This window comes from Cryptomeria japonica, chromosome 7 (genome assembly GCF_030272615.1).
Source record: "Cryptomeria japonica chromosome 7, Sugi_1.0, whole genome shotgun sequence".
NCBI classification, from domain to species: Eukaryota; Viridiplantae; Streptophyta; class Pinopsida; order Cupressales; family Cupressaceae; genus Cryptomeria; species Cryptomeria japonica.
In genome coordinates this window covers 283520360-283592448 of record NC_081411.1, presented here as the reverse complement: position 1 = coordinate 283592448, position 72089 = coordinate 283520360, and the positions used below count along the sequence as shown (strand labels likewise).

General features: G+C 33.9%; 2 protein-coding genes across 2 annotated transcripts; both read left to right on the top strand.

Moving 5' to 3' along the window:
* Positions 1-39671: 39671 nt before the first annotated feature.
* LOC131037980 (subtilisin-like protease SBT1.7) lies at positions 39672-42316 on the top strand. Its single transcript, XM_057970249.2, has one exon. It carries the CDS (start codon positions 40327-40329, stop codon positions 42019-42021), a length of 1695 nt encoding a protein of 564 aa, XP_057826232.2. The 5' UTR covers positions 39672-40326; the 3' UTR covers positions 42022-42316.
* Positions 42317-57071: 14755 nt separating this feature from the next.
* Positions 57072-59317, top strand: LOC131037967 (subtilisin-like protease SBT1.7). The gene is made up of 2 exons (XM_059208549.1): positions 57072-58397; positions 58512-59317. Exons 1-2 carry the CDS (start codon positions 57074-57076, stop codon positions 59315-59317), a joined length of 2130 nt encoding a protein of 709 aa, XP_059064532.1. The 5' UTR covers positions 57072-57073.
* The last annotated feature ends 12772 nt before the right edge of the window (positions 59318-72089 follow it).

Below are 72089 nucleotides of genomic sequence, written 5' to 3'. Positions count from 1 at the left end.
TGTCAAAAGGAGATCCTTTCCTTTTAGTCATTTCAATTACATTTATCTCAATTTCATGGTTAATTCAAAAATCAGGGTTTGACCTAAGGCAAACCCCTATTCCCAACACATTTCCCTTTCTTTCTATGTGCAAGAAATAGGTACAGAGCTGTACTCTTCTGATTACGCTTCATTCCCAATGACGAATCATCTCCCTTTGGTGTGTGAAAAGTTCGGAGGACCGATGTGATGCACCATAGTCTTGACAAATTTTGAGCAATTTTGGGAAGCAGGTCCAATTTAGCTTACATTACTCAGATCCAGGTGCATGCAAAAATCCCGCATCCGTAGTTCACTATTTTCATTCTTTTACCTAATTTCAGCATTTCAACATACAAATGAGGAACACACATTCAATTCAAATTCACTCAACATTTAGTCTTGATTTGATTCATGACTAGATCTAGTGAATTCCCCATCCTCTTTTGAATGTAAAGGCCCTAAGTGAAATATTTTCCAATTCTCCTTTCTTGGGAAAAAACCCTAAAAGAAAGAGAAAAGAAGAAACCATTTTCCCTCTTTATAGAGTGCAATTTTGTGACACTACATATAGCCCCCACTTGATCATGAGTATGAATCTGCATTCATAGTCATGGTAAAGAAGATCAAGACATAAGAAAATTTCATCAAGGTCAAAGAGACAAGGATCAATAATCCCGCAAGTGACTTAGGAGCTTATCAATCTAAAACTAAGATAAAATGAGCAAAACATAAAAAGATACAGAAAGAGAAAACAAGACCATGCTAGGGTAAAAGTACAAAGCTGTATCACACTTGGCAAGGATGTGATAAATGTACCTACCAAGGCAGTGGAAACGTTAGTTAATATGCAACAGAGCTGCCAACTAAAGGCAGTGCAAACATGCACCTACCAAGGCAATTATATCATTCAACATGCAACAAAGATGCCAACTAAAGGCAATGCAGGCCGATCCAACAACTATAAAATAAATATACCACCGAACCAATGAATGTGAAGCTATGAGAAAGCAACATTATGGCCGACTAGGCTATTAAGGTGTACCAAAAAATGGAAAAAAACCCCTACCAAATATGATTGAGCTAACACAATAAAAATATAAACTAAGCGCCAGTCAACAATCTCTCTTTCAACCTAAAAGGGATTCAAACCTACAATCCCACTTTAACATCACTTGTAGGGAGTTGAGCTAGCCTTTTTTTCCAAAAGATACACTAATTCAGGATAGTGCTACCATTCAAATTAAGGATCTCATAGGATTCTATTAAAGCATGTCATTAATCTTGAAGAGAGAAAGTTGGACACGTTTCAACAATCTTCTTGTCAACATTACTCAAAGGGATTCAAACCTATGACCCTACTTTGATATCATGCTGATGTATCCATCCAAGATCTACCATCTGCAAAACTAAATAACCTTCACATAACAAGAGAGGAGAAACATAAAAAGATTTTATTCCGTCAATACCAAATACAATATAAAAATAAGACATGTTGCAATGTACAAAACACATCGATAAATAGGAAAATGTGTGATGAGCTATGAGAAACTATACTAGAACAAATATTAAATACCAAGTGATTAAAAGTAAATAATGAGACATGACCCCATTATAAGGAACTTTTAAAATGCCACCTAAGACTAAGTAAACTTAAGTCATGTGAATGGCTTCTTACAAATAACTAGTTAGGAACAACGACATTCATGCCAACAATGTATGACCATGAATAAATGTATTTAGATAGATTATTAACCAATCTTCTATTTGTGATGCATAACATAATCTAACTATGAAAATTAGAGATTTGTGGTTTGTAGGTGTAGGAAACCTACACAAAGAAGAATTGTTACATCTCAAAACTAGTTTCATGGATGCATTTATATATAGATTCATGTTTTGAATGTAGTATTTTTTTAATATCTACATGAACATCCTCTCAAGCTTGTTAGGGACCAAAGGACAAAAGAGGTTTATCCATGCCTCTTGTTTGTTGGCCTTTTCTAACCCTTAATTTGTTTCCTCCCTATGCTTAGAAACATTTATTTCCAAGTTTGGATATTATGGTAGGTGACTTAGAGTTGAGGTTATTGTAGAAAATAATCCTAACAAATCCACCCTTGATGTAAGTACACAGAATATTGATGTCTAATAGAATTTTATTTGATACATTGTAGAGGATAGGAGGGTGATGCCAGAGAGAGTTGACACTTTGTAGAATGTTTCAAGCACATGATGAAGCTAATGAACATAAATATATTCAAATGGTGGAATGATTTTTTTTCCCTTAAAAATCTTAGCAAGTAGTTGACACTATTGCCGTTTCCCTTTACTCTTGCAAGTGAATATGAAAAGTGGGAGATTGTTGGGATATGTGTGTTAGAGTCCTTGCAATTTCAATGTTCAAAATAATTTATTTGATATTGTGTTTAGTTATTTTTTGTGAGCACTAATTTCATGAGTGTTGTGTAAGAATATCTATAGAGAATCTATGATAAAGATAGTGGTGAAAGAGAATATATGACACATAAGAGTATATGTAAGAGAAAGATACATAGTTAGCTTGGATAGAAGAATTCATTTAATTTACCTCATATGTATCTAAGTTTCATTTGTATTACATTTTTGAAAATCATCTCTTCTAATTTCTATATTTTGTTATGTAGTTAATTTTTAAAAAATTCCATCTTGAAAATAATTAGATTGGATTTATATGATTTAATTTATATCATATTAATTTAAAATTTTAAACTCAATAATCCATTAAATTTTTATTATTTAAGTTCAAAAAAGATTTCTCAATATATTTAAAAATTGTGTATACTTTTAACACATGTTACATAATTCTAGATTATTAATAATTTAACACATCTCTTGAAATTCTAACTTAATAATAATTTAACACAACTTCTTAAAAATTGATAGTTGTCAATTATATATATATATATATATATATATATATATATATATATATATATATATATATATATATATATATATATATATATATATATATATAATTCAAGTTAAGAATAACATAATATACTTCTTTTAAAAATATAACTCATGTGAATGGGTCTTTGATCTATTGGTGATGGTGAAGTTGAATGACTGCAAGCCTCTATTTTTTAAATAAATATATTTCATAAAAATGATAATATTATAATTCAAATTTTATATTTTTAACAATCACACTTTTTCAAAATTCAAACTTATTAATTCATGAATTTTCTCGCATCAATTTCTTTTGAAAATTCTAAGTCTTTAATCACATTTCTTTGAAAATTCTAATTCTTGACAATTAAGTTTCTATCGTTTTCGTCCATACCTAAACACATTTATTATTAAATTTGCTCTTTTCCCCAACAATTACATCTCTCTTTGAAAATTCAAGTCAATAACACAATATTTCCGAATTTGAATTTTCTTTGCATAAAAGCTTTTTCAAAATTCAAGTCAACTTTATTTCCGCGTTTGCTTTGAAAAAATAGCTCTTCCTAAGTCCTTACTAAGCCTATGTTTCATGTAAGTAATTTAAATGACGTTGAATGAAGTTTTACCACCACCATAATAATAATAATAATTTTATTATGAATTTACACGAAGAAGATAATTATTAGGATAATTAATATTTATAGACTTTTTGAGATTATTTTTTTTTATAAAAAAATATTAAAATAATAAATTTATTTTGAAATAATATTATAATCATTAATTGTTTAATAGATATAGGTTTTATATTATTTTTAAGATTTTAAAATTTAATATTTTGAAATTAATTTTGAAACTCTTGAAATTAATTAAAGGTAAGAAGATACTAATTTGATCAATTAGAAAAAAAGAAAAAAAAAGAAAGAAAATATTAATTTCAAGGTGGGTTTTGAATGTATAGAATTATGTTTTAGTAACGGTTTATTAAAACAATTATAATTACAAGGATGCATTTAAATAGGGAAGGGTGAAAGTCAAATGCATAGGATTGGGTGTAAATGAATGTAAAATGTGTCAAACTTAGCACAAAAATGTGTCATTTATAAAAATGTAATTTTGTAGTAAGACATTCCATCAAAATACCAAAAACTAAATGGGAATTGGTACGGTATGCAAATTTTAGTTTTACATTTTGTCCCTACTTTGAGGTGCATGTGATTCTACATGAACATGTCTTATATATATGGATTCTCTTACCTAACATGAAAAGTAAACGATTATACAAAAAAGAAAGAAATATGAAATCCAAATAGAAAAATAGAACAATCTTGAATTATTTGTGTTTTCTTTCCCTTGTCATGAGAATGCCATTATAACTTGCAAAACTAGAAAAAATATATGAAATTAGTAGTTTCCAACACACAAGTAAAATATACAACTACAAATTAGTTCAACTATAAACAAAATGAGAAGTGAAGTGAGAGAGGAGGAGGGGGTTTTAGTGTTTAGGAACTCTACCTATTTACAAAGTGATTATAATACTCAATGTTATGATATGGTGTGGTTTCCATAATAAATTGTAAATGCAGTCTAATCAATGAAAGTAATGTAATCAATTCAATGGTAATTTGATCAATGAAAATAATCTAATATAAAAAATAAAAATAATGTGATTTTCTTAATGATAGTAATTTGGTAGAAGTTCATGTATATGTGAGTGCATGAGCTTTAAAAAAATCTACTTGAATATGGTGATGTGTTGAATGTAGGAACATGTTGAGTTGTTTAAAATCTCAATACAAGAGTGCTAGTAATAATATATATTCCTTAAAAATTTTGCATCCATTAAATGCAAGGATTTTAAGGAGAGGAAAAATGATGCATGATAAAGTAGTAAGATATTGCAATCATAGACAAGCATGTGGGAGTATAGCATAAAAAAATATGTGGCAATAAAATAATAAATGTCAAAAAATTCATGCAATCATCAAGATCCTATAACATGCAAATGAATGTCAAAAAGTAACATCATGTGATGCAAATGTATGACAGGTGTTAAAAAAATCATGAAAGTTCACATTAATTATGTATCACATGTGTGATAATTGAATATAATTTAATCATGTAAGATTAATAATCATATAAAAAATGTCACCTATGACATTATGCAATAAGAAAATAACATATATCAAAAGATAAGAATGTAAATCTGATGCAAAATCATAGATGAGGTTCTAGTGAAAGATTGTTCAGGCATTCTTTTAAAAAACATACTAGTTTTTTATTAAATTTATATTTTCCTTTATATTTTTTATATTTACAAATAGCATGTCTATTAACATTTTGATTAACCATGGGTTCTTTAGGTTTTGGAACATGTTTATGTAACCTTTTTAAAATTATTCATAATACATCCCAATATATCTTTTTATTCATAGAAGATATCATTCGTTTCATAAAGCAAATATTTTCATGTTTTCACAAATGTACGACATGTAAAATAATTACTGTTTGGCATTGCTTATTTTGAGGTTTTTACATTAATTTAATGTCTTCCATTAAAAAATTTACGCATTAATTAAAAAAAAGAAAGAAATATCCTTACATTTTTCTATCCATGGTCTACTATGTAGTGCACCAAATAGAGCTAAAGAAGGTATTACATGAAATAAATATTTAGGCTCAACTCTCAAATAAACTTGAGAATATGCATACTCTTGATATCAAATGTGACTATTGGTTAAAAATTTTATAAATAGTTTTCAACTTATTCCACATCTCATAGGTTATTTTCAGATCTTGAATCTCAGCATACTCGTTATCAAATAGGGTACTAGCAATCACCTCCATAGTTGTGATGTTATCTTGCTTCTCTTTGATCTGATCTACAGTAAGAACCCCTGTAGGTTCATTGTACTCTATGCTTACATGATTCCACTATTGATCTCCTAGGGTTATTAGGTAGAGCTTCATTCTACCACAACATAATGTGTAATTCTCCTTAGAGAACTTGGGGCCTTCCGTTCATATCATCTTGGATATTTCCTTAAGTTGTTAAGATCTTTTGAATCTAAGAACCAAATCTTTGATACCAATTATTGGTCCCAACCGGTGCTGAGAGGGGAGGGGTGAATCAACACTATATCAGTACTACCAGATTTAACCTTAATCAAAGTTTCTACTCAAAGTTAACACTTATCAGTATAAGCAACATTAATAAGAAACATGCACACATAAAATCAATCACACATGAACACCAAGGTTTATCACGTGGAAACCCAAATGGGATAAAACTACAACATGAGTAGAAAATCACAAAATCTGCACTCTTCTAGAGTACGCCCGGTGAGGAGCCATCCATGTTAGGAGATTACAAAGACACTACCAAGTGCCACCCGATTAAGGGATTTTATTCAAGGCCTCTTACAACCTTCACCCTGTTAGAGGTAGCCTTGTTAAAGGACTTAGGATCATCAATTAAGATGTCACCCAATTAAGGGATTTTATAAAGGGACCTGTCAAAGTCTACACGGTTAAGGGATTTTATTATTGCAGTTATTAGAAAACAACAGAGACAATGATCTGCTATAATAGCTATTCTTACCTTAATTAGATCCAATTGAAGCTCTTTGTTTTGACCACCGGTTACACTTGCTTTGCACTCTACTGGTGCTCTACATTATTTCTCTACTCTTCACACTATTCGATCTTTGTACACTCTCTTCACCCCTATGCTATTCACTTAGAAGTTTTGCACTCTTCTCACCTTACTGGATCGCCTCTCTTCTAGATTGTACTTAGCAATTTTTGCAATCAAAATTTTTGGTTTTCGCCAGAAACCTTTATACCATTTTTTGCTAACTCATAATTGTTGTTTCCTGAATGAGTTCAAACCTAAAACTTGGTAAATTTGAAATTCAAATCTTCTCGCACTTTCTCTATGTGCTCTCCATCATTCTCGCCAACAACTCATCCTCATCTACCACCGCAACTCATAATTTTAGCAACTTCTGGGTCGTGTTCTGATTTTTTTTAATGCGAACCAGAAAATCTACACAAATCTTGCCTTAACTAGTTGTTAACTGTTGTAGACTTCACTAGGAGTTTTTTTGATGATATCTCACCCTGACTAACTCACCTTTGGTCATCGCATCCAGCTTACTAGTCACTGCTCCGAGATTCTTGGTGGATAGCATCCTTCAACCTGTATCACCAGTTCACTGGTGTAGCTCTTCATCTTTTGCCACCAGTCACTGATCATCAAGTAGACCAATCACTTGTTTGTCCAGAGTGTTTCAGTCGTACATAAGACTACTAAAGTACAATCTAAGTCACCTTCTGTGACTACATCATCATTTCAACTGCCAGTTTAAGAAACTAATCTCAACACCTATTGGGTGCTTAATTGTTTGGTCAACTACTCTGTTTATCCTTCAACCGATTAGTCTTTGACCAACACACTGCTTAAGTGTGTCAATAATGCATATTATGAAAGCACTTAATCCTCCATATTGTTTGCAGCCATGAGTAAACCATTGAGGTTTACCACACATCCTTGCCTATGAGTTTGGCCTTATTCAGCGATAAGTGTTTGTCATCAATGACAATACTAACTGATGAACTGGTTGTTCCAACACCATCTGTTATGCCAACATACATATATATGTAATATGATTTGATTTAGGACAATCGATATCAACCATGGGAAAGAACAAGCAAGGAATGATGGAACAACAAGAGGCTGAAAAGGAAAGATAAAGGCATTGTATGAAAAAATTACGTGACATAAGAACAATGAGACAAGAAGGTATGCCATCCTCAACATCTTAATTCGATTTACCAAATGAACATAATGAACCTAATGCAATTGAAGAAGAGACCACATTGAATAATCAATTAAATGATGAACATACACCTGCTCTATTTGATGAATTGAATGTACACAATACATGCAATGTACCGATGTTAACACCTCCTAGAATCATTCGTAGGAAACCAAAGTATCTAATTGACATTGATGAGAGTATATATCGAAGCCAATGCCCGATAAAATGAATGAACGAACTTGTAGGAGAATGGTTAAAAGAATATGGAAAAAACTATTTTGAAAACTTAAATCAAATAGCAAGATGTCAATTAATTGTTCAAATGATTAAAAATTTAAATTTTAGAGAGAAAATGAAAATTCTAGGCCTAAGATCATCCAAAAGTAATAGCGAAAGAACTATAGTGAGAAATCTATTTAATGCATATCAAGATATTGGTTCAAAATCACATACTAAAGATTATAATTTTACTCGATGTGTCATTACATCAACCATAATGAAAAAGAAAATACAAAAAGTTTGTTTGATAAGCAAAACAAGTAAGTCATTAAACGTTAGTAGAACAACATTAAGTAAAGCATTATAGAGGCAAGAAAAAATAGAGGAGCCTAACAATAATTCTCTTTGGGAATTCTTGGGTAGACTACCATGCAAAGACAAGGTTGTTGTTGATGCACTAAGAACATTAATTGAATTTTTTTGGCATGACAACACAAGAGTTTTACCCAACCAAAGAGATGTTGTTAGAAGGTGAATTAGGTCTACAAATCATGAGCCACATGCTAAACACTATTTGGATATGACTCAAACAAAATTTTATGAAAGATTCCTTAAAAAGTTTCCTCAAATAAGAATTTCTCAAAGATTTTTTGAAATGGCAAACCTTTTTATATTAAGATTAATCATGTACACACCATGTGTTTTTGTAGGATGCATATTGAATTTTCCATGCACTATGATATTTTTCATCATATTTGTTCTACTTTGCACACTAACAATGTTTTGCAGGAATGCAATATACAAGCACCTCCTAAGTCGGTAAGAGAATTTATCTCAAGTGTGCTATGTAATTGACATGATGGTTGCATTTATTATAAGATGCCTTGTTTGGAAGGTTCTTGTGCTATATGTGGTGGTTTGCAATGTTTACCAAGATGTGTACATTTGGAGAGCACACATGAAATTGGTAGGAAAATAGTTTCTTTTGGAAAATACAAGACAATCACATATGGAGTTAAAGATGGAAAATATTTGAAGAGATGTGAGTTAGTTGAAAATGATATATGTGTAGCTTAATTTATGAAAATGTTTCAAGAGAAACTAGTTTATGAGTACATAATGCATACACATAGAGCTTGATGGTTAGATGAGAAATTCAAGTTATGTAAGGACACATTTCCTCTTGGTACCATTGTCTTTATTGTTGATTTTTCTGAAAATTATATACTACAACCTCAAAATGAAGTGCAATCTATGTATTATCATTCTACAAAAGTTTCTATTTTTGTACACATAACATTCATGCATGCAGATGATAACACATAGGAGGATAGAAAGGTTGTAAGAGAGTATCAATTCTACATAAGTGATGATCGCACTCATTCATCGACATTTGTACAAGGATTCTTTAAAGTTTTCTATGATAATATAAAGGAAAGAAACATACAACCAACACTTAATATGGTCAGATAATTGCATCGCACAATTCAAGACTACAAGGATGTTTTATTGGTTGACAAGGATGTATATGACAAGTGATGTACAACATTTTTGGAATTTCACTGAGGATAGACATGGTAAGAGAGAGCACGATGGTGCAGGAGGATGTGTAAAAAGAGCCCTAGATAGAGAAGAATTGAAGTACGAAGGTGGTGCTAAGTTGATAGATGCATAAATAATTGTGCAATGGTGTAACTCTATGACGAGTCCAGGTAATCTAGGTACGTCAATGGTTCGTAGATATTTTTGGTTGATCACTTAATCTAACATTGAAAACCATCTAGATTATTGTACAGTTGTAGGATTGAGTGACATGCACTCATTTATGAGTTCAAATACAAGTTCACTAGTAATTTATATGAGACAGATGGTATGTTTTTCTCTTCATGCATGTATTGTTTGTGGCAAGAATGTGAATCACAAGAGTGGGTTGACAAATGGTCTTATAGACCGTTGGTTCCCATTGATACATATCAAATTCCCAAAGCACTACAATTGAGCCAGATGGAGACATCAGTGGATTTTGACCATGTATCTAACCTAGTGGATTTAGGTGATTTTTTGAGTTAATTTTTTTGTAAGTATTCTTTTTGATTCATTTTGTTGTACATCACTCTTTATTTTTGGTATTAATTATCACTTTATTAAATGCAGGTCACGTGTATGCAGTTGTTGCAGAAGAGAACAATGAAGAAGGAATGAATTACTATTTGTGTCATTATGTTGAGCCTAAAAGAAAATTGACAACCACAATCATTGACGAAGAGGGTATTGAGTACCCAATAGGGTCTGTTGTCATGACATGAACATGGCTTAGGAGATACCCTATCAAGAATTCTGATGTTTGGTTGTTCAAGGACTTTGAAACACATAGACATATTCTTCATTTATCTAACCTTATTGTTGCAACAAATATTCATTTGATGAAGTATCATGGTACACCTCATAACAAGATTTTATAGAAAGTTTATGAATCTGACCACACGACAATAATTGACACAATACAAGTTAGAGCCAATCCCGAAGGCTCACTTGATTGACTCTACGGTTCAGAGTAGAATGATTTTGAGAATTTTTTATATATCGTCGACGAATTGTTCTATATTCATTTTTTGTATATATAAATGCCCATGAGTTGATTTGTACATGTTTAGGGGCATAATTTTGTATATTTAAATGACAATTAGCTGATTTGTACATATTTAGATGCCAAATTTTGTATATTAAAATGGCGATGAGTTGAATCGCAAATATTGTAATGCCAACTTTTGTATAAAAGCCCATGAGATGATTTGTAAGACATTTTTTTGTATATTCAAATAGCCAAAAGCTGATTTGATCATATTTAGAGGCAATTTTTTTAATAATATGTGACAATATTTTGTGACTATTTTTTGTGTCTATGTTTTGTGACTATGTTTTGAGACTATGTTTTGAGTTTCTGTGATGTGATAAGGTCAATCATGACCATTATTGATAAGGTTAATCATGAGAAATTTGATTCTTGTATAATTATGGATAATTATTTGAGTCATTATCGGGTCATAGGAGTCATAAATTGATTCTAGATACAATTTGAGCAAAAATTGTCATTATTGTGAAAAAAATTGTCAAAAAGGTTGTCAAACAACTTCTACATCGCGCCGATAGGGTATGACTCTCGACATTCCGATGCTTTGGGATGCATGAGAGGAGCATGCCTAGCATAAAACTACCCACCCGGATGTGTTCGTGATGTCGATTTGTGCACATGACAAAGAAAATCAATTCTAGCCCATCTTGCAACTTTGCATTGTAGGCAACTGACGATTTTTGCAGTAGGCAAAAAAATGATACTAATTGAAAATGACTCCGATTCGTCAAAAACCAAGATAGGCCATTGTAGAGGAGCCTAACAAGACCTGAAAGGTTCAAACAAATTAATCATATGTCTCTTGGATTGGGAGAAATAGTCTGTCAAAGTTTGACAATTTTTTGGACTCAGGGCACTTGAAAGATCGCGCCGGTAGGGTATGACTCTCGATGTTCTGGCACTTTGGGATGCACAAGAGGAGAATTCCTAGAATAAACCTTCCCACTTGAATGTGCTCATGATGTCGGTTTGTGCACACGATGAAGTGAATCAATTCTAGCCTATCTTGCAACTTTGCATTGCATGCAACTGACGATTTTTGTAGTAGGCGAAAAAATGCTACCAATTGAAAATGGCTCCAAGTCGTCAAAAACTGAGATAGGCCATTGTAGAGGAGCCTCACACAACCCCATAGATTCAAACATATTGATCATATGCATTCTAGATTGAAAGAAACGTTCCGTCAAAGTTTGATTATTTTTTGGACTTAGGGCACTTGAGAGATCGCGTCGGTAGGGTATGACTCAACATTTTGATGCTTTAGGATGCTCGAGAGGAGAATGCTAGTGTAAACCTGCACTCCTGGATGTGCTCGTGACATCAGTTTGTGCACACGATGAACCGAATCAATTCTAGCCTATCTTGCAACTTTGACAACTTTGACAACAACTGAGCAGATTTTACATCTTTTATCAAAATGAAGACAAACTTTGACAACTTTGAAAACTTTGATGACAATTGAGTAACTTTGACAACAATTGAGAAACTTTAATATCTTTGATCCAAATGACCTCAAACACGAGAACCAAAATTTGACCATTACGAGCATGAGGGTGCTCTCTCACCACACACATATTGTTGTTTATAAACATATTGTCAATTTTTGTTATTTATATTCATATTTTTTATTACATAGGCAAATATTCATTTAAATTTATAAAAGGGTAGCCACCAAATACAACGAATACACAATAATGAACTAAATACAAAGAGTTTTGTAGGGTTAAATCAACATTTTAGAAATTTTATCAAATCATATTCCATGATTGCAATGTTTTATATCATAGATTTTTGTTGTTTATATTCATATTATTGATTACATAGGAAAATGATCAATTAACTTTATAAAAGGGCAGCCATGAAATACAACAAATACACAATAATGAACTCCGTACACATTTATTGGATAAGATACCAACATTTATATATATAAAAAGGCATGTCTGCCAAGTCAATACAAGCATTACAAAAATGTGGCATATGCCATGTCCAAATCGATATACAATAAAAATGTAGAATATATCTACATGTACTGGTCATTCTATGACCACAACTAACACTAGTTATATGATCCCAAACTTATGGTGGATCATCAAAATCAAGCCTCTTCGATGCAATTTGCAGCTCTGTAGATGGCTGCAAAACCACAATTCAAAAGCCAAGTTAGAATTATTTTTTAGAAAATTGTTCACAATTAACAACATAACTATGCATTTAACTATATTTTCTTTGCAATTGAAATGTAGATTACCTCATCGACTGATCTCGGATCTAATGTCTTTGCTCTCCTCTCCTTGTCAGTCTTAGGAGTTTTCTTGAAGACAAACTTAAAAGGATCCACGTTATGGCTGAACCATGAAGGGGGCTATTGTAGATTAAATGTACAATTAATACAATATACTAACATAAATACATCAAAAACACTTAAAAGCTATAATATAGAGAACAATGACGTACCGGTGCCTAAGGCTTAATATAAGGATAAGTATTGTAGGTTAAAAACAATTAAAATGTAATATATCAAACAAAAGTGTACTAGATCTTGAGATGCTTCTCTAGTGCACGGAGGAGGGCTCACCATTGATGAAGCAGCTATGGATATTCCTGTATGAAAAAATTATAAGATAATAATTTATCACAAGTTCACATGTACACGTGCATATAATCATGAAATCAAGAAAATAAAGTAGAGATACATACCTCCACCCTCTCTCGATCCATGGGCGAATTAGGTGCATTCAACAAATCCACATAGCTCAATGACTATTGTACCTGTAAAATAGACAAAAAACACTAATCAATCTACAAATCCTAACTAAGACAATTTCAACATTTTCAAACAATTGTACAACTAAAAATGTGTTCAATTACCTTCTTCCCACGTTTTGGCATCTTCAAGGAATTCTTTTTCTTAGGACGAGGCCTAGATGCAGAGGGGGTGCCCTAAAAAAAAAATTAACATGAGATATTAGTACAGATAATATATTAAACATAATTTTAAAAATCTAAAATGAAATGACTTGCATATTTCATCAAAACAATACATAAAAAAGGGTGTACAAAATATGATACCATATAGCCTTGTAGGCCAAAATCGATCGTTAAGAGCATGATGTCATCAATCTAGGACATTTGGTCCCTTGTCAACACCTACAAACCAAAAATTGGACCAAGCATTAAAGATAGTTAGTATATCTTGTAATTTTTTTGACTTCAAAATGTACTATTCTATTTTAACATGTTACAAAATTTATACCTCAGGTGTCAAAGTTGCAGTTGTAGTAACTGCGAGAGGAGTATGGGATACCATTGCTACATCTTGAAATGCATATTATTTGTATCAATTTAAATCGATGTATAAATAAAAATTCATTTATGTAATTACAAATTTAACATGACTGATAAATAAAATGCTATAAATTCAAATCAACACACCTGTGTCTGCGGCTGATGACCAAACAACATGTCCATCAACTCCTCTGTCAGCGCCACATCCTCAGCCATGCAGGTCTAACATATACTCCACAAATCGTGCATGGATGAGATGTGGATCCATCTGCAGCAGCCTCGTCATCAGTCCCTGTGCATATCCCTGAGCAACTGACACACACATGCTGAATGGGCTCTCTATCGCTACTTGGATAAACTAATGGCTCATTATCTAGTACAAGAGGGTGTACTAATTGTGTCCCATGTTGGATGATGGCACAAGTCAATGTTGTGGCCATGTGAAGAGTCTTTAGCTCCATCGAATCTTTCATCTCTACTGGGACAACCTTATGCACCTTGGGTCTAGGTGCTTGGGGGCTGCGATTCTCTGGGGCTAATCGCCTACGAGCTCCAGGTCTATCTTGGGTAGAGCCGCCACCTCTACATAGAACTCTCCCATGTTAAAATAGTTTGGCCACACATTGAGGACAAACTCACAGTAGAGTTTTCTCAAAAAATACAATGGCACCTCATAATTATTACAATGTGGATCATCAAAGACCATCCACCACCTTTGCCAAAAAAGTTTCATCATCTGCACATTGGTACACCAATGTATGGGAAACCTCTTTGCATTAAGAGGTAACAACTGACCAATTTTAGGATCAACAAAAAGGGCACATATTTGTTGTTTACTATTTTTTTTTTCACTCCCTCGTATGATAACCCACTAGCATAGTATTGACGACACATATCCCTAAAGTTTCCCCATTTTGTAATTTGTGTGGAAATGGTTGTGGCACTACTAGCTAATGTTTCTAGGCTAGTGGCGAGGGATTTATGATGCTCAAGCTCAAATGTTTTCAATTTATTAATCAGTCTATTTATTTTAGACGTGTTTTGCCCTAACTGATTAATCAATTGCTCCTGTGTTTTAGGTGTATGGTCAAAAGGAGGAACTAGAGGTGTATCTTGTGGGTTTTTTTTTTGGGTTTTCAGGAGGTGCATCTTGTTGTGGATTATCAGAATTTGGTTTTTGAAACAAAAAATTAAAAAACTTAATCAAAATAAATGAAATTAAAATTCAAAACTTAAAAAAAATTGAATAAATGAAAAAGAAAGACAAAAATTAAGAAAAACTAACCTTGATCCATAGCGTTTGGTGGAGAAATGTGGCAGCCCGTTCACGGTTTCATGGATAAAATAGAGGAAAAAATTTCGCGATCATGGCGAAAATAAGACCCAGTTGTTTTTTAAAAAACTTTTTTTGACAGGTACTGCGTACATGATTTTTTAGGACTTAAAACTGCGTAAGCACTCAGTTTCCTAAAAACACCGCGTACGCAGTATCTTTCTTTTGGCTCAAGAACAACAGAGCTAAGTGTGTATGAGGTGATTTCAAATTTTAATACTGCGTATGCGTTGCTTATTTTTTCATGTTTTTTTTTAGGTGGTGTCCACTTTTTAGACCACCATCTTTGTGCACATACCCATCAATTCAACAGATACTCATGTACTGCTCTATTTGGGATTAACATAGTGTGCTACAACTACAACAATTTTAGCCACATTGCAAGGTTTTGTAGATCAAGGGTAGTCAAGCTAAAGAAGATGACCAATGCTCATTGCTGCTCCAAATGTTGCAAATGAGAGATAGAGGGAGATCAAGCAAATTTGGAGGAGAAAGTGCAGCCAAGGAGATGAGAAAGGAAAGAGTGTATTCATGAGCAGGCACTATGCATTTCATGCACAAGGGACATCTCCTTAAGCTTAGGGAGATGTGGGACCTTAGGGGGAGCAACATGTAAATATCACATCATCCACCCCCAGAATATTGAAAAGGACTAGTATAAGGACATGATGTTGCAGATAATATAGGAAATAGTGACTAGAGAAGTTGTTTGGAATTATGTTTGTTTGTGTTTATTTTAGTTGATGTTGAGTTAGTCAAGATTTTGTATGTTTGTTGTAATTGCTTTTATTGAAGAAAATTATGCCTTGGCAGTATATCAAGGTTCAACATTGTTCGCATATAGATCATTGTGAATATGGAATTGGTTATGGTTGCACACTCACATATATGAGGTTGAGCATGGCTACAAGTGTAAAAGTTAGTTAGAAGGCAACTCTCAATGTGAAGAAGGTCTATGTTAAGAGGTTACAGACAACCATTGCAAGCAAAAATGTTGTAACAAAACTTGCATATGAAGGGATTGATATGAGTCCAAGTTTGAAAGAGTTCACCATATAGTTTGTCTCATAGACATTGGTGACAATACTCTGCTTGAGTATGGTGGAATGAAAATCATTGGATCAGATGGTTGATCATAATGGTGCAGCTAAAAATACAAGGGCATAGACTACAAGAGGATTGAATGTTGCAGCGAGCATGAAGGACAAAGAAGCAGTGTTGAGAGTGCATGCATAGCAAGGTGTGCAATGTGTAGTCCAGAGGAGAGTTCATCAAGAAGACAGATGGAAGAAAGCAGAACCGATGGAGTATATTATTTTTGGTTCTCAAGGGGGGAAATTATTGTCAATTCAGGGTCAACAAAATGCATATGCTAGTAGTGGACCACATGGGGAGTTGAGTAGACTTGATCAAATTTTTTTTTTGTAACATTGGATCTCTTCCAACATATATTGTAATAATGGTTCATCTTGTATATTAGCAGTAAAGGTGTACACAATCATACAAGTGCATTAGTTACAGGAGGAGACTAATGAATTGGTTCTACTCGGGCACATCAAATGAATCAAAGGGGGAGAAGTGTCTCAATTACATAATGCAGGTTCATTGCAAGTTGAATGTTTCTCCAATAGAATATACGACCTAAGCGGGAGATTATTCATATCCACGGATGTCAGTCAATTTATAAATCAGATAATTTTTTACAGGAAACTAGTCCCTTTGCCATTGTTGTCAAAGGGGGAGAGTGATGATTGGTGTTGACATCAATGCCAAAGGGGGAGATTCTTGGCTTTAGATTTTCATTAATATCAACAGTTGAGGTGATGTAGTGGACAAACATGCAGAGATGATTATGTTAACGGTTGCAGTATTGATGAAGATTAAGAGAATGTGTGCCCCAGAGGAAGATGAAGAAGATGATGTAGCAATGATGAATATCCTAGAGTAAAGTTCAGATCAGTTGATAAGGTGTTGCATCAGGTTAGTAGAAGTTGTGTAGGTTGAATGAATATGCATGGAGTATGCATCGATTCAATGGTCTCAAACAAGATAGAGAGGACAATGGAGTAAATTATTGGACTTGCAGGTAGGCAGAGGACCAAGGCCATAGAGTTGTGATGGCACACGACAAACAAGTTTGACCAAGAGAAAAAGTGTTGTTGTAGCATAACATGACACACTGTGTCAGTCACACAAGAAGAAACAATAGATAAGCATGGGATGTGTCATTGAGATGTATCTTTGGACAAGGAAGAGACAGACAATTGAGTTGGAAATGCATTGGGCGATTTGGTCTGATCTAGAAAAAGTATGGTTGCAGTTTGACTAACATGTCATGTTAGTCGCACTTTGCTACATCGATATGCACATAAAACACCATATTATCTCTGTCACTATCTCATGGTCAAATCTCTGCATTGACCAAAGACTACTATGAGAGGAGATAGGAGTACATAACATGCTCGCTATCTACAAAACTAAAAAATGTGACAGGGAATGTTAATAACACAACAGGCTAATCGCTCCGCAATCTTGCAACAAAAAAGAACTGTGACAGAAGTCTCTACGGGGTAGTTTCCACAATGACATGTTAGTTAGCATGCTATCCTATGACACATTAGTCATTAGTAAAAAGACCCTATGGGATAACATTTAAGCAAAGCAATTGAGGTTCCCCGCTATATTGTGACAGGTTAGTTGACAATAAGATGACCTTGCGAGGTTAACATAACCATGAAGCAATTTGGTTTCCCTCTATCTTGTTGCATGTTAGTTGAGAGTAAGATAACCTTGTAGGGTAACTTCAATGCAAAGTAAATGGTCACCTCCGCTATCCCGTGCCATAGTAAGGCAAATTGAAAAGTTACATGAGGAGGCAAAAGAAGAGGTGGAGCAGTGGATCCTCACCAACCCACACCACTGGATGACAAAAGAAAATTGGTCCTGTGGGATAAGAAATTGAAGGGAGGATGGAACTCCCCGCTATCCCGCAGTTGGAAAGTTGGAAGTGTGATAGTCTTGCAGGATAAGAAGAACCACGAAGAATTAAGTCTTCCGCTATCCCACACCATGTAAAGTGGGTGGATGATGATCTTGCGAGGTAACACAAGGTGAAGGGAGAGAAGGATCTTGCTATCCTACAACACTGAAGACTGAAGACAAAAGGCCTGAGGGGTAAAAATAAGAAAAATAAAATAGAACACCCCACTATCCCACATCTTGAAAGATCAGAGAAAAGTAACCCTATGGGGTGAAATCAATGAAGACATCTAGGGCTGCTCGCTATCCTTCTAGACCGCATGGGTAAGAAGGCCTGAGAAAAAATGAAGTGGGATAATTAAAATGGTAGGAGACACGTTATCCTGCCAGCCCACAGGAAGGAAGGTTTGTTGTTTCATGATGCTGATAACATGCATGTTAGTCAATCTGCATAACAAATTAGCACAACTTGTGAATCCAACGTGGAATTATTTTGCATGTTGACCTTTTGTGAGTAGAGGGAGTTGTTGATGGGTCCCACCATCTGCCAAGTGGCTTAGTGACATGTGAAAGATTAGGTGACCAAATCTTTGAAAAGATATTTGCAACAAAAAAAATGCATGCATATTGAAGGAGATCTTCCAGTTTCAACAAAAAATTCAAAGAGTAAATGTTGGGCAGAATTGTAGCTAAAAATTATATTTAAAATTGAGGTTACGTTGAAAAGTAGAAAATTAGACTACCGAGATTCATTGGGCAAATAAGGAAAGTAAAATTTATTTTGGATAGTTGACAGACTGAAGAAGAGAGTATGAAGATCATTTAGGGGCTCAAGAAGATTATTTTAGATTTTTCTTTTTGGTAGGAAGATATATGTGTGCTCAAGATAGAAGGTAGTAAAAAATTATAGATGGAGTAAACAGAAGAAAAAAGACAACATTAAATAAGGATGGCTACCAGACTAGAATGACTATTCAGTGGCTCAAGAATATTTTGTTTTGATTTTATTCTTGGTGGGAAAATATTTAGTGTATGTAGTTGGCCACCAAGGAAGAAAAGTGTGTGTGAGTGTGTGTGATTGAGTAGATAAAGAAGCTCTACAAAAACAAAGGTTAGAAAACAAAGAGAAGAGGGTCACAAAGACGTTGTTTTCGTAGGTGCGCATAACATGACACTCGAACAGTCATAACACTTTGGAAAGAGATTGCATGCAGAAAGTTTAGATGTGTGGAGGAGGTAAGAAGTAGCTGAAAGCCAAAGAAAAGAGAAAGAAAATAAATGACTAAGAAGGTAGAGAGAAGAAGATAAAAAGGGCATATCCAAGAAGTGAAAAGATTAGCAAAAACAAAATGGATGAAAAAGTATAGGCTCGCAGGTGCACATAACATGATGCTAGTGCAGGTATAATGTTGCCATGTGGGCTTCATTGGCTAGGAAATATTATATCACGTGCATTCATATTGAAGGGTTTAATATCCCAAAAATGAGGTTGCAATATATTGCCTATCGGTGAAAATAGGGGGGTTTTTTAATTTCGACTATAAAAAAATGCAATATTTGGTGAAAATAGGGGGGATTTTAATTCGAGCTATGTATTGGGAGGGGGTGACAAAAAGGAGTTTAGGGTGATATTTTTTGAAATAGGGGGATTCTTTAGTATTCCATGAACACACATGCTATGAACCAAGCTGACTAAGTGAAGCCCCCTTGAACACTGTAGAAGAGATTATATGTAGAATGATCAGATTTGAAGAGCAGATAAGAGGCAGCTAAAAGAAAAAGCAAAGTGCAATAAAATAGAGGATGAAGAAGAGCAGAGACCAACAACCATAGAGTGTACAAATGAAGTAGATAACACAATGGGTTATATACACTATGAGAGGCAGAGAAGGAGGAGTAATTAGAGAAAGAAAAAGAGAGTTGTTTGTAGAGACAAGGAGAAAACAAAGAGTAGAGGACAAAGATCGATGACAAAGATCAGAGAGCAATGGACAAAGCTTGTGAGCATAAAAGAATCAAGTCAATCTCAAGTGTAGAACAATTGTGAGTTACAAAAACTCATTTGTAACAAGGTGCTTGATTTTAATATGAATATTTATTCATTGTAAGTCATCTAAGTGGGTGCTTAGATCAGGGGTTGATGCTGGATTAGAGCAGTAGAATCCAGCAACATTTCTCATTGAGGTTTTTTCCCACCGTAGGTTTTCCTCATATCTCTAGTGTTATGTGTTTCCCTTGTATGTGTGTGCAAATGAGTTTAATATCTTTTCTCATAGTTTCTTGATTTATGTTATTGAAAGGATTTGATGAGTTAGATAGTTCAAGTTTTTTTTGGTACCACTGATTAACCCCCCTCTCAGTGGTCCACTTGTGTTCAATAGGTCCAATTGTGACATTCTGCCTACTGACCTTCATTTTTTCACGTAGATATAAGAGGGAAAAAATTCAAGGAATTGGGGTCATAGGGAAACCCTTTCCCATGGTTTGCAACATGTCATTTTCCATAGTATCATCCTTTATTTTAAGGTTGACCTAAAGTGAGTAAGATAAAAATAGAGGGGAAAAAGAGAGGGAGGGAGAGAGAGGAAAAATAGGGAGAGATGGAGAGACCTAAGAGAGGGAGGGAGGTAATGAGAGAGAGAGAGAGAGAGAGAGAGAGAGAGAGAGAGAGAGAGAGAGAGAGAGAGAGAGAGAGAGAGAGAGAGAGAGAGAGAGAGAGAGAGAGAGACCAAGTGTGTGTGTGTGTGTGTGTGTGTGTGTGTGTGAGAGAGAGTGTGTGTGTGTGTGTGTGTGTGTGTGAGAGAGAGAGAGAGAGAGAGAGAGAGAGAGAGAGAGAGAGAGAGAGAGAGAGAGAGATGAGAGAGAGAGAGAGAGAGAGAGAGGGAAGAATGCAAATAGAGGGATTGAAATGCAAAACTTTAACTATCCATCATAGATTATGACCTATAAAATATAAGCCTTAGTCTAAGTGGGAGAGAGTGGGAAAGAGAGAGAGAGAGAGAGAGAGAGAGAGAGAGAGAGAGAGAGAGAGAGAGAGAGAGAGAGAGAGAGAGAGAGAGAGAGAGAGAGAGAGAGAGAGAGAGGTATGCAAAGATAGGGAGAGAGAGTTAAAGAGAAGAATGCAAAGAGAGAGAGAGAGAGTTAAAGGGAAGAATGCAAATAGAGGGATTGAAATGCAAAACTTTAACTATCCATCATAGATTATAACCTATAAAATATAAGCCTTAGTCTAAGTGGGAGGAGAGAGAGAGAGAGAGAGAGAGAGAGAGAGAGAGAGAGAGAGAGAGAGAGAGAGAGAGAGAGAGAGAGAGAGAGAGAGAAATTTTTTTAATGCAAGACATTTTACACATGCCAAATTTGGTGTGTGCCAAATTTAAAATTACAATTTTTTGAATTTGGCATGTGCCATATTTGGCATGCACCAGATTAAATAAATTAGGAAATACCAAGGCTTAGGCTTGGATTTGCCTTGGGCATCCAATCCAAAGGCTTGGACATTCTTCCCAAGCTTGAGATGTGTTTTTTTGTAAACATGCAAAATTTTCTCACATTTTGTTTGTGCTCTCCATCAAGTCTGCACATGTTTCAATTCAAACAAAAATACACACCATGATGGTGTCAAGCTCTCTCTTAACTATCCAACCATATAATTCTTTTCACATTTTGATTATGTTAAGGTATTCATCTCTAATTTCTTTTTTTGTGTGTGTTCGTCTTTTGTTAAAAACTAGTTCATGTCATATTTTGGGCATAGATTTTTTTTTTAATGTATTTTGGGCATATATTTTCACCCGTTCATTAAATTTTGAAATAAATTACATTTTTAGAAACTAGACTCCATTCTATACAGTTTAAAATTAATAATTCGATGTTCACACAAATTTTAGGGGGGGAGGGACTCTCAAATTTCTATTTTTTAGGATGTGCCCTCTTAGAAAATTCATTAAAAATTATATATTCATTAAACAAATAACTCAAAAATTTGGTATAAACTACATGGTTTTAGCTATTTTCTCATTGGAGCGATTTTAGACATTCCAAAAAAAAGTTGACATTTTAGGGGGAGCACACCAAGTGCTGTATTATGGTTTTTTGAAAAAGTAGGACCACTTTGTGTGCTCCCTCTTTTTGAAACCCTCAATCTCCACCATTTTCAAAATAAATTAATAGTTTAGAAATTAGACTTAGAGAACTACAACTCTTGTTCATGTTGTATCTTCACATTTTGAGTGTAACTATCTTCATTTTCTTGTCAAAGTTTAGACTTTGCTAATTGTTAGAAAAAAAGAAGCATCTTAAGACAGGATGGCTTAAATAGCACACACTAAACTTTGACTGCTTAGTGTGGCCGTGCCATGGGGCCCACCCACCTCACCTTTAAACTCCTTTTTCACTCCTCCATTTCCATCATCATTCCATCCCGTTTCATTTTTCGTTTCATCCATATTTCTGTTCCGTTCTTTTTACATCTACCACCTCGGATGATCTTCATTGCTCATTTCCGTATCTTTCAATTCCTCCTCTATCTCGTGCTTTGTCAAGACTAGAGTATTTGGGGCTCATTCTCAAAACCCTTAGTACGCACTCAAATTTACTACTATTCAATTGCTTTGTGGAATTTACTGGAGTCTTTCATTGTGAGTTTGAAGAGAAAAAGGTATGTTTGAGAACTGTCTATTTTATAAGTTTCATAAATAATTTACTCTATTTTTGTTTCCACAATTTCTAGCCATTGTTGCATTCTGTGCTACCACATTTTCAAGCCATTGTTGTATTATCTCTGCTTCCACATTTTCTGATGCCTTATGCTCGTGATTGGTTCCTCTATGCACCAAAAGTACTTGTAGTCTCAAACGGCCTCGCTGCAAAAGAATTATTAACTGCACTATTTGGTTGTCCAAAAGTTGCTTGTGCCCCAAAAGAACTGGAGCCAGGTTGCCCAAAAGAACTAGAGCTCGGTTGCCCAAATGCTATTCATCAAAAATAAAAAGAACAACCCATGAGAAGATTCAAAACATTCTTAAAATCTCTTCCACAAATAGTCCATGTACTGACCAACTTTCCCCAAAAATAAGCAGAGAACTAATCGATTCAATTTCACTCAAAAAATTAACTTCGCATCCACAAATTCAACTATAAACCAACAATTGAGTGAAATTGAATCGATTAGTTGTCTGCTTATTTTTGGGGAAAGTTGGTCAGTATGTGGACTATTTGTGGAAGAGGATTTAAGAATGTTCTAAATCTGCTCATGGGTTGTTCTTTTTATTTTTGATGAACAACATTTGGGCAACCTGGCTCCAGTTCTTTTGGGGCACAAGCAACTTTTGGACAACCAAATAGTGCAGTTAATAATTCTTTTACAGTGAGGCCGTTCGGGACTACAAGTCCTTTTGGCCGCTTAGTCTAGCCATGCCATGGGGCCCACCCAACTCACTTGTAAATGCATTCTTCCACCCTTTTCCATTCTTTGTTTCCGTTGTCATTCCATCTCATTTTGTTTCCTGTTTCACCTTCTCATTTCCCTTTTTAGGCCTACACACCAAAGTAATTTTCTATTTGATGGATAATGTATGGCTTGTATCTTCTTCCCTAACTCATGAAATCTAGATAGGCATTGCTTGTTTTTCCACTTATGATCATAGCTGCGTTTTGTATTTATGAACATAGTGACTTATTATTCTTTGTAAGATTTTTTTATTATAAAAAATATATATTAAAATGAACTCGAGGAAGTAACTGAAACATCACAATTGAACAAAATGTCTAGAAATCGAACAAAAACACAAAAACACCAAAAATAAAATATCCAAAACTCAAACAAAAACATCAAAATTGAAAGTAAACCCAAATCAAAATGTAAATTGAGGAGACGAAATGCCAATAAAATAAGTCAAAGCTGGCATTTTACCTCTTTGTGAAGCTTGATATAAATTATTATCCCAATTACTACATTATTGTCTTTGTCAATTATTTTCATTAAAAAATAAAAAATCCATATTTTTGTACTAAAATTTCCTATAATACATAAGGATAAATCATTTTTGTTATTCTTATATATAAATTATTATCCTTCCTTCTTTGACCATTCCTTCCTCAATTATCTAAGAATTTTCCTTCATCTTTCGTCTTTCATTAGCTTTCTTCCATTGTCATCCACCTCACATGATGTACCATTCTACACATCTCACAAAGACGACCAATTTGATAATGAACTCCGACTAGATGATGCTAAGTTTGTTGCTCACCAAAATTGACCACCATCTAGATCTCTCTTCCAACTTGTAGCCTAATTATGTCACCTAATCCTATCTCTCTTTAGTTGCATACTTCTTAAAAAGTATCATCACCCATCTTGATAGGTTCAAATTATTTCAAGGTATATGATGTACTATTCATGCTCATATCTCTTTATATTTTAGTTTTCATACCTTCATCCCTTTCTTCTAGCCAACCTCTTTTTATTTCCCCTAACACGCAATATTCCTTCACTAGAATTTTCGTGCCTAATTTTCAGCCAACCCACATTCCTACTGTCTCTCTCAATTCCTTTATTTGTATAAGTTATATTCATGTCCCTTTATGCAATTGTTTTACCTCCTACCATTATGTGCTACCTTCTCAACCCTTACCCTTAAGTTATCTTGCTTGTTTTGAGCTCTTCCCACAATTTCCACTTCCTCTCTTATCCTATTCTTAACCTCAAAACCCCTACTACAGTCTTATCATAAAATGAGAAAATTTAATATTCTACCCCTCAACATCCCAATTTATACCCCTAACACTATGTTTACCATCTGCTTCAAGAAATGTCAATAATATAGTGCTAGCATTCTAGTCTTCTATCATCTTACACTTCGTGGGATAAAACCTCAAACCTGCTCTAGAAAATAATATGTTTGGCTATAATAAATCATCCACCAAAACCATAGTTCATCATGCTAAACATTGGCACACATGTGTAATTGAATAGTTGATCCATTTATATACATTCAATTATGAACAAATCAATGTGCATTGATTATTATTTTTGATGATCAATTCATAGATTAGCTTTTTCTCTATTCATTCTATGATTGATTTCTTACATTGTGTAGCTGAACTACACAGTTGTAATATTCCCAAATTGGGATAGACTTCTTTTCACACAAAATCAATAATTCCAACCATATTCTAAAATAACTCATTTGATAGTTATTGAATTGGAGAATTAATGAGCAAATTAACTTCATATGAAATGATAAATAATATGTCTACTTGAAACTAACTATAGACTATTCCTTGGAGCCAATTTATCTCTCAGTGGGGCATCATAATTTTGCTTTCAACTCTGCGTTTTCATTTTCAGATTCTTCTCATGTTTTGATGCCTCTGTTTTCTTTGCTGCATCTTTTTTTTAACTTTATTAGATGGATGTGTGGATACTTTCTAATCAAATTCTAAATTTTTTATGGTTTATTAGACGGATGTTGATTGGTCTCACATTTTTATTATCTATTAGAATTTCTACCAGGTGTGTCATACCATGTGTGGATATTTTCTAATCAAAATTTAACATTTTTAAATTGTGTACTAGATGGATGTTGTTTGGTCTCACATCATGGATGAAGCAGTCCAACACCCATGTAGTGGGAAATTTTCATATGAAGATATTTCATGAAAGAAGTATGTCCTTAAAGGTTCATAATTATTTTCAGCTTGGATTGAGGCTAATAGATTGAAAGATTTTATCGAGGGAGAAAGTTCACACAACTCATACCCAACTTTCTTTCATAAGAGTCATACAAGGAAAACCCCTTTTTGTTCTAATACAAAAAGTAGGATTAATAGTTGTTTGGAATATTACATGTAAGAGTAATATGCTAACTAGAAATGTTTATACTTGTGATTGTGTAGTGAAAGAATGTCTCTAATAATTTTTTAACTATAGGTTTTAATAATATGAATGTTCTTTATGATTTCCATAGGTATTGGTGCACATATGGACCAAAGGACTACAGGAAAAAAGATGCAAATCCTTTTGATCCTTCTTCAATTCCCAAATCAGGGAAAGGTAGTAGACCTGGTCGAAAACATACACAGCATGGTTGTACTTGTCATTTTAGCACACTGATCATGGTTTGTAAGCCAAACCATGTATTGATATGGTACCACCAAGTTCAACATGTGGACAAGGAAGGCATACCTTGTCATGGTCAAGTGAACAATGAGTTTTTGGGAACGAGGTCTTTCTTTGCACCATACATTAGTGAGCAATTGCATCAATGGGTGGTCATTACTTTTGCTTGGCATGCCCGTAGACGCAGTGCATAAAAAACATAAGCAAATGGTGCATGAGAAAATGACCATATTTGAGGGTCAATCTTCTAGGGATGATTTTCTCACCATGGATGATATTGCAAACATTGATCGCAAAATTAAGCCATTAAGATACATGTTTCATAGTATTGATGCTATTTCAGTGCAACAATGGGTTTTAGCAAACACCGAAAAGTGGTTTGCATATCAGGAGTATAGTGCCACTGATGATGGAGATGGGTACTAGGGATTCAATTGCCATAAGAACTTGAGTGGATGCTTCAATATGGCCACAACAACATATTGGCCATGGATTCTACATTTGGTACAAATGTGATGAAGGTATGTAGTGTATTCCTTGGTAGAGTTAAATTAACAATGTTTATATTTAAAATAAAATATAGTACTAATACATCATACCCTATGCCTTATGATAGTTTCAATTGTATACAATGCTTGCATTCGATTCCAAGCATATGGGTGTTCCCGTAGCATGGGTCATTATGTCTAGGTCTTGTGCTCATGATATAGCATATTGGATGCACATTCTTCTACAACAGGTTCACATGAAGAATATTGAGTGGAGTCTAAACGCATTCATGGTGGATGATGCAGATGTTGAGATAATAAGAGTTATGGCATTTTGAGCTTCCATATGTGATAATTGTGTGGAGCGAGCAACTCAATGGTACTTTGTTCTAAAATGATGTGCTAATGAAGACAAAGACAAAAGGGCACCTATACTATGTCTTACACCCCCAAAAATATATGAACATTGAATTTGCAATATGCAAAATCAATTTGCTAAGTGACACCAAGTACAAGAAATGAAAGTAAGTGCAACTTCAAATTGGTAACAATTAAAAAAACTAGAAACATTTATAGAAAATTCTTGGTCGAAGCAACTTTTCTGATAATATCTCGTTTGTGAAAACTGCCTCCATTTGCAAAAAATATGCAGGTTTGAAAATAGGGTCTATATTTAGCACTTTGGAGGCCTCTTCTAACTCCTTGGTGGCTTAAAATTGGGCGATTGGTCTCTTCATATACATCTAATGTAGGAGCGACTATTGAGAAGGGAGGATGTGGTGAAGCATGAATAGACAAAGTGGTGATGGGTGAACGACACCAACATCAATCCCTCACAGGCCAACAACATCATCTCCACATGCCAACTCACAAATATAAATTGTAAGAGGTGTGACATTTTGAGCTTCTATATGTAATAGTTGTGTGAAGTGAGCAATTCAATGGTCATTTGTTTTGAAATGACGTGAGAATAAACACAAAGACAAAAAAGACACCTTAGAGTGTCTTACAACCCCAAAATTATGTACGAAATATAAATTCATAAACCCCAAATAATTTTCCAAATGATGCCAAGTACAAGAAATAAAAAACGAGTGCAACTTCAAACTCACAATTTTTTTTTCAAAAATGGCAAAATTTGTAGAAAATATATGATCATAGCAACACAGGTTTGAAAAAGGGCCTATATTCGGCACTCTGGAGGCCACTTCTATCTCCCACGCACTTGAGAAATTGGCACCTTTATATCACCACATCTAATGCAGGAGCGACTGTTGAGAAGGGGTGGTATGCCAAAGAACGAATAGACAAAGTGGTGACGGGTGGGCCACACCACCGTCAATCCCTCACAAGCCAGGATCGTCGTCTCCTCGTGTATAAAATATTCAACCAAGATAGTTTCAGATCATGGGGAGTGTCGATGACGAATAATGGTAATATGGCCCAGATCAATGTGCAGATAAAAACTTGCCAAGGATGTGATAAATGTACCTGTCAAGGCAGTGGAAACTTTAGTTAATATGCAACAGAGCTGCCAACTAAAGGCAGTGCAAACATGCACCTACCAAGGCAATTATACGTCATTCAACATGCAACAAAGATGCCAACTAAAGGCAGTGCGGGCCGATCCAACAACTATAAAATAAATATACCACCTAGCCAATGAATGTGAAACTATGAGAAAGTTGGATCTTCTTGTCAACGTTACTAAGGGGATTCAAATCTACGGTCCTACTTTGATATCATGCTGATGTATCCATCCAAGATCTACAATCTGGAAAACCAAATAACCTTCACATAACAAGAGAGGAGAAACATGAAAAGGTTCTATTCCATAATATCAAATACAATATGAAAATAAGACATGTTACAATGTACAAAACACCTTGATAAATAGGAAAATGTGTGATGAGTTATGAGAAACTATACTGGAACAAATATTAAATGCCAAGTGATAAAAAGTAAATAATGAGACTTTTTGATTCCATTATAAGGAACTTTAAAAATGCCACCTAAGACTTAAGTAAACTTAAGTCATGTGAATGGGTTCTTACAAATAACTAGTTAGGAACAAACCACATTCTTGCCAACAATGTATGACCATGAATAAATGTATTTAGATAGATTATTAACCAATCTTCTATTTGTGATGCATAATATAATCTAACTATAGAAATTAGAGATTTGTGGTTTGTAGGCGTAGGAAACCTACACAAAGAAGAATTCTTAAATCTCAAAACTAATTTCATGGATGCATTTATATATAGTGTCGTGTTTTCAATGCAGTATTTTTTGAATATCTACGGGAACATCCTCTCAAGCTTGTTAGAGATCAAAGGACAAAAGAGGTTTATGCATGCATCTTGTTTGTTGGCCTTTCTAACCCTTAATTTGAGCATAAGTTTCCTCCCCATGCTTAGAAACATTTATTTCCAAGTTTGGATATTATGATAGGTGTCTTAGAGTTGAGGTTGTTATAGAAAATAATCCTAACAAATCCACCCTTGATGTAAGTACAAAGAATATTGATATCTAATCAAATTTTATTTGATACATTGTAGAGGATAGGAGGGTGATGCCAGAGAAAGTTGACACTTTGTAGAATGTTGCAAGCACATGATAAAGCTAATGAACATAAAGAAATTCAAATGGTGGAACGAGTTTTTTTTCCTTAAAAATCTTTGCAAGTAGTTGACAGTATTGGCATTTCCCTTTTCTCTTGCAAGTGTATATGAAAAGGGGGAAAGTGTTGGGATATATGTGTTAGAGACCTTCCAATTTCAATGTTCAAAATAATTTATTTGATATTGTGTTTAGTTATTGTTTGTGAGCACTAATTTCATGAGTGATGTGTAAGAATATCTATAGAGAATCTATGATAAAGATAGTGGTGAAAGAGAATATATGACACATAAGAGTATATGTAAGGGAGTTACATAGCTTGGATAAGTAGAAAATAACATGAAGAATTCATTTATTTTACCTCATATGTATCTAAGGTTTATTTGTATTACATTTTTGAAAATCATCTTTTCTAATTTCTATATTTTGTTATGAGAATATATGACACATAAGAGTATATGTAAGGGAGTTACATAGCTTGGATAAGTAGAAAATAACATGAAGAATTCATTTATTTTACCTCATATGTATCTAAGGTTTATTTGTATTACATTTTTGAAAATCATCTCTTCTAATTTATATATTTTGTTATGTAGTTAATTTTTAAAAAATTCCATATTGAAAATAATTAGATTGGATTTATATAATTTTATTTTATATCATATTAATTTAAAATTTTAAACTCAATAATCCATTAAATTTTCTTTATTTAAGTTCAATAAAGATTTCTTAATATATTTCAAAATTATGTATACTTTTAACACATATCTTACATAATTCTAACTTAATAATAATTTAACACGTCTCTCTTTTTCTCTCTCTCTATAAAATTTTCAAGTTTAGAATAACATAATATATCTCTTTGAAAAATATAACTCATGTCAATAGGTCTTTGGTCTATTGGTGAAGTTGAATGACTCTTATTGAGCCTATTAAAAAATAATTCTTACTGATTGTAAGGCCCTATTTTTAAAATAAATATATTTCATAAAAATATAACATTATAATTCAAATTTTATATTTTTTACATAACACTTTTGAAAATTCAAACTTATTAATTCATGAAGTTTTTATGTATTTTCTCGCATCAATTTCTTTTGAAAATTCTAAATCTTTAATCACATTTCTTTGAAAATTCTAATTCTTGACAATTAAGTTTCAATCGTTTTCTTCCATACCTAAACACATTTACTATTAAATTTGCTATGTTTCTCTGAAACTGCTACGTCTTTTCCCCAACAACTACATCTCTCTTTGAAAATTCAAGTCAAAAACACAATATTTCTTTCTGAATTTGAATTTTCTTTGCATAAAAGCTTTTTCAAAATTCAAGTCAAGAACACTTTATTTCCGCGTTTGCTTTGAATAAGAGCTCCTTGATAATTCAAGTCAATTAAGGCTGTAAACTTCCACGTTTACTTTGAAAATATAGCTCTTCCTAAGTCCTTACTAAGCCTATGTTTCATGTAAGTAATTTAAATGACTTTGAATGAAGTTTTACCACAGCAACAATAATAACTTTATTATCAATTTATAGGAAGAAGATAAGTACAAGGATAATTAATATTTATAGAATTTTGATATTATTATTATTTTTTTAGATATTAAAATAATAAATTTATTTTAAAATCATTAATTGTTTAATAGATATAAGTTGTATATTATCTTTAAGATTTTGAAATTTACTATTTTAAAATTATTTTTGAAACTCTTGAAATTAATTTAAGGTAAGAAGATACTAATTTGATCAATTAGACAAAAAGAAAAAAAAGAAAGAAAAACTTAATTTCAAGGTGGGTTTTGAATGTATAGAATTATGTTTTAGTGTATGTTTATTAAAAGAATTATAATTACAAGGATGCATTTAAATAGCGAAGGGTGAAATTCAAATGCATAGGAGTGGGTGTAATTGAATATAAAATCATGATGCATAAGGAGTGTGGAATGAGTCAAACTTAGCACAAAAATGTGTCATTTATAAATATGTAATTTTGTAGTAAGACATTCCATCAAAATGATTCAAAAAACTAAATGGGAATTGGTATGAGTATGCAAATTTTAGTTTTATATTTTGTCCCTACTTTGAGGTGCATGTGATTCTACATGAACATGTCTTATATATACGGATTCTCTTCCCTAACATGAAAAGTAAACAATTATACAAAAAAGAATAAATGAAATCCAAATAGAAAAATAGAAAAATCTTGAATTATTTGTGTTTTCTTTCCCTTGTCATGAGAATGCCATTATAACTTGCAAAACTAGAGAAAATATATGAAATTAGTAGTTTCCAACACACAAGTAAAATATACAACTACAAATTAGCTCAACTATAAACAAAATGAGAAGTGAAGTGAGAGAGGAAGAGGGGGTTTCAGTGTTTAGGAACTCTACCTATTTACAAAGTGATTATAATACTCAATGTTATGATATGGTGTGGTTTCCATAAGAAATTGTAAATGTAGTCTAATCAATGAAAGCAATGTAATCAATTCAATGGAAATTTGATCAATGAAATAATCTAATATAAAAATTAAAATAATTTGATTTTCTTAATGATAGTAATGTGGTAGAAGTTCATGTATATATGAGTGCATGAGCTTTACAAAAATCTATTTGAGTATGGTGACGTGTTTACATGTAGAAACATGTTGAGTTGTCTAAATTCTCAATACAAGAGTGCTAGTAATAATATATACACCTTAAAAATTTTGCGTCCATTAAACGCAAGGATTTTAAGGAGACGAAAAATGATGTATGATAAAGTAGTAGGGTATTGGAATCATAGACAAGCATGTGGGAATATAGCATGAAGATCCTATAACATCCAAATCAATGGAAAAAGTAACATCATGTGATGTAAATGTATGATAGGTGTAAAAACAATCATAAAAGTTCACATCAATTATGTATCACATGTGTGATAACTGAATATAATTTAATCATGTAAGATTAATAAGCATGTAAATAATGTCACCTATGACACTATGCAATAAGAAAATAACATATATAAAAAGACAAGAATGTAAATTTGATGCAAAATCATAAATTTGATGCAAAATCATAAATGAGGGTCTAGTGAAAGATTGTTCAGGCATTCTTTTTAAAAACATACTAGTTTATGTATTAAATTTGTATTTTCCTTTGTATTTTTTATTATTTACAAATAGCATGTCTATTAACATTTGATTAACTATGGGTTCTTTAGGTTTTGGAACATGTTTATGTAACCTTTTTAAAATTATTCCTAATACATCCCAATGTATATTTTTATTCATATATGATATCATTCGTCTCATAAAGAAAATATTTTGATGTTTTTACTAATGTACCACATGTAAAATAATTATTGTTTGATATTGCTTATATTGAGGTTTTAACATTAATTTAATGTCTTCCATTAAAATTTTTAGTGCATTAATTAAAAAAAAGAAAGAAATATCCTTACATTGTTCTATCCATGGTCTACTATGTAGTGCACCAAATAGAGCTAAAGAACGTATTACATGAAATAAATATTTAGGATCAACTCTAAAATATAGAATGATGCATCCCAATGTATTGATCAACATTCCATAATTCATCTTCAAATAAACTTGAGAATATGCATACTCTTGATATCAAATGTGGCTATTGGATAAAAATTCTATAGTACAAATGTTATATTGGTGTAGTTTTAAGTTTGAGAGCTTTAATAAGTAGCAAAATAAAAATTCAACAATCATTAAAAGTAGGTTTCCTTAATATTTGACAAATTTTTACAATAGGAGTACATGGAATCTCATTATATTATACTTTAAAATAGATGTAGGAGTTCTTATACACCTTGGCATTCAACCTTACAAACATTTATTGGTGTTCACGCAACAAATTTTTTCTACCACTACAATTTTTACTAAGTTTTGACTCCCAATCTTGTAGAGGAAGTAATACTATTGGTTGTCATGGTAAGGCACCCAAGAAGTTGAGTCCATATTCAGGGGGAGTTTTAGAATTAGAAAAAAGCAAAAAATAATGACAAAAATGGGTACTCATTATGCTTTAGGATCACAAGGCTAAAATCAAAATGAGTCTCATTTTCATTTTGATGCTAAAGGAAACAAGTACCCATTATTTACAAAATAAGCATACTTTCCTAAGTAATGTGTATCCATTATTTATGAAACAAGTACATGTTACTTAAAAAAATGAGTACCCATTTTGTAAATAATGAGTTCCCATTTCTTAGAACTATTTATTTGAAAAAGATCTATGATTTCAAATTTTTTACTTTAAGGCAATAGAACAACGATGGGTACCTGATTTCCTACCATCCTAACACCCTGCCACCTCCTCTTGCTAACATTGCCTCTATTGAAGTACTCATCCAAGATATTCAATCTACAATACCAAATAATCTCCACAAGAAAAGTGAGAAGCAATAATAAAACATGATATTCCATCAATGTCAAGAATAAAATATGATACAAGAGGCCTTGGTTATAAAGGCAAGGTGAGAGGAAGGATTAGACAAGATGTTGACATGTGTCATAACCCTCTGTAATGAGGCAACAAAGATGTTGAGCTTGGTAACTATAAGTACTTGTCACGTGATAAGATAAGATCATGTACAATCTATGTTATGTTATGGTTTAAATTAGTATAAAATTAGGTAGCAATTAAATGATTTAGAAAATTTTCTACTAAAGTGACTTTTGAAATATTCAAAAAATGTTAATATTTTAGGGGAAGAACATTAGATGCTATGTTATATTTTTGTGACAAAAAGAGGACCATTTTGTGTTCTCCCCTATTGAACATCTTTATTTGCACCAAATATTTAAAATACTAGTTTAGAAAGTAGATTTGAAGCCCCTACAACTCTTGTTCTTGTTGAAAATTTAAAAGATTTATGCAACTATCTTTGATTCTCATCTAAGATAATTTTTTATTGATACTAGAAAAAAGTGGCTACTTAAGACCCCCTTTGGTCCCTCAATTTCATGCACATGCACTAAAATAAATTCCTCTTGCATCTAGTTTTAAGGTCAAGATGCAATCTTAACTTTTGAATCCTAGTATTTGGATAAATATTTTTGAGCATAATAACAAAGTCTAGGATTACTAAATTAGGAAAATATTCAATTTGATGTACATGATCTTCATAAATTTAATGTATTCTCTTCATTAATTTAAAAATGTCTTAATTATATTTTGGTTGTAATCCAAGAATAACATTGATCTATATGTCAAGCCATGTATCCGTCATAATGTTTCTCATGTGTTATCAGTAACATACCTCATGGTTAGCTTGTAAACTTCAATTGCCTACTAATTGAACTCCATCAAACCTATTGTGATAAAATATATTATTATCTTATGTTTGAGCATATATAGACTTGTTGGAGTGGTTAGTATATCATTTAATTATATTTTACATCTCCCAACATACGAGGCTTGAAACTCAAAATTTTTGTAATCTTGATCATATTATTTATTGATATGGAAAATTCAGATTTCATTCATACCCAAAAGTGGTAAATACCTATTTTATATTTTTATTTTCAAAAATAAGTATTTGATTGTCGAAGTGGATGATGTTTAATAAGGATCCAATATTTAAGGCTATATTTATTCTACTATGTTTCCATAAGGTTTTTAAGATAAAGTTTGGAGTTCTAGACCCAAATTATCCAACATCTATTCATTATACAAGTTTTAAGCCTAGGGATTCCTATAATTATGTGTCACCTGTAGAGGGTGTCATGCCTAGGTATTATATATAATATTTTTAGCTAATTGTATATAACAAACTATATTTTATGTTTGATATATTTCTAAACTTGGTTTTACCCATTACGCTTTTGTTTAACAATAATGTCAAGTCTACCTATAAATTATTTGACATTTGTCTACATATTTGTCTACCTATTGTTGTTGATGGATTCACTATTCCATGTACCAAAATAGAATGAACATTCAAAATAGTCATGAGAGATCACATAATATGTGATGATTTATGTTGTGGGTTGGGGACAATGTACATATTTTTTGGGTGTACAATGACCTTGCATTTGCTTGGTGAATTTTTGTAGAACTAGCAATCCATGGAGCTTAAGTTCAAATATAAAGGAAAAATGATGGCACTTATATGGATTTATAATAAAATATTATTAGTGGTCACAACTAAAATAACAAATAGAACTTGTCATAAAGAAAAAGTTGCTTGGAAGCAAGTTGTGTGCTATTTCCTACAAATCCATCCTTAATTATAACAATCATGTCATAATTGTCCCACCCCCACCACTGGTTTGTTGAAATTAATTTTTGACAACTCTTCTAAAGGTAACCGAGGTTGTGCAGGTGGGGTGGGGTCATATGCGACCCTAGGGGTAACTTGGTCCTAGACTTTGTGGCTAACCTAGGGATGCAAACCTCAAGTATTGTGGAGGTTGAAGCTATTTATTATGACTTAGTTATTGAAAGAGATAGAGGGTATAGATGAATCATTATTGAAGGTGATTCAAAAAACACTATTTTAATGCTCAAAAGGGAAGCCACACCTGATTGGAAATATGAACACATCATTGTCATGTGTTGGACCTCACCCTCGGAATGGGCCACATTAGACTCGGTCATATGAGAAGAGAAGGAAATAATGTTTAGGCCAGCTTTTCTGGGCCTATTTTCCAATCATTGTATAATATGGACGAATCTTCACAATATCCCTGATGTGGTTTGTGTTGCTATCCTTTCTAAAATAAGGCCTCATGATGAAGTATAATATATATATAGAATGCCTTTTTATTTCTTTCCATTGCCGCCCTTTTTGCCAGTCATTTAATTTTTAGGTGGCATATATTTAATTCTAATTTTAGTTGCATTTTCCCTGATCCTAACCCATGTAGTTTGTCTCACACTGTTAGTATTCAAATTCTCCCTCTAGTTTAGCTATGGGAGGTGACCACATTCAAGCTGAGCCAGATAGTTGTGATCATTTAAAAAATGATGCTAAGCTATGGTCGAAAGTGGTTAAGGGTAATCTTGCAAGCTATCTAGAAGGAATTCAAGGATTTGATTTAGATCTCTTTGAAAAATTTGCCAAGTTATGGGAGAAGGGTGAGGTGAAAATTGGGGGGAGTGGCCTTTATTGTTTCTCCAAATACTATTGTTGCTATTACTGGGTTATCTTTGGAAGGAGTGACTTTTCCTAAAAAGCTGAAGGGGTCTTACAAAGATGAGTTCAAGAGATTCTTCAAGCGAGGAGAATCCTGGGTCTCGAGACTATAGAGTGGGTATAATAGAGAATACCTTCTCGGGGTTTAGAAGGATGTTGTGCTAATGCTGATGAAGTACTTCATGTTGGATGACAAATTCAAAATATTCCATACTTAGCTCTTTCCCATGCTGAATCATCTAGGTATGGTATCAAAATTTCCCTTTATGGGTTTGTTCATCTTTATCACAATCGGTTGCTAGAGATAAATCCAAGAATTCCCTCTCCCTCCACCAAGGATTAATCCTAAGGCACTAAAATTTTTTACTTGGCTTTGGCCTCATCTAGTAGGACCCCTTTGATTTTCCCTACCCCCCTGCTAGATTCTAAATTGGTTGTGGAGGGTTTTGGTGCCCCCATTTCAAAATTGGACCCCAATTTTGTGAGAGTTGAGAAACACAACACCACAGGAGCCCAAATGATCTCTGCAAGCTGAAAAATCTGTTACAAGGAGAAGCAAGGAAGCAAAATAACAGATAAAACAAATACATAGAAAATATGCTAAAAAAGATGAGAGCTCAATATTCACAAAATGTATAATGTGATAATCCTTACAATACAATGAAAAGAATAAACCTCTAATAGGTCAAGAAACCCTAAAAAGGAAAACCTAGGCTTGCACATAATAATTAATAAAAGAATTAATTATAATGCACCTAAAGTTAGCTTAAGTGTAAAAGAGATAAAGGGAACTTAAATAATTAAACAAATATTGTTTAATTAATCAAGTAAATACCCGAATACTCTAATAAATTTGACTTTTTATCCAAGACTAAATTGGTCCCTACTCGGTTCATCCTTATTCGAGGGGTGAAAACAGAAAAATACTCATTCCCCACTTTCTAAGGTTGTTGAGCTAGTGGATTTGGAAGAGGAAGTGGTTTCAAAGGAGTCTGATTCCTCCTCAGCCTCGAAGTCAAACTGGTCTCCCACTGCTTCTAAGGAGGCTTTCCCCTTCTTTGCTCACTTTAGGATCCTCCTCACTATCCATGGTGTTTTTGCCCCCAATTCTAACTACTTTGGATGTGAAAGTGTCTAAGTTGGTAAAGTAGGTTGAACATAAAGATGTTGTCATTCATTGGCTCCTCTCTCAATTTAGTGTGGCCAAGAAGAAGATAAATAGGCTTGAAGTGGTGGTTTAGGCTAAGTTTTGGGGCAACAAATGGGCAATGGAGTACAAGGATGAAAAGGTTTGGAAGGCTGCCAATGATATGACAGAGAAATTGGATAAGTGGGAGAAGGTTAAGGTGATGCTCAAAGACCTTAATGAAAAAATTTCTTAAAGGGTTGAGAGGAATACTATGACTGAGTTGAAGGAGAATCGGGAGATCTTAAAGAGAAAGGTCGAGGAAATGTTCGCTTTGAGCTAGGAGATGTCATTAAAGAATTTGGCCTCAAGTTGCATGCCATACAAGAGGAGATAGAACAAAGAAAGGCTAAGAGGAAGAGACACATGGAGTCTCCTTTTGCACTGATGGACTCCCTAACCTCTGTTGTCAAGGCTACCCTAGATTTGGGCACACCATCCTCTACAAAAGATTCGAACAAAAAGATTTCTTTTTCTAATAAGGTTAAAGTGTTGTGTAATGAATGGCAGGATGATAATGCCCCCATTCAATAAACCATTCCTTCATGTCTTTGGCAGGTGATTGGATGTTGTTTGTTTTTTGGCTCTATCTTTTGTTGTCTTGTACTAGTTGTTTGTTGGGTTCTACCATACTTTGGTGTTTTGTGTTTTTTGGTTGGGTGTGCACTCCTCATGCACCTGAGGTAGTTAATTTTAGCGATTATGTAAAGGTTTAGACCTATCTCGCTCTAATTAATTAGAATAATCATGTCATATTTAATGATTTTCCTCCAACATTACGATTTGAAAGAGTGCTCAAACACATCATGAAGTTGGATTTGAGGTCTAAGATGGTGATGCGCACTTGTTAGTTATATCCAAGAATGTAAAACGAAAGAGATCGAGAAGATCGTAAAGGAGCTCTTGAAAATGAGTAAGATTTTCTTTATAAACTTAAGTTGGTATTTTTTCAAATTTTGTATGTTCTCAAATTGCACTATTAATTACAAATTATAGTACATGAAGTGTTTATATATTTTCTCATATATATAACACACACATACACACATGTACATACATATTTATGTTTTTATATAGACACTACCCGGTCACCCCTCCCTCTCATTCTCTCCCTCTTTGTGTGTACATGTAAATGTATCAATTGGACATTTCATTAAATTTCTATATTTTCTTTGCATGTTTTACATATTTATTAAAAAATCAACAATATTTTATGTATCCACACATTCATATATATATATATATACACTTTTTCTTCACTTATTATTTTCTTAAAATTAACTAAATAATATATACATTTCTTATATTTATATTCATATATCTAAAACATTTATTTGAAAATCCACAGAATTTTTTTATATTTCTGCAAATTTTCTTAAATTCTAACTCTAAAATTCATTAAATTTTATTATTATTATTTTAAAAACTCTATGACATTCTTTAAAAGCTAGTGTATCTTTGTAATATCTTTCTAAGAGTCTCGTGACATTTCAACTTCATATGATAGAGAAATATCAAATATCTTTACTTTTCTTTAAAATATAATTTCTTGTTGGGACATTTTAACTAAACATTTTATGAAATTTCTGTGTCTTTTCTCACATCTTATTTCTTTGAAAATTCGTCATTAGTATATTCAACTTGAATGTGCTTTCCTCGGTATAAGCACATTTAGTCGACAACTCTAATAATTACACACGTCTTTGAAAATTCAAGTCAATAAGAATGTAAATTTCCGTGTTTGCTTCGTAAACCACCTGTTTGAAAGTCCCTACAATGTCCATGTCTCCGCGTGGGCAGATTGCGATATCTTATCTCTTGTGGACAATGTCTACACATGTAATTTTCTCTTCATATTGTCTTCATGACCAGGAACTTACATTGGGAAGGAAGTCTATCCTGCAAAGAAATTTAAAGGAACCCTCCCTATCTTCAGAACAACCAACTCATTTTCCTGCATCTTTGTTCATCCCCTGCTTGCGAGTTTCTCACAATGAGCAGCATCATGTCCAACGCCACGCTCGCAACATTGCTCTTCTTTTTGCTATCTACTACTGCAAGTGATGAAAATACAAGAAAGCCATATATCGTCCATATGATGAAATCCATGAAACCGAGCATTTCAGTTTGCATGAGCACTGGTATCATTCAATTCTCACTGAGGCAACTTCTGCCGCCTCCACTACAGATCCGAGTGTCTTCTTATATAACTATGATGTACTCCTCCATGGCTTTGCGGCCAGGCTGACCAGTGCGGAGGCTGCAGCTTTGGAGAGCGTGGATGGTTGTCTGGCTGTGATTCCATCATCTCTCAAGAAGCTTCATACCACTCATTCACCTCAGTTTCTGGGCCTCACCGATGGCGGAGGACTGTGGTCGCAGCATTTGAATCGTGGAGAAGATGTGATAGTGGGCGTGGTGGACACGGGAATATGGCCTGAGAGTGAAAGCTTCCATGACAAGGGTCTGGGGCCTGTTCCCTCCAGATGGAAGGGCGAATGTGAAAATGGAGAGCAATTCGATTCCTCCATGTGCAATAGAAAACTCATCGGAGCTCGATTTAATTTTTCTGTGGGCTACAAATCGCATGTAGGCGAGGATTTCATATCAGCAAGAGACAACAACGGCCACGGCACACATACTGCTTCTACAGCTGTGGGATCTTCTGTAAAGGGAGCGAGCTTCAATGGCTTTGGTAATGGAACGGCCATGGGGATGGCACCTGCGGCTAGACTTGCAGTGTATAAAGCCTGCTGGGGGGGACCGGAACCCAACTGCGATGACAGCGACGTAGCCGCTGCTATGGAAAAAGCCATCCTAGACGGCGTCGACATTCTTTCTTTGTCAGTTGGCAGTGAGATTGAGAATCCATTCTACATGGATCATGACGCGCTGGCAGGATTCGGTGCCATAGAGAAGGGTGTATTTGTTTCCGCCTCTGCTGGTAACGAAGGGCCTTCCCCAGCTTCTCTTTCAAACAGTGCACCGTGGATGACTGCCGTGGGTGCAAGCAGTATGGACAGAGAGTTTCTCTCTCTTGTGAAGCTGGGCAATGGCGAGGCATTCAAAGGGTCGTCGCTTTACAGAGGACCTGGGATTCAAAATCTGCCTCTGGTCTACGATTATTGCAGCAACCTTGGTGTCGACCCACACCTCTTCAAAGGTAAAGTTGTGATGTGCAATTACCATGCTAATTCGACGGAAACGGCAAGGCTTCTGAAGGATGCGGGAGCAGCAGGAATGATATTTGTTAATCATGAATTGTTGGGTGCTATGGATGAGCCTGTCGACCAGCCGTATTTACCGGCTACCACCGTGAGTTTTTCGACGGGCGAAAAGATTAAAACCTACGTTAACAGCACGGCGGTGCCTACGGCCACCATCAATCCCACGGGGTTGACAGTGGTGGGTAAAGCAATCGCTCCCATTGTGGGCAGTTTTTCTTCCCGGGGTCCTAGCGCCTTCTATCCAGACGTACTTAAGCCGGATCTGGTTGCGCCAGGTGTCAACATATTGGCTGCGTGGAAGGAGGGCGGCTTCCAGATAGACTCTGGGACGTCAATGGCGTGTCCCCACGTCAGCGGCATCGCAGCGATCATACGAGCCTCCCATCCGACGTGGAGTCCTGCGGCAATCAGATCGGCTCTGATGACTACGGCCTCCACGCTGGACAACAGAAAGCAGCCCATCAGAGATGCGCCAACCTTGCGAGCCGCGGACCCGTTTGCAATGGGTGCAGGTCACGTAAATCCAAGGGCAGCGCTGGAGCCGGGTCTGGTGTACGATTTGGGGTCTCAAGACTACATCAACTATCTGTGTGGTGGCTTCTACAACTACACCAAAAAGCAAATTGCTCTCCTGAGCCACAAGTGGCCTGCCTGCCCCAAGTCGGAATCAGGTGCAGATCTTAACTATCCATCTTTCTCTGTCATATTAAAGTATGGAGAGCGTGTTCAGGTGAAGAGGAGGACGGTGACCAACGTGGGCGGTGACAATGCCGTATACAAAGTGCGGGTGAAGAGCAGTCCAAACGTAAAAGTAAGTGTGGAGCCAGAGACATTGGTGTTCAAGAAACGAAGCGACCAGGCAAGCTTTAATGTGACTTTCGAAAGTCAAGTGGAAGGGAGTGAGGAATTCGAGGTCGGAGAGATAATGTGGAAATGCATCCAAGGCGGAATTCACATCGTTCGTAGCCCGATTACTGTTCTCTGGATTCCGGTTTGAAGTGGAGGAGTTCTATAAATATGTAATAGCTACAGTACTAATGTACTGGTAACGTATAAATAAGGTCCAATTGATATGATGAAGCTACTGATCAGAGTAAAAATAGTGCATGTACTTATGTAAATACAATATGTGGGGTATTCGGTGTATGCTGTTGAACCGTTCTTGTTCTGCAAGGGGCATTCTTTTCAGTGCTCCTCGTCTTAAACAAATGAGACGGGATTAAATATTATGATAACTAGAATTATAGATGAACGCATTGTATTGAGGACTGTTTTTCTTAACTACCTACTCAAGAAGATTATTGTTTGTGTTTTTATCATTTATGGAAATTATTTATTGAAATTGAATTTTTTAATAAATAATTACATCTCTATTAAAATTTTATTTATAAATATAATGTAGTAGGGATATTATATTAATCTTATTTATTTAAATTTATTTCTATTTTGATGGAAATATTTATGTCATGTTTTTTCGTTTTTATTTATCTTTATCATACTTGTTTTCATATATTAATTATCTATTTATTTATCTTTATCATACTAGCCAATATTTAGTATGGTTGTGGTTTATTCTCCAATAAACCTATTAGCCTATTGAGTTAGTAATTGTATTATTGGTGTCTTTAAATGCCACAAACAATAAATGTATATCTTTAGAAAGTGAAGGAGAGTAAATTTTTAAGTGCACATATTCTCAACTCCTTCTCACAATATAGATCAATTTTATGTGTTAGATTAGGCTCACTATAAATGAGATCAGTCTTGCAAGAGGATTGGTATCCATCCATATGCTTTTTATATTAGCTTAGATTCCGAGACATACATTGGATTAAGAGATATAATTTTTTTGGTAGAGGGAAGGTGATTTAGATCAATACCAACATTTATCTATCACTAGCCCTAAAACTAGGTACACCTATCATTTTATGTAAGGTATCCTGTCGAAAAGATTAAAATAGATAACATAACCCAAAATAATAATTGAATTGAAGTAAATATCATTTAAAATAAATTTAACCTATATTATTTAAACTTAGCACAATTCATTCTTTTATAGAATAAAATTATTTAATTACTTAATAAATATGTCATCATATTTATATTGATTATATAACCATTATTCCTTCATGTGTACCTTTTACTCCACTAATTTAATTCTTATAATTTCTTACCTCTTGATACATTACTCTCATGACTATATTCTTTTTGACAAATAGTTCTTGTGATGTACTTAAGCACAATGATACTTTACCTTTAAATATTTTTCTATCACATGATTATTGCATGCATCCAAAACATATAGGAGTATTTTGATGCAATATTTAGTTGTTCCTACCTGCAAGAAACTATAGCGGAGGCTCTGTGTTTATCTAGTGATTAAACATTTCCCTTGCAGCCAATCACAAGCTAGTTTCAACTATTGCTAATATATATTGTGAAGATTTGAGACTCGAAAATGCTCACAAATTAACTAAGCAAGAAGTTGGTGGCTTGCTATTGGCCTCTACAGAATGTTAGAGACAAAAATGCGAGTTTTTATACAAGAGAATGCACAAGATAAAATGTCTTTGTCAGCAATTGTAGGCATTATTAATATGTCTAACACGTAAGAACAATAGATTAAAGCAATGTTTTCTTCAAGTGTAGAGTATGCCCATTTGGATTGAGATGAACAGTTGGCGATTGAAATTTTTGCATGCAAAGTGAGAGGTGGCAATGCTCTATAGATGGAAAAAGTGCCTTTATCATCTAATATTTTTCAAGCTTGTCTTCATATCCCGCGACTCAGTTTAGCAACCATGAAAACTCTTTCTATTTCTTTAGCTACAGTAGAACCATGAGCAAATAAGCAAATATATTTTAAATGGTGTATCAATCCATTTGAATAATTATGATGGGGAGGCACTGGTGTAGAGAACATCCTGTGAGGATTGATTCATTAATGCACCAGCAATGAATTTATCTTTCCTATTGTAGGTTGGAATCTGTATCTAGTTATCCTCTTGTATTAGTGGGATTTTCGCTCCTTTACATTGAAAATGCATGGCAAATGCACACGAGCTCAAGGAAAGAGACACTTGAATTATTTGCCAAACTACCATAGCCCAAGGAGCACCCTTAAATGGTGATTAAATAAAAATTTAACAACCAATCATTCTTAAGGTTTGTGTAATGTTTCCCATTACTTATTTTAATTAGATAAACTGCACAATTTTTAGGGTAAATATTGTGTGAATGTTTTTTTATCTATTTGTTTCTTTTGGTCTCTCTTTGGTTTTAAGAAAATGAAAAAAAAATACTAAAATAGTTGAATCTGTTTTCTTAGTAGTTTCCTAGTATTACTTCATAATCATATCTTGCAAATACTATGGAGTTTTGATGGGTGCATTCTTATTCTTTTGCTAAACCCTACCCTAGATGGTTCCTTTAATATTGTAGAAATAAAAACTTACATTGGCGCCCCTACCAGTGTGCAGCACCACATTCATCTTGATCATTTCAGATGGACTGTAGGTAGGAAGAGTGAAACTACTAGCAAAATCCTTGATTTCAAGAAATAAGTTTTTTAGGCTAGTGATAATTAGTAGTCTACATTTGTTGCACAACTTTATTTAGATCTTAAAAATCATTTCAAAATTCACGGATTGTAAAAAAGCACTTCAAATTTCCTTTTGTGTTATCTTTATACATTGAAAGCATCCATAGCATTACTCTTCTGAATATGCAACTAGTTTGTGCAATTCACATAGAGGTGTTTATCATTGTAGTTCTGTTTTTATTTATTCTTATAAATTTTAATATTTCTGTATTTTTATCATTGTTGATCCTAAAGATTAGGAAGATGTATTGGCTTTCCTATTTTTAAAAAATACATGCTTTTTTGTCTGTATATTTAATTCTTTTATAATATTTTCATATATCTTTCATGCAAAACATTGAGGATTGGATTGCTTTTATTTTGAAGATTAATGCAGATTATTGTTTTGGTGTTGTCTAGCATGTAGACGGTCAAGATACTCTATGATCTTAGGAACCTTTCTTCTTATCTTGCTGTCTTGAATGGTCATACGGGTATGATAAAGGTGATATGGTTTTGATCAGATTGAGGATTTATGGCCATGGCTGCATCAACACATAAATATCTTTATCCGAACAATGATGAAGCCAATATTTTGTGATGTTGATGTGCTTGAGATAATATTGCTCAACTATTATCATGTAAGATCAAAGACATTTTGAAATAAAAAAAAATTGTTTGCAACATTATTGCATTTGATCATGCAACATTGAAGTAGTAGTGATATTTTGATATTTTCTTCTCTTCTAGATAAAATGATAAAGACCAGAGTGAGCTTGATCTGCTTAGCACTTTGAAAAAAGTTCTGGTTTTTGAGGAAGTTTCTAAACCATATTTTTGCATATGAGAACAAATACTGATAGGATAACTTGCCCCATGTTTTTAGGCTCTTAGCGCTTCTAGGTAACTTGAGATTTTACAATTGTAATTAGGGTGAAAGAAAGGTGTTCTACGGGCTATTGGCATCATATATAAATATATAAAAGCTTCATACTACCAATATATGAATTATTGGTGAATAATATTATTTTTAAATTTTTAGTTAATCCCCTACTCCATCGCCTTCTGTCAATGAAGATATCTATAGAGGTGGGCCTACAGAGAATCAATAGCAATAATAAATATATGTCGATTTAAATTTTTTTTTGAGCAACATTGCCACTTTATTTTTGGTATCTGTGCTACTCAACAAGTTATATATGTCAATATTTCATTTCACATTTTATTTGTATCAAATGAGAATCATGTCGTATATTTTTTTCTTCTGCAATTTGCTTCTTCTTTTATTACATATTCAGATTTCAATGACACACTACCAAAAAATATTTATTTTCACAATTTAATACTTTTCAATGTAAGTAAATACCACACTTTTCTTTGAAATTTGATTGTGAACGTTGTTCAAGTCAGAATCCTATAGTGGTGGAAATACATTTAAGATACTTTTTTATTTTGCCTTTTTCATAGCAAAAGAGTTTACAGATGAACTCAAGCAAATCAAATGTTAATTATTTTTGGTATCAAAAAATTAATTAAGTTCAACAAATACAGGTATAACAAGCTCTGAGCTTCTATGAGTGACCTCATCAACAGGCTAAGTTTTTCTTATAAGTCTTTTGAACAAAACAAAACAAATTCATGATTATTCTCACACAAGAAGTTGAGTTATTCTTAAAAGTCATTTTTCAACAAAATGGAAACACATGACTGTTCTTGCACTCCTTGGTAGGAACTTTGCTGCACTGCAGCTCTTGTTTTATCTAATGAAATACATATCATTCTAGAATTTATTCATCAAGATAATTTTAAATTTGTATTTGCACCTCATGAATTACCTCCTACTCATGGTATTCAAGAGTATATGTTATTATATATTATAATTAAGTCTGAGAAAATTTGAATAAAATGAGTCTTTTTGAATAATGGATTTTATTTAAATATTTGTAGCAAGGATTTCGTATAGTCCATCAAATTTTATTCTAGTAACCAATTTTTTAAAGTTTTTTTTGGTACTAAACAAAATTGATTACTAACTTACCAAACTTTGAAGGTACCATAATAGAATTTGATAATATAGTTCAAGTATATTATTATGTTTGATAATAATAAATAATTAAAAAAAATAGATTTAAAGTTCGAGAAATTATATTTTTAAAAATTATACATTATCTTTTACAAGCCTTGTTATTAATTATTTTTTAAGATTTATACTAGATACTTGTCAACAATATTGTTGAAGTCAAGTTTGTTAATGATTGCAATCATAAAAATTTTGTTAGAAGTAAGAGAATAAAACAAAAATAAATAAAGGAAAACCCAAACTAAAAAATTGCATTTGGATTAATATTCTATCCATCAAGACATGATATTAATTTCATCAAAAATCATATATGTATTTTATTTAGACTAAATGTAGATATCTAATTTTTTGAGTATAAGTATCTACATCTAATCCAAATTGATATATGATATCCAATTCCACACAAAAATTACATCCAAACCTTACCTCTTTTCACACCCTCATCTTTTTTTACTTGCTCTTATTTTTCTATTATCTATAACACTAAATTCCATGTGATATATCTTATTTAATTTATACCTTTCTTTTAAGTCCATGATTAGGTTTACACTACAGAAACAATTTAGCATATCTTAATACTCATCTCTACCAACAAATTTTCATTAAGTAGATGAGAAATAATATAATTTCATTTCCTTAAATTTATAAATATACCTATATTACCATTAATAACTTATTGTATTTAATCATTTTTTAAGGTTACCTATGTGGCTTCCTTTAATATTTCATATTTATGTATCAATAACTTAAGAGTTTATGATTTTTATTCCACATGGTTAACCACCTTTTTCTCTTCATGGGGTGTTAGTGAATAGATTTGTCATTATTTTTATGTATATTATTCACCTAGTAGTAGAAAAAAAACTACTAATCGCTGGATAGATTAAAATAAAATAACAATTTTCCTATAAGTTTCAAAGGGATAGTCTCTTTTAACATAAAACTTGGAATGGATTAGGTTATTTTTTAACCTAAAAATAGGGAAGGAATTTTCTAAAAATAAATTTGAGTTAAGGTGAGCATAAAGTCTCACAACTAACTACCTACCATAAAAAATCAAAGTTAATAATTTAAAATTACCATGGCCAAGATTCTCTAATCGTAAGAATATAAAAATCAAATTATGAGCCAATACATAAATATAAGTTATCAATATTCTAGAAACAAAATAGAATTCCAAAAGATAAATAATTACACATTAAATATAAAAGAAAAAAAAAAAAATAATGGATGAAAGACAAATTGTTTTATTAAGGTAGATAATGTAAAGTTGACAAGGTACATGTGTGAAGTGGGAGATTTAAGAAAAAAAGTATTATGACTGAGATTAGATGGACAAAAGGATATGGGGGTATGAATTAGCACTTGCAAATGAAGAAATGGATCAGGTATTTGTGAGCTTTTGGAATATGGTTTTGTGGACAATATGATTTGGTGATAAGGTTATGATTAAGGAAAAATAGACATATCACTAAGATTATAAGTAATGGATATTTTAGATTTGACTTCAACTATTGTATTTCAAGGATACCAATTGGAATTTTATTTTAAACAGGAAAAATAATTTTAAATAGTAAACTCAAGAATCAAGTTGGTATAAAAGGTTTACAGAAAAGAACTTGGTATGTAAAACACACAATCAAGAAGACATAATAACAAGCATTATAAATTATTTGATAAAAGGTGTGACTCCTACTATGGGCCCAAAATAAAAAATAAATACTAATATTATCTACCATATGACAAATTTTTAGGGTAAGTCATATTACAAAAAAATTCCCTTACCAAATATAGCTAAAGGATTCACCCACATAGAGGTAAATAGTGAGTAACTTTAGGGAGTGATATGGACTTCCCTTGCACCAAACTAAAAGATGGTCAATGGCCTTAAATTGCGATATACAAGTTGTTATAGGCATTATTATAAATACCACAAGGGTATGTGATGCCTAACTAAAGAGATAAGGGCCTATCTACGTGCATGCAACTAGGAGGGCTCTCTTGGTCTCTTCACTTCATGAGTATTAATGATGAAGAGGTATTAGAGCTCTATTAAAAATGATGATGAATTCTTTTTGAAGTACAAATTTCACTCTCTCCCTTTATATACCCTACCAAAATAGGTGATTTAGGTAATTGTTAAGGGTGATGAAATTCCTATATAGGCCCCCTAAAAATAACATAAGAAAGTATTTACTACAAATCCTCAAGGTTTCTTTATAGTGAGAGGAGAGAATACATAAGTATTTTTATATCCAAATCACCTAAAAATAACCGACAAAACCAACAAATGAGTAAATTGGAGCATAAAAACATTGTCCGTGCAAAAAAACCTACACACAAAAGTTAGCCAAAATTAGAAAATAATTTAATCTTGAAGAAAAAAATAAAATAAATTCTACATGATTTTTCAATTAAAAAAACATTATAAAAGGATAATATACACAAAATTTATGGACGCTTGATGTTTTAAATGAAATACCGAGTTTGATGATTATACCTAAACATTGGAGAAAGAGTTAGTTAAATTATCTTCTCCACTATATAGGGCTCCAAGATAGACTTTCAACAACTATATAATTTTTAAAACATGATTAGTCTTGCAATAGGTATGTTTGTTTTAGTAATATGTGATTTTTAGAAAGTTTCAATGAGGTTGGGTAGGGCTTGAGCTCTTTTTGTAATGGCACCTAGTCATCCAATTCATTAGGTCCTAGGTATAGCATGGCTAAGGTAAGTAGAGATTTTAGTTCTCCACATGATCAGAGGCTCTATAGCTTTAAAATAAAAAAAGCATATCACAGATAGTGAACTTCAATAGAATATTATAAATAATTGATTGTGAACACAATAAAATGAGAAAAAAGGACTTTAATGTTTCTCCAATAGATTTGAAAGCTTATAAATCAAGGTTTAGTTCTTTCTTGTGCTTGTTGGCCTACAAACTTTAAACAAGTGTTAAAAATAATTAAATAAATTGAAAAAATATTTATTTAAACTTTAAAATGGATGTTAAAAATATTTAATAAAATACTATTAAACTCATGCATCAAAGACCACATACATTTATGTTATAGACTACATCATGAAGGCACACAATGATATAAATGTAGAATTTGAAACCCAGATGTGGGTTGGTTTGACCTTGTCTATATGTTTTAAAAGTGTAGGGTGAAGGGAAGTTAAGGTAGCATAACAACTTCCTACACTAATCTTGAGAGGAGGGTAATACAAAAACTTTTTAGATCTTTATGATAGTTATAGAAACTTATAAAAAATAAACATAAACAATATGCACACCACAAGATAGTGATTTACATGGGGAAAACCCTTAAAGGACCTTTAAGGAGAAACAATTCACACTTGAAAACTGGCTTAATATAATTTTTAAAAAAAATCAACAACAAATTACAATGTATTTCTAGAGAAAGATTCTCATAAGAGTATCACCAATAGAGATCTAGAGGCAACTCAATAGCTATCAAACTCTCAAAATGCATCACAATACATAGTCATAATATTATGCCCTCACAAAATAGGGGTTTCTCATAGGTCAAGGAAAGCACAAAATATCCATCATTAGATCTATGACCTAATGATAAATGGTCAATATTACAATGATAAATTATAGATAAAATGTATCTTTTGAGGGCACTACCCTTGAACCCTCATTAAGGCACACAACCACCAGAGCCCTCATCAGGGAGTGGGAGAAACTCTCCCGAACCTCGTAAGGGGTACCCGCCTTACAACCTCCCATATTCATTTATCAATAACATTTTATTATTGTAGCATTGAGACACCATTTTTCTAACATAGGTTTGTTGAAGCGTGCAACATATGGATTTTAAAAAAGCCAATGTTCTCAATTACGACCTATAAATCTCAAACCACATGACTATGTATACTTTCACCCAATATATATATATATAGTTAGTGTATATACTACCTTCACTTATGTGTATATTACTCCAATGAAATTATTTATGTATACCTTACTGTGTATATTCTTATGGGGTTGTTGATCTCTTTAATTGTATACATCTATTTTTTTTTCATATGGTTCAATTAGACTATGTATAATGGTACGACATCATCCATATAGTAGAGAGATTATGGGACATGAAGTCCATATAGGCATATGAAATTTCATACAACTATGAATTAAGGGACTTGCAAAACATACAAAAGCTTAATTCTATATGATTGCAAGGCATAGAAAGAGTGACCCTAACATCCTGACTTTTTATGGACAGCTTTTTAAACGATCGCCTCTAAAAGGATGAAAAGAAACAGAGACTTACAAAACAATTAGATTTATAAGCGCAGATATACAGAGACTCACCGATTATACTCGTTTAGTTCGTAGCCTGAGATAAAAGAAACAGTGTGAAGGGAAAAGGTGTGAAGGGTAGCATAAGATCAAGATCAAGCTCAGCTAAACACCACAGAGGCTCTGCATATCTTATAGAGAATACGGCAATATGAACTGTAGAAGAGCAGATGTCATCATGAATGGTAGAAGGAAAAGCTTCACCAAATTCCATCTCTTCAGAATCAAGAAATGCCTTCATTAATCCCAAATCTGTAAGAGATTTGTGAAGTTGACGAGCCAGACTCTGCTTCACATCTGAGCCTCGATGGTTGATGAAGACATCAAATAATCTTGTAGATGTGTCTGATTTACTTTTTAGGTGTGCTGGTGCAATTCCATCGAAACTGTCGCATTCTACAATTTCTAGAAAGTATGAGGAAGAGGCCATGGATGGAAAAACTCAAACAACAAACGCGAGAAAAGAGGAATTGAATCTACCAGCGATAGTGAAATGTAATGGATTAAATCATATATAAACTAATTGTGGTGATTGCACATTATAACTAGGGATCATCTACAGTACTTAGAAAAATAATGCCTGTAAAGTGTAGAACACAGGTCTCACGTTTCAAAATTTACGGAGCATCATATATGAGAGATCTGCCTTGGAACAAACAAGATCTTTCTATATATTTGTAGTCAAGCCCAATCTCGCAGTAGTAATCGTCTAGCACACACAACTCACCCTCGGTTCGACCTTCAAAAGCTCCCCTGCAACTCCTCCTAAACCTGCAGAAAACCAGTTTGACCTCTACTTCCAGATCTGGATTACTGCTTCACCGTGCCTGTCTCCATCCATAAACAAAGATTCATACCAAAATTCAATATTTTACCTCTACTTCCAGATCTGGATTACTGCTTCACCGTGCCTGTCTCCATCCATAAACAAAGATTCATACCAAAATTCAATATTTTATTGAAATATCACATTCTTCAACGATCAAACAGTCGGTCAATATTGATTTTATAATTTGTTTTCACTTAGAAAATAAATACTTATCTCTGACCAACACATGAGCTACCTTTTAGAACATAAAATAAAATAAAAGCTCACAGCAGCAGACAACTCAGAATACAGGAAAAACATAAAGGAATTTTGAGTTCAATTTATTATAAAACCTTTGAGACGGCTTCTTGGAATCTTTAATCAACCAAGGAATGATTGAGCTTTTACCTAAAGAATAAACGAAGGAAATAATAATTATTTTTATATTAAAACAATGCAGTTACAATAATGATGTTACAAGATAGCTGAAGAACATATTAAACATTGTACATAATAGTCACTGATTGAAAGAAAGATACAAGTCATTTCATAATTTTACAAATTCTTTAATTCTGAACAATAGTGTATAAGGTCTAAAACTAGAATATTTGTTTTTTTAATTTAGTGAAGCTTGTTCATGGTATTCACATTATTCTTGGACAAAATTTAGGACTGTGAAAATTCAAATCCTCTCATAATCCAAATCCTATCAAAATCATTCATCAATCTATAATGCCATAGAATTGCAACCCTAAACAAACCATCGTGTTCAAATACTAGGATCTACCCAAGCTGGAGAAAGCTTATAAACTAAGAACCCAGACTCTGATACCAATTGTTGAACACAAGATGCCACCAAGGGAATCTTTTTGATGATTAAATAGTTCTCTAGTATTTTATTTGTTTATTTATTTATTATATTTTAATAAAATTAAATTCTGTATTTTTTGTAATAATTATTTGTAGAGTTTTGTGTTTTGATTTTAGTTTTGGTAGTAATTTTTTTACTAAACAAGTCTTTCTTTTTTCATTAATATATTAGAGGTCTTTTCATTTAGAAATTGGTCCAACTTATCTTAGTTATAACAGGGTGACATAAGATTTGTATCAAGTGAATGCGTGACCAAAGATTCTCATATCAATAAAGAATACTTCTTGTTAGGAGTTCAATTTATATAAGTTGACCTCTACTTGTATTATCTAGGTTTAGTTTCTCTACACATTTACTTATTTGATTAAAAAATGTAGCTCTTATGCATGGTAGAACATTAAGGTCTTAATTGTCAAGTAGCTTGTTCTAGTGGTGTCAAGAATCCAAAATTAAGAATTCGTTGTCAAACAGGTGTAACAAGGATGTGGAAAGTGTAGACACCTAATATTCTCCTAGTATACCTTTGTCCCAATTAACTAAATAATTGCATTTTCTTGTTAATTTTCTTCACCTAATGTACCCTAACTAATTAATAATCCTGCTGATTTAATTAATCCTCTTCCCTCTCACACAATTAAATAACATTATCTCTGTTTTCCATCTCACCTAGCTAAAATATTCCAACAAACTTATTATTTAATTAATGGTCATATTCTCTCCAATAAGTTCAAACAATAAAGGGGGCTCTAAATGTACTTGTCACCCTTATTCCCTATGGTTGCAACAACTAACCATTTCTGGTAAATGCATCCCAACCCTTCACATTCCAACAAACTCCATCATGACCCTCCATTCTCTCCCCAATCCTAAAGAATTCTTCTCATTCATCATCTACTATTGATCTTTTCATCATATTTTCATTGTGTATTGTGTCTCGAATATATCTATAGATTGAGGCACTATGAGACCTTTTTGTACCCTATTTACTTGGGCTTCTTGATGTGGTTACCAATTGATATAACATATTCTGAGACTCATCGTGTTTTGAGATATTTTTTTGTTATGGCCTAAATATTCAGACATATTTATATATAGTTCAAAAACATCTATTATTATATTTCATCACAATGTTACGTGTTTATTATGGTGTAGTTGATTTATTTTGATGATCATGTTGTTACCTCTTAATAGGTTAATCTTTATTCATCATATATGATATATACTTTGGATAACATTTGTCCATTACAAGATGTTTTATGTGAAATATTATATTAGATAGATATACCGATTCAACTATATGATTTTTTCATGATGAGATAATTGTGCAATCTACTGTATGGGGTTATTGTAATGCTAGTGGAATTAAGGAATTTCATAATGGCATTGTTGTGGAAACAAGTTAAACTAACTTGGTCTATTTGGAGAGATTCAAGTCTTTTTTTTATTGTGATTTGTTTGTAATCTTATGTGGTTTGTTGTTCCATGAAACACCAGATTTACGTGGAGAAAAACCACTTTGGGAAAAAACTCCATGAGAAAAGAGAGGCAAGTATATTACTAACTGAATGAATATTACAACAAAAATACACTTCCCTTGTAGACCTTTGTAAAATCTAGTAAAACTTCATTATCCTGGAAACTGAACAAGTCTAAATGAATAACTCTAGCTTAAGGTCCCCATTAATAGAGATTTGTGAGGATGAATACTACCACGGTATCCCCAAGCTACAAAACCAGTTGGAAAAAATCATGTGTATCTCCTTGAAATGAGTTAAAAGCACCCAAAATAGCTTCTCACAAATGCTCTTATAGCTATCCTAAGGCATATTGCATGCATGGGAACCTACATAAGGATTCTATCATAAATATTGTCATAGATAAATAATGATTGTCATAACCATCATAGATGCTCGTACAACCCCTTACAAATGTTCAACCGCCTCAAAATAGAAGCTTCGAAAAGCCTCGTCTAGCTATTTTGTCCTTTTCCCTGAGGACAAATGGTAAAAGCAACTTTGCCTTTACCTGGTCTCTTTGATCATTGTTGGTTAACAGTTTAAACTCTTACACGATATATTAGGAAAGTAATAAATTAAAGGATTTACAAGGTTGATGGCACCTAAATCCTTACAATTTGTAGATGAGTCTTATGCATGCACGTGTAATGCAATTTATATCCATTCAATGTAGATTTTATGGTTGTTTCTTGTGTGTTTGAATTATTTATACATTGATATTAGTCTATGTAAGTTTTTCCTTAGAGAAAATTTATAATTGATACTATAGTGACAAGATTTCAAAAATAGAGAATCCACATTAATATATAGGGAATGAATTTTCCATGTATCAAACTGTCACCTAATGCGAAATTGAATACTTGAACATTCTCTATTTTACCATATCTTTCAATATGGTTGTTTGTTGTGTGTTTGAATTATTTGAATATATGTTGATAATAGTCTATGTAAGGTTTTCCTTAGAGTAAATTTATAATGAATACTATAGTGACAAGATTTGGTAAATAGAGAATCCACATTAATATTTAGGGAATGCATTTTTCATGTACCTCATTGTCATCTAATGCAAAATTATTTACTTGAACATGCTCTATTTTACCACGTCTTCAATGTTGAACTAGAAAAAGACCACAATAACATCAAGGTCTATTTAACCTTTCTAACAATGTTATTTTTCTTATATTTGAAATATGTTAAGGTTTCGATCTTCAATTTATTTTGCTAGTGCTTTTCTTTAATGAAAACCTACATGCATAGTAATTTTTTTTTCGATTTTTTCGTTTAAATTTTAAAGATATTATATTTCTACATTGTGAACTCTATTCTATACACATTTAAAAAATTGTCTTTTGATTAGTTTCTAGAAAAGCTAGGGAATACACTTATTTTTTATTTCTTTAAGATTCATTTGTTTCAAAATGAAATTTTTTTATAATCATTCAAACATTATTATAAAATTAGGGATAAACTAAATGATGTTAGTAGATTTTCCACTGAAGTGATTTTTGAAATACTAGAAAAAAAGGTTAACACTTTGGGGGCAGCACACTAAACATGATGTTGTATTTTTATAACAAAAATAGGAGCAATTTGTGTGCTCCCCCTATTTGAACATCTTAATCTCCACTATTATTTTAAAAATAGTAGTTTAGAAAGTAGATTCAAAGCTCTACAAAACTTGTTCTTGTCATATATTCAAATTTTGAATGCAAATATCTTTGATTTCTCATCTAAGATCAATTTTTACTAATTTTAGAAAAGTGGCCACTTAGGATCCCCTTTTGGTCTTTTTTTTTTATGCACATACCCTAATCTAAAGCCCTCTTGCGTCTAGTTTTAAGGTTAAGATGCAACCGTAAAATTTGGATCCTAGGGATTGCTAAATTTTCTTAGCATGATAATGAAATTTAGGATTACTAGGTTGAGATAATACTCAATTTGATGTACATTATCTTCATTGATTTAATGTGTTCTCTTCTACATGTTAGGACATGTATATGTCCTTATGTTTCCCATGTGCTATCGTTTACATTGCATGTGTGCATGTTTGTGCAAATGTATATATGTAGATATATAAATTTCATATTTCATGATTTATATATATATATTTTTGCATGTTTATCATGTTTATTCAAAAATCAACAATCTTTTATATATCCATATATTTTATTACATTCATATTTACATTTCAATATATTTTTCTCACGATAATTTATTCAACTCCTATATTTATATTCATATATCTAACATATTATTTGAAAATTCAATTTTTTTTTATATTTTTACAAATTTTCTTAAATTTTAATTCTAAAATTCACTTAATTTTATTGTTGTTTCGAACACTCTTAATAGATTAGATATTTTTACTTCATATAAGACATTTCTTATAAAATCTACAATTGTTTATCTTTCTAAGATTCTTGTTACATTTTAACTTCACATTTTATGAGAATTTTTGTTTCTTTTCTGACATCTTATTTCTTTGAAAATTCTAACTGATTAGTTTAGTTTGTTCAACTTGGATGTGTTTCGTCGGTGGAAGCACATCTAGTCGGCAACTCTCATGATTACATACATCTTTCAAGATTCAAGTCAATAAGACTATAGATTTCCGCGTTAGCTTTGGAAAACACCTGTTTGAAAATCCTTACAAAGTCTATGTTTTCACGTGGGCAGATCCCGATATTTCTGGACAATGTCTACACATGTAATTTTCTCTTCATTATATCTGCGTGACCAGGACTTTACATTGACACCGTAGTCTCTCTTACAAGTAATTTAAAGGAATCCTCCCTATCTGTAGAACGACCAACTTATTTCCCTGCATTTTTGTTCATCCCCTGCTTGTGAGTTATTCACAATGAGCAGCAGCATGCCAATCGCTACGCTCGCAACATTGCTCTTGTTCTTGCTATCCACTACAGCGAGTGACGAAAATACAAGAAAACCATATATTGTCCATATGTTGAAATCAATGAAGCCCGAGCACTTCAGTTTGCATGAACACTGGTACCATTCAATTCTAACGAATGCAACTCCGGCTTCCTCCACTTCACGTCCGAGCCTTTTGTTATATACATATAATGTACTCCTCCACGGCTTTGCAGCCAAGCTGACCAGTGCCGAGGCTGCAGCTTTGGAGAGCGTGGATGGTTGTCTGGCTGTGATTCCATCTTCTCTCAACAAGCTTCATACCACACATTCACCTAAGTTTCTGAGCCTCACCGATGGCGGAGGACTGTGGTCGCAGCAGTTGAATCGTGGAGAAGACGTAATAGTAGGGGTGGTGGACACGGGAATATGGCCTGAGAGTGAAAGCTTTCATGACAAGGGTCTGGGACCTGTTCCTTCCAGATGGAAAGGCGAATGTGAAAGCGGAGAGCAGTTCGATTCCTCCATGTGCAATAGAAAACTCATCGGAGCTCGATTTAATTTTTCTGTGGGCTACAAATCGCATGTAGGCGAGGATTTCATATCAGCAAGAGACAACAACGGCCATGGCACACATACTGCTTCTACTGCTGCGGGATCTGCTGTAAGGGGAGCGAGCTATAACGGCTTTGGTAATGGAACGGCCATGGGCATGGCGCCTGCGGCCAGACTGGCAGTGTATAAGGCTTGCTGGGGACTGGAAGGAACTTGCGATGACAGTGATGTAGCTGCTGCTATGGAAAAAGCCATCCAAGATGGCGTCGACATTATTTCTATGTCAATTGGCTATGTGTTTGAGAATCCATTCTACATGGATCATCAAGCACTGGCAGCGTTCGGTGCCATAGAGAGAGGTGTATTTGTTTCCGCCTCTGCTGGCAACCAAGGGCCTGACCCCGAATCTCTTGCAAACACGGCACCGTGGATAACTACAGTGGGCTCCAGCAGTATGGACAGAGAGTTTCTCTCTCCTGTGAAGCTCGGCAATGGCGAGGCATTCAAAGGCTCGTCGCTTTACAGAGGACCGGGGATTCAAAATCTGCCTCTGGCCTACGATTTTTGCAGCAACCTTGGTGTCGACCCACACCTCTTGAAAGGTAAAGTTGTGATGTGCAATTACCAAGACAATTCGACAGAAACGGCAAGGCTTCTGAAGGAGGCGGGCGCAGCAGGAATGATAATTGTTAACGATGAATTGGACGGTGCCGTCGATGAGCCTATTGAGCAACCGTATTTACCGGCTACGACCGTGAGTTTTTTGACGGGCGAAAAGATAAAAACTTAAGTTAACAGCACGGCGGCGCCCACGGCAACCATCAATCCCACTGGATTGACAGTGGTGGGAAAATCAATTGCTCCCATTGTAGACTCGTCTTCTTCCCGGGGTCCGAGCTTCTCATATCCGGACGTTCTTAAGCCGGATCTAGTTGCGCCAGGTGTCAACATCTTGGCTGCGTGGAAGGAAGGCGAGTTCAAGATAGAGTCTGGGACGTCAATGGCGTGTCCCCACGTCAGCGGCATTGCAGCGGTCATACGAGCTTCCCATCCGACGTGGAGTCCTGCGGCAATCAGATCGGCTCTGATGACTACGGCATCCACGCTGGACAACACAAAACAGCCCATGAAGGATGCACAAACCTTGCAAGCAGCGGACCCGTTTACAATGGGAGCAGGTCACATAAATCCAAGGGCGGCTATGGAGCCGGGGCTGGTGTACGATCTGGGTCCTCAAGACTACGTCAATTATCTCTGTGGTCGAAACAAGTATACTAAAAAGCAAATAGCCCTGCTCACCCACAATTGGCCTCCCTGCCCCGAATTGGAATCGGGTGCAGATCTTAACTATCCATCTTTCTCTGTTATATTGAAATATGGAGAGCGTGTTCAGATGAAGAGGAGGACGGTGACCAACGTGGGCGGCGACAATGCCATATACAAAGTGCAGGTGAAGAGCACTCCAAACGTGAAGGTAAGCGTGAAACCAGATACATTGGTGTTAAAGAAACGGAATGCCCAGGCAAGTTATAATGTGACATTCGAAAGCCGAGTGAAAGAGAGCAAGAAAGGAGAGTACGGGGAGATAACGTGGAAATGCATCCAAGGAGGAAAGCACATCGTTCGTAGCCCAATTGTAGTTCTCTGGATTTCGGTTCGAAGAGGAGGAGCTCCATAAATAGGTAGTAGCGACACTAACGTAGCTAGTAACGTATAAATAACGCCCAATAAATATGGTGAAGATAAACACATCATGTATTTATGTAAATAAAAATATGTTGATATAAGGTTTATAAGCATTGAAATTCCTCTCAATGCTTATCTTCTTCAACAAATGACACGGGATTATATATTATAATAATAATTAGAATTCTTCATGAATTCATTGTATCTAAGGACCTTTTTCTTTAACTAACTTTTACATTGCTTTCTACTACTAGTTGTTGTCACTTGAGTAACACATTTTATGTGATATGATATTATGTTTATGTACTTGAACATAGAATAAATCTGAAGAACAATAAAGACATTGAACTTGCATCATCCTTATATAGGCCACCTACATGTTTGTCACTGTTGTCTTCAATGTCACTCAAACCTATTAATGCAACCTAACATTGAGGTTTTCTTTAGGATAACCTTGTTAAACATTTTCATAGGCCTATTAGGAGTTGAACTTAGGACCATCCATTTCTTATTAGGGTTTAACTCTAATCTATTAAACCATATTAGGGCTAGCCCATCTTTAATCTAAGTGTGGCTTATTGTCCAATAAATTGATATGCCCATTGAGGTAGCAATCTTTTTAATGATGTATTTAAATACAATGCTAATATATTTAGATGTTTAGAAGGTGAAGGAGAGTAACTTTATAGGTGCATATCTTCTCAACTCATTCTTGCAAAATATAGATCAATTTTACATGTTGAATTAGGTTCACATTAAAAGAGATCAATATTGTATAGATTGGCATCTAGTCATATAGTTTTTATGACAATATAGACTACAAGAAATACATTAGATTGAGATAGCTATTTTTTTGTAGTGGTAAGGTGATTTAGATCATTAACAACTTTTATCCATCATCAATCCTAGAGCTAAGTACTCTTTCACTTTATTTATAGTATCATGTCAAAAAGTTAAAGTAGATAACAAAGCCAAGAATAATAATGAAATCAAAGTGAATTTGAATTTATTTAATTATCACAAATTGTTTGAAGAAGATGTTGATATTTTATCTTTTCACAAAAGTTGCTCAGCCTTCATGTTTTATTTTGAAGATGTTATGATTAGATGAAGTGGGAGAGGACCCAAACCCTTACAAAAAAACCACACAACAAAAGAAAGGGGTCTCACATGGAGTGAGAACACCCAATATTAGAACCAACATATGAAATAAAAAACTAGAGCTAGGCAAAGAATAAAAACTAAAACCAACCATGACCAACACTAAAAAATACTACCCACATACAACACAAATCAATGGTCTCTATTGTGAGGGTTTTAACAGCTCGCCAATCCTATTTAAGATCCTTAAAAATTTTCATAGAAAGACAGTCTTTTAATCATACCCTTTCTTGGAGCAGTACTAGGGGACTTAGTTTTTTCCTCAATGATGGTCCTAGTTGACTCCAGAATAGTACCAACAACAATTTCCATAGAGTGCTTCCTCTTTGAATGTCTTCACTCAAGCTCTTCCTAAACAACCTACATTGAAGCTAAAATTTTATGCACCATATCCCTATTGTATGCCACTGTCTCCTCTAATTTTCTTTTCAATATTTTCTAATTGTCTCGAATTTCTATGATAGTCCTAGCCATTTTCGTTCTTTATTCTTTCAGGGTCACCTTGGCACTCAGGGCTTTGACTTCCTCGTCAAATTGTCCCATCTCATTAGCCTCTCCACAAGGTCATTGGTAGTCATCTAGACTCTATCATATTTATTTTATACTTCCTAGTTAGTAAAACTATCCTTAGACTTAGCCAAAGTCTCGAATCTATTAATATTTATTTTAGGAATATTGAGTTGGGGAAGGAGCCATCAAATGATTTCATTTTTCTTGTTATAAGCAAGCAGAGTTCACTAACTTTATCAGTAACCTGGGGCAACTCCCAAGCTCTAGGGGACTAAACAAGGAAGGGGGAAACCCATGGTCACTTTGAAGGACTTAGGGGCCAACACAGTTACATTAGGGATTAAAGTATCAGGTGTCCATTCTAAACCCATAGACCAAGAGGAAGAGGAGTCCTTAGAGATAAATTCCTCAATGATGGTCCCTTTTCTAGTCTTCTCCTTTTAATATTAGGCATGGGGTTCAATATTCTTCATCTTAGCAATACATTGTGGGTTAACCTAGGTAGCCAACAATTTAAATGAAGGTGTACCTATAGGAGAACTAGAAGCACCTTTGTAAGTAGTCACATCATTGTTAGATATCTCCACAACTATGATGGGGTTAGAAAGGGGACAATTAGGGTTTATAGAGGGTTTGCTGGAAGGGGACCTAACCAAATGAGAATCGTAGAACCTCAAAATTATCTCCTAGTGAAGGGGGAGCACATCCTTAGACTTAGTAATATCTATAAAGTAGGATATGGAAGAAAAGATCTAGAAGAGTCAATTCATTTTAACCCCATGTCTAAATTGATTTAACACTCAAAATGATTGGGAATAGAAATACTTGTATCTATCATCCAGGGTGATGTATTTCATCACAACTAGTGCAACCGCATTTCATTCCTCATGGAGGTCCTCCTTTTTGAAACCATTCTATAGATGAGAAATTCTCTCTCCCACCTTCAAAAATATTTTGAAGTCTTCTTTATAATTTCCTTTAGGTATTTCAAGGAAAGCCACGCCTTCCAACAAAAGCCCAATAGTAGTAGCTATAGGCTCAATGGAAATAGTGAAGAGCACACTCACAATAGAGAATTTACCTCACCTGAAGAGTGAGAAATTATTCAGATTGAGAGGGACTAAAGTCTTTCATGCCCTCAATATAGTAAGAAATATTTCCCCTCTCAATCAAAGGTGAAAGGTCATAATTTTCTTAAAATTGTCATAGTTATCTAGCTTAGTCTGTATAAGATCTCCCCCCATGGTAGGGTGACACACAAAATAACTAATGATAGTGACTGGGAAAGGGTAAAACCAAATTATATTAGGCAAAGGACAACCAACATTGGTTTTAGAAAAGACAATCCTTTCTCCAAATATAAAATACCAACTCCCTATCATATAATGATTATAGGAAATTATAGAAAAGGGTCATAATTAAAATGGTAGTCCTTAGATATTTACACTACATTGGATCTCATATCATCATGGGTTACAACATGAACATCCCCAAGTAACTCGTGCAAAGTAGTCCATTTTTTAAGGGAATTGGTGAAGGGACCCAAATTGGCCAACCTATCAACAAATTTATTCCCCTCTCTTGAGAGTGTGGATGAGTTTGATGTGTCGAAAAGTAAAATGGATGTGTTGACATTTATCAATGAGCTTTTTCACTATCCATCCTAGAGTTGCTTATCCATGAAGCATCATAATCACATTATTTGAGTCCCTTTCAGTGATGATCTTTTTCAATCTCTTGTCTTTAGTGATAGATATGTCATAGAAGGTGACCATCACTCTATAAAAAAATAAGGTCTGGATGTCAAGATTTTCAATACAAGCTAACACTATATTTCCTTTTGTATCCTTATGATTCCACCCTCACCTGCCTAACATAGGTTACCCTTAGATGAATCGTCAAAATTTAATTCCAGCGAGCTGGTGTTGGGGGGACAATTTTATAGTATTCCCATGGCTAATAGGTGGGGAGATGAAAAGAGAGAGAGAGAGAGAGAGAGAGAGAGAGAGAGAGAGAGAGAGAGAGAGAGAGAGAGAGAGAGAGAGAGAGAGAGAGAGAGAGAGAGAGAGAGAGAGAGGAGAGAGAGAGAGAGAGAGAGAGAGAGAATAATTAATCACCATTTTTTAGCTATATTCTACTCAAAGGACAAAGGTAGATGATCAAATTTGCACCTAGTAAAACATTTGATGTTTTCATTTGTGTTATTGATGATAGAGAATGCCAAAGCTTCCCATTGGATATTCTTATCCTTGAATATTTTGTTATTACATTATTTCCAAATGCTCCAACTAGTATGAAGGAAATCTTGCCACCAAAGTTTGATAATAAGGGGGTGGATACATAGAGGGGTCTAGTAGGATGAGACTGGCTTAGGATATTTATGCCATGTCTAGGACATGGTGAAAAGACACAATAGCTTCTATCTTATATTCCAAGAGCAATAATAGTGAAACATAATATGGTTTATACTTTATTCAACCTCTCCACATAGGACACATCTATTCAAAATCTAGATCCCATCCTTTTGAATATTGTCAATGTTGAGGATCCTTTTGTGGTAAGTTGTCCACTAGAAGAAACAAATCATAGGGATAGTTTCAAATATACAAATTTGTATCCATTTAAATTGAAAGGGCTAAGGGGGTGCCAAGATATTATAACCAGACCTCATAGAAAAGTTCCCATCCTTCAAAGGGGACCAAACTACGATGTCTTCAAGATTAGTTCTAAAAAATATCAAGTCATTTAATATATTGAGAAGTTCCTCAACTGTAGTACATATCAATTGATCAAACTCCAAGTGATCGATCTACCAAGAAGGGGGGAAGAAGTAGTATTCCAATAGTTCTTAATAAATACACCAAGTCTATTGACCATTTCCTTTTCAATAGAAGAGTAGATTGGATGAAATTCCAGAGGCAAGGGAGCTACCTGAGGGTCTTTCTAGAATCTAATGTCCACACCATCGTCAACACACCACAAAGCTTCCTTCTATAATAGAGTTTTAGTTTTGATCAAATTATTCTAGATGTGGGATCCCTAGGGAAAGGGATCATTTAGAAAAAATGTCTTTCCCTCTCTTCCTTCAAGGTATTTATTCTTCATTACATTGGACTAATCAATCTTCTCCAAAATAAGTATACATCCGATTTTAGCAAGGATAACCACATTGAAGGAGCATGAGTCTCTTATATTTAGTACTCCAGCCTCCTTGCTAGTACAAACCTTCTCCCAATCTAGAAGAAATAAGTGATTCTTTTTTTCAAGGCTCAACCAAAGGAATCTTCTTTGGATGTGATCCAATTTCTTAGCCGAAGGTGTTGATATATGGAACAATGAGAGAAGATACATAGAGGTTCATTGCAAAGAAGATTTAAGTTGTAGTTTACCTGCATTGCTAAGGAAGTCTCCTTTCCATCTTTCAAGCTTCTTTTGAACTATTTTGAGCAAGGCAAACCAAACAGAGTTGTCAACTCCTAGCCATTAGAGGCATGCAGTAAGGGCACTTTCCTCCAAATCTTAATTAAGTAATTGTAGTGAAATTAATAGATTAAATATTAATGTTAAGATCCATTATAAGATGTGATAAGATTAAAATGGATGTAATTACCCAGGGTAACTATACATGTAACAATTTGACAAGAATTATAAAGTTAATTTTGTTAACATAATAAATTTAATAACATAGCCACACAATTCAACCATATTATCATAAAAAACAAATAAATAATTCTCAATATGTTATAGCATCAAGGTTTCCAATACTTATATTAATCTCAAGAACTTGGAATGGTCATACTCACTCTAAGAATATTCTAATGGCCTTGGCTCCTTTATGGCTATAGCACCCACGAAGGAAACTGGTTCTTTCATAGTAACCACTTAATCTTACAAAGAACCCAACTTGCCTTCACGACATAAATAACATGGCCCTGACCAAGACACTTCAAAGTGTATATTGTACCTCAATTTGGACACACATTGTGTGCCCTTTCTCCAAAAGCCTCATAACCCATCAATACACCACCTTCTTCTTCTTCCATTAGTGATCCCCATCCCTCTTACAAGTCTTACATAAATAAATGATATAATTTTTAAGGGGTAATTTCCAAATCATCACACCTTTGTAAGAGGGATGGAGATCACTAGATGAGTATTCTCTTTTACTATACAAGTAAAGCACATGTACAAGGTTATTGGATTGATCAAGCTCAATAGAAAAGTACAGTAGATAAATGGTGCAGGAGCACCCTTATAAGGTCTTCCTCCATTTGATTTTGTTGGGATTTTGCTTCTTTAAGAAGCCATGTAAATGTAATAAGAGCCAAGAGCTCATTGGTCTTGTTTAGGTCCTAGGTTCACAAGTCTAGGTTGAGTTTTCTTTTGGAGTAGAGGGTATGTGTTCCCATGTATGAGTTTTGGGTCCTTTTAGGATGGTTGGGTCCTTCATGCAACTTTTCCACCTAATAGGTCATAACCTTAGCTTGGCGTGGAGAACCCTAACCTTGGCACACAAACCGAGGAAAACACATTATATATTGTTGAAAACCCTAAAATGAGGGGTTGGATGTCAGATTGTACGACAAAAGGGAAAAGACCTTGACTGTGACTGTGTTTTTGTTGCCAGTCGGCACAAATGGAGCATTAAAAGATTGACAATGGATTGTTTTGCAGACTAAACTATGTTGAGAGTCTTGTATTGTGTTTATACTTTCATTTTGGGCATTTAGGTAGGGTTTATTGTGCAGGTTTTGTGTGCTTTGTAAGTATTTTGTGAGTTACTTTTTCACGGTCTAGTTTTGGACTGTTTTGTGTAAATGGGTTGACAACTCCTATCCCCATTGTGGAAACACCATGAAACCATGGGGAATAGGAGTATAGACCTTGTAAAATATCTCAGAGGAAGCAAGGCCCTTGAAGATGTAGGAAATCCTTTCAAAGACCCACTCCTAGGCAAGACTAGACTGTGCCCGGCTAGGAAGGGTTAAGGTTGCAGAGGTCCGTGAGAGAAAGGAAGGAAAAGGAAGGAGGCACCCTTTGGAGGAGTTGTAAAGGGGTGTGTGGAGCACAATTTGTGAGAAGGAGGAGCTTCCACCAATTCATACAAGGTGGTGAAGATAGAAAACCATCACTGTGACCCTGGCAAGCCTAAACACCCTCATAAAAACCCTCCAAAGCCCCTAAATTCACCTAGGGTAGTGTACGGACACTTGGAGGCCCAAAAATAGGAAAATATTTGAGCCTTTTCCAAATTAATAGCAGTCCCTTTGGGAAGATTCACAATTTTGGGCATCGTTTGCAAGAGGGAGCCCTAAAAGTCCGGAATGGAGGCCTAATTGGGCACATTCCTTGTAGCCCTATTTTGTAGGAAAGAAGCGAAATAGTGAGATCGGTAACAAATAGGAAGGTCAAAACCTCTTGGAGGTACATGAATGGATGTAGAAATATGTCAAAGACTTGTCCTATCCTTGCTAGGACCCGAGAAGGTGTAGGAAGAGTTAAACCCTTATTAGCCTATGTGAGGGTTTTTGAAGCTTGTGAGTAGGTGAGACCTTAGGAGAAGCATCACATGTTTTTGGTTGGTGGATTGGGAAAGGTCAGGGGATTCCACAAGCAAGGGAAGTCCTAGAGACCCTAGGGTGTGGTTGGAACACCTAGTGATCCAAGGAGAGGATCAAAGAGCATAGACTAGGCTAGTCTATCCCATACCCATTCCCATAAATAAATATAGTACAAAAATATATTATTGAAAATATTAGTACATTAACCACCCACAAAGTACTTCATAGAAAATAGTTCTAACCTTTCTTTTTGTTTAAGTAACTAAGGTATCTGAGTTTGGATTTTAATCCAATGTTATTGATGTAGCTGAACATAAAAATTTAAAGTTTGCCTCTCCTCCTGTAAAGTTCGACATGCCCCATGTTTCCTCTTAAAATATTTGAACTCATTTAGATATTTTCTAGTTGTGAAATTTATCTTGGGACCTATAGGTTATGGGCCCATAATATACGTAAAAGAGACATATGTAAGAAATCATGATGTTGATTTTAAAGACATAGTAAAAACATCTTCTCAAAATAGGCACAAAATTAAATAGAAATTAGTGGACATGATACTATCCTTATTATGAAGATAAATTTTTGGTATAAAAGGGTGATAGATAAACACTATTGAAGTTATGATCAAGTGTTTTTGAGATCTCATCATGATAGAAACAAAGAGGATTAAAAAAAAATTTATGTATTGTAATTCCTTATGTAAATTGCATCATGTGTGAACAGTTATATCAAAATGTTTAATATTAGTATCTATGATAAATTTATCTTACATTCCTTGATGTCTTTTCCTTTTATAGAAGGGAGTGGACTTATTTTATTCATTTTGATATAGTGAGGTAAGAAACTCTATTCTTAAGAGAATTTACAAATCTTGTGTGTTCACAACAAGATTAAAAATAAATTAATCAAATATAAAATTAAGAAATATTAAAAATGACAATAGCTTAGAGAAAGGTTAATGGATGGCTTGATGACAATTTTTCAATGGTTCATCAGACAATAGGACCAAGACATTCTTAAAGTGTCTCCCATACATGACATCTAAATAATTGAACAAATATATATTTGTGAGTATTATATGGTATAAAATCATCAAACTAGGTGATAAAGATATTTCCTATCATTAAAACAACATTAATCACTTTCTAGATGATGACTAACTTGTCCAGTATTAAGAGGCAAAATATTTGATTCAATTTTGATGCAAAAACATCACATATATTGATGCACTGTGAACAATTCAATCTTCAAAAAACAATAACTACACCTAATAAAAGATAACTTATTTCATAAAACCTAATAATTATATGATTAATTAGAGAGAGAACATTTTCTAATTTTCCATAAAAACTCAATATCTTCGCTCCTGTTGAATTGCATGATACAGGGTCCCTTACTTTTGTAAGATCTACTATTCTTTATACTAGAAGATTTTTTTTTTAAATGATTAAATATTGATAAAATAAGTTGTAATAGTCCCACTAGTTGACTATCTTATTCTACTGACAACAAAGTCACCATTATGCACTCAATCAAGTTGAAAATAAAAAGTTCTTTCTTTAGTGTTTATAGACAACATCATTGTTTGGTGGATGCTCATAGATACTAGGGAGATATTTTCTATAGATCATGTGTTGAGATGATTACTCTTTGATGAGATTTTGCTAGAAAGACCAAGGATTCTACACCTATTTATGGACAAGATTATATTACTTCTACTTGAATCTAATCTATTGCCCTTTATTGTTAACTTTTGATGCATAGTATTTTATGCACAAGATAATCTTGAATTCTACTCTCAATCTACTTGGTAGGTGAATGATCTAAGAAATATTGGCCTCGTAAATACTATATGCATTATTTAATTTGTATCTTGTCTTCTCATATGATTTAGTCTTAAATATAGAAGTTATTGAGACTTGTTAAAAAAAAAGATGGATGGTTTTATGGATTTTTGAGCCATTATCCTTGTCTTGAGCTATGGATCTATTTTTGAGTACTTACTTGCAATGGTACAAGAAAAGGTATGTGTATTTGGGAGTTTTTCCATTTAATGTAGAAATGTTAGGTTTATTTATCTACCTTAGGTACATTAAAGGTTCAATTTTTTTGCTACCATGTTTTCATCATATTATTTTAAGTCGTATATGTTGATATCATTTTAGTTTGGGATGGTGAAGAAGATTTAATTTTACATAGCTTGGTTTTTTTTTTTTTAAATATTTAACCGAGGGAGGCTCAAACCTCACATAACCAAAACTAAAGGTGACAAAACCAAGTGCTCATGAGGATTAAGGACCCATGAACAAAAACTTGCTACCAAAATATGGACCCAATAGAAACTAATAACACAAATAACCAAGAAACTAGAACCAGGCACTAGAAACAGTGCAAATAAAAGAAACAAAAAAAAGATGCACTCTCCCATCAAAAGCACGAACTAATGGATTTCTAGGTGGGAGAGAACTCCAACTTCCTTTCTAGGCAAATATCTTTACCTTTCTCTAGCACACTGAGCATTTTAGAGGAATCTTTCCTAGACGAAATAGTTGGGGAATCCTGCATAGCTTTCACCCTTCAAATAGATGCTTCAAGCCCCATCCCAGTTGAGGACTTTAGGTATCTTCTTTTCCTGGCCCACCTCCTTGTGCTTTAATCTTGAATGTCATGAAGAGGAACAATGTTATTTTCTATAATCTCCTATGTAGTTTGATCAAACATGCTCTCATAATCCTCCTCATATTATCCTAGTTTTCTTGTAGGGCCTCCACCATGTCAATTAAGTTTTTTTTGTATTCTTGGTATGACCAATTTTCTAAGTGATATCCTTAACATATTTTTCCAACACTTCCCATTTTTTGATCATCCTGATAGATTTCCCCACCCCCATCCAAGCCCTCTACTCCTTTTCGTCATCTACTCAATTAGAGTCTATAGCCTCTGCCTCTAAAGCAGCTTCGAGCTTGTTAATTTTCTTTTTTGCCACCTCAAATTGGCCCAAAATATAGTGGATGAAAAGTTCATGCCTGTTAAACCCCTCATAAAGTTCATTCACCTTGGTTGCAAAGAGGGGAAATTCCTCCTTAAACAAAGCACTCTAGGGAGAGGACTTAGGAGAATCATAGAGGAATAGGGGATTAGCCTCTTTACTCATAGTATTATTTGGCATCCAATTAGACCCAATAGACCAAGAAGATGCCATATCCTCTGAGTCCTCTTCGACAATGATCTTATTCAAAGCATAGCTCTCACAAAGTGGGGGACCCAGAGGAGTCTTGCATTTAAAGCATTTTGAGAGGGATTAATCTGGGTGGGCACCTTATGGGTTTTACAAGAAGAAATATCCATCGATAGATTGATCGAAAGCTCAACATAGAGACCTAGTCTAGAACTTGATCTAGAGGGGTTAATATTAGTGCCACTAGAAGGAGATAGACTCAAATAGAAACTATAGAGACATGCCTTGATGAAGGGGGAGGGAACCCATAGCCTTAGCAACCTCCATATATTAGGAAATAGAGGTGAAAACCCATTAGGTAAAATTTATCCTTACCCCATGCCGACAGAGATTGAGGATTAGGAATAGTTGAGAATGAAACCGCTTTAAGCGCCTATCTAGGGTGAGTTGAACTTCATCATAAGAACCACCGCAACCTTCCAAAACCTAGGCAGGTCATCTTTGTTGAAATTACTTAGGAGGTGGGCCACCTTCCTACCTAGTCCCAAAAATATTTTAAAGTCTTCCTTATTATTTCTTTTAGGCTTCTTCTTGAAAGTCTTGCCTTTTATGGATAGATTTGTCACCACTGCAATAGTCTCCACCGACATAGTAAATTTCTCCTTCCTCACTTGAAGAACACCATTTTTATAGGATTGGGAAAATTGATTAGAAATTGAAGGATCAAAGACCTTCATACCCTCGTCATAATTGGCTAAATTTCCTTCCACCACTTTCTCCCAAAGGATGTTATTCTCTTTAAATTTAACACAGGTATGGGGGTTGATTTAGATAAAGCGTCCTCCCATCCTAACTACAGAAAACCCAAAGCTAGGAGCCAAGGTAGTTTCACACAAACCAGAATAGAAAAAATCCTAATTATAAGCAGTAAAAGAAAATTTACTTTCCTTACCATTAACAGAAATAGTCCACCTTGAGATATGATGGAAGTACACCATGGAGAGGAAGTTGAACAAAAAGGAAATTTTCAAATCATTATGCTCTATAGATTTAGTTGTCCTCATTTAACATGGCAGGTATTTCATCAAGAAAATTTTGTGGATCCATACAAAACTTAATGCCCTTGGAGAAGGGGCCCAGGTTGGCAAGCCTATTAGTAGTCTTATTACCTTCTATAAAAATATGTTGAAATACAACGTGGTAAGTGTGGAGGTGACACATAGACAATTTGAAATGATATTCATCACTTGCCACCTAGATTTTTCTACACATTTTAACATCATGGTAACATTCTTTGAGTCCTCTTCCATGATTAATCTTCTACCTTTATTTTTAGCAATGGAAATGCCAATAAAGACTATCATCATCTTAGCCATGTTGGATGTTTGAGTGTCAAGCTATACCACATAGGCTGCCACCACTTTTCTCTCCAAATCTCTTATCATGCTACTCCCTCCCGCCTGACCCATGTTCCCATTTGAGTACCCATCAAAATTTAACTTTAACCATCTTCGATCAGGGGGGACCATTTGTTACTATTCTTAAATGCAATAGGTGGGTAAGAAAATTTTGAAAGGATGTTCATCAAGAACTAGTTTTTTGTCACCATCTAGTCAAAATGTGACGGGGGATGTGAGTGTCTTGATTTGCTGAATGCTTTCATATTTTTTTGGACTTTATTGATGATAACACTAGTTAGGACCTGCCAAGGGGACTTTTGACTCTTGAAGATTTTGTTATTATGTTCCTTCCACAAACACCACCCAGTATGGAGGAAGGACTGCTACCAGAGCTCCTAAGTAAGGGGATGAGAAGAAGGTGGAGACCAAGCCAAAGAGGCCAATCTTGGGCACCTATGCCACACCTAGTAAGTAAGAAAAGCTCGCTAGAATGTTTTTGTCTAACCTATCAGGCATACATATAATGGAATAGTAGGTGTCCAATACTTTCCTTAGCTTCTTGACATAACACACATCTATCCACCAAGTAGAATCCTCTCTTCTAAAAATTATCAATAGTTAAAAGGGGAGTAAAATCCTCTATAGTAAATCTCCAAGTCAGAGGAAAGGAACCAGATTTGACTGAATAATTCCCATCCTTAGATGGAGCCTAGACAACGTTATCAACAACTCAAGATTAAGGAATCTCAATGGTTTGAGAATCCTAAGTAGTTTAATAGTAGCTTCTCTTAAAAGGGGAGCAAAATCCTCTATAGTAAGTCTCCAAGTCAGAGGAAAGGAACCAAGAATATAGTAGTCAACCAGGAAAACACTCGATTTATTCACCAAAGCTAGCTCCAAAGCTGAGAAGATAGCTTGGTACATGTTGGTGTGAAACAAGATATGATTTAATTT

Coding starts and splice junctions, on each gene's coding strand:
- LOC131037980 (XM_057970249.2), top strand. CDS start 40,327: ATGTGCAATAGAAAACTCATCGGAGCTCGATTTAATTTTTCTGTGGGC.
- LOC131037967 (XM_059208549.1), top strand. CDS start 57,074: ATGAGCAGCAGCATGCCAATCGCTACGCTCGCAACATTGCTCTTGTTC. Junction 58,398..58,511: donor TTTACCGGCTACGACCGTGA/GTTTTTTGACGG, acceptor CTCCCATTGTAG/ACTCGTCTTCTTCCCGGGGT.